The sequence below is a fragment of the Diachasmimorpha longicaudata genome, chromosome 14 (genome assembly GCF_034640455.1).
Source record: "Diachasmimorpha longicaudata isolate KC_UGA_2023 chromosome 14, iyDiaLong2, whole genome shotgun sequence".
Taxonomy (NCBI): Eukaryota; Metazoa; Arthropoda; class Insecta; order Hymenoptera; family Braconidae; genus Diachasmimorpha; species Diachasmimorpha longicaudata.
In genome coordinates this window covers 875,934-945,202 of record NC_087238.1, presented here as the reverse complement: position 1 = coordinate 945,202, position 69,269 = coordinate 875,934, and the positions used below count along the sequence as shown (strand labels likewise).

At 41.5% G+C, this 69,269-nt stretch overlaps 10 protein-coding genes across 13 annotated transcripts in view; 5 read left to right on the top strand and 5 right to left on the bottom strand.

Moving 5' to 3' along the window:
• The window catches only part of LOC135169051 (uncharacterized), a 5,516-nt gene extending 1,744 nt beyond the window's left edge, over positions 1 to 3,772 (bottom strand). For all 4 annotated transcript variants that reach the window (XM_064133741.1, XM_064133742.1, XM_064133743.1 and 1 more), the window contains exon 1: positions 1 to 3,772. This exon is cut by the window's left edge. In XM_064133741.1, the coding sequence (XP_063989811.1) occupies positions 1 to 3,567 (3,567 nt within the window). In that variant the 5' untranslated portion in view covers positions 3,568 to 3,772.
• A 2,491-nt stretch (positions 3,773 to 6,263) lies between these two features.
• Positions 6,264 to 8,602, top strand: LOC135169146 (uncharacterized). The gene is made up of 3 exons (XM_064133881.1): positions 6,264 to 6,409; positions 6,495 to 6,629; positions 7,782 to 8,602. Exons 1-3 carry the CDS (start codon positions 6,274 to 6,276, stop codon positions 8,600 to 8,602), a joined length of 1,092 nt encoding a protein of 363 aa, XP_063989951.1. The 5' UTR covers positions 6,264 to 6,273.
• A 7-nt stretch (positions 8,603 to 8,609) lies between these two features.
• On the top strand, positions 8,610 to 11,543 carry LOC135169024 (uncharacterized). The gene is made up of 2 exons (XM_064133686.1): positions 8,610 to 9,196; positions 9,291 to 11,543. The coding sequence occupies exons 1-2, from the start codon at positions 8,672 to 8,674 to the stop codon at positions 11,400 to 11,402; spliced, it is 2,637 nt and encodes an 878-aa protein (XP_063989756.1). The 5' UTR covers positions 8,610 to 8,671; the 3' UTR covers positions 11,403 to 11,543.
• A 4,945-nt stretch (positions 11,544 to 16,488) lies between these two features.
• Positions 16,489 to 17,916, bottom strand: LOC135169144 (uncharacterized). Its single transcript, XM_064133880.1, has 4 exons — positions 17,729 to 17,916; positions 17,588 to 17,651; positions 16,913 to 17,429; positions 16,489 to 16,833 (listed from the first exon to the last, which is right to left on the bottom strand). The coding sequence occupies exons 1-4, from the start codon at positions 17,914 to 17,916 to the stop codon at positions 16,601 to 16,603; spliced, it is 1,002 nt and encodes a 333-aa protein (XP_063989950.1). The 3' UTR covers positions 16,489 to 16,600.
• A 3,938-nt stretch (positions 17,917 to 21,854) lies between these two features.
• On the bottom strand, positions 21,855 to 26,215 carry LOC135169143 (uncharacterized). The gene is made up of 4 exons (XM_064133879.1): positions 25,947 to 26,215; positions 22,860 to 25,811; positions 21,969 to 22,698; positions 21,855 to 21,899 (listed from the first exon to the last, which is right to left on the bottom strand). Exons 1-4 carry the CDS (start codon positions 26,213 to 26,215, stop codon positions 21,855 to 21,857), a joined length of 3,996 nt encoding a protein of 1,331 aa, XP_063989949.1.
• A 14,445-nt stretch (positions 26,216 to 40,660) lies between these two features.
• On the bottom strand, positions 40,661 to 41,618 carry LOC135169142 (protein NYNRIN-like). Its single transcript, XM_064133878.1, has 2 exons — positions 41,522 to 41,618; positions 40,661 to 41,463 (listed from the first exon to the last, which is right to left on the bottom strand). The coding sequence occupies exons 1-2, from the start codon at positions 41,616 to 41,618 to the stop codon at positions 40,661 to 40,663; spliced, it is 900 nt and encodes a 299-aa protein (XP_063989948.1).
• A 9,871-nt stretch (positions 41,619 to 51,489) lies between these two features.
• On the top strand, positions 51,490 to 52,755 carry LOC135169141 (uncharacterized). The gene is made up of 3 exons (XM_064133877.1): positions 51,490 to 51,634; positions 51,740 to 52,164; positions 52,252 to 52,755. Exons 1-3 carry the CDS (start codon positions 51,490 to 51,492, stop codon positions 52,753 to 52,755), a joined length of 1,074 nt encoding a protein of 357 aa, XP_063989947.1.
• A 571-nt stretch (positions 52,756 to 53,326) lies between these two features.
• On the top strand, positions 53,327 to 55,828 carry LOC135169140 (uncharacterized). The gene is made up of 3 exons (XM_064133876.1): positions 53,327 to 53,618; positions 53,668 to 54,678; positions 54,732 to 55,828. The coding sequence occupies exons 1-3, from the start codon at positions 53,327 to 53,329 to the stop codon at positions 55,826 to 55,828; spliced, it is 2,400 nt and encodes a 799-aa protein (XP_063989946.1).
• A 3,449-nt stretch (positions 55,829 to 59,277) lies between these two features.
• On the top strand, positions 59,278 to 60,024 carry LOC135169139 (uncharacterized). Its single transcript, XM_064133875.1, has one exon. It carries the CDS (start codon positions 59,278 to 59,280, stop codon positions 60,022 to 60,024), a length of 747 nt encoding a protein of 248 aa, XP_063989945.1.
• A 4,671-nt stretch (positions 60,025 to 64,695) lies between these two features.
• Positions 64,696 to 66,354, bottom strand: LOC135169138 (uncharacterized). The gene is made up of 3 exons (XM_064133873.1): positions 66,340 to 66,354; positions 65,035 to 66,038; positions 64,696 to 64,799 (listed from the first exon to the last, which is right to left on the bottom strand). Exons 2-3 carry the CDS (start codon positions 65,426 to 65,428, stop codon positions 64,696 to 64,698), a joined length of 498 nt encoding a protein of 165 aa, XP_063989943.1. The 5' UTR covers positions 65,429 to 66,038; positions 66,340 to 66,354.
• Positions 66,355 to 69,269: the final 2,915 nt, after the last annotated feature.

Here is a 69,269-nt window from a genome sequence, read left to right as displayed (position 1 = left end):
TCGTTGGAGACACTCTCTAGCCCATCTGGACCAGAACTGCTGGATTTTTTGAGTAACCAGATTCCATCTTTGTAGTTTTCTGGGCTCTCTGTTGAGGAGGGTTGGTTCTGGTATGATCTGGAGTGGCTCACCGATCAGGAAATGTCCTGGGGTGAGTGCTTGGAGGTCTTCTGCGTCATCCGTCATTGGAGTGATTGGCCTCGAATTCAGGCAGGCCTCGATTTGGATGAGGATGCTGTTGAGTTCCTCATAGGTGAATGTTGATGATCCGAGGACTCTCTTGAGGTGGAACTTGGTGGATTTCACAGCTGCCTCCCATTTGCCACCAAAGTGGGGTGCTCTCGGTGGTGAGAAGCTCCATTGAGTCCCCTGTGTGGCGAGGGCAGCTTGAATCTCGAGGTTCTCTCTCGAGGGTTGATTGTACAGCGTCTTGAGTACTGAGGCTGCGCCAACAAATGTAGTGGCGTTGTCGCTGTACATCACTTCGGGGATTCCTCTTCTTCCGGTGAATCTCTTATATGCCCCTATGAAGGCATCTGTCGTCTGCCTGGACACGAGCTCGAGATGAACAGCTGATGTGCTGAAACAGACAAAAACTGCAATATGCACCATAGATGGTTGGGCGTTTGTAGGCCGCCATTTGAGAATGGGAAGTGGACCTGCATAGTCCACTCCCGTGTGGAGGAATGCTCGTGTTGGTGAAGTTCTAACAGCCGGCAGTGGTGCCATTCGCTGTTGAGCCTGGCGTCCTCGGTGTCTGATGCAGATGGCACATTTCTGGATATGGGCTCTGACAGTGCCTCTGCCACCGATGATCCAGTACTTCTGTCGCGTGAAAGCTAGGGTGAGTTGTGTCCCACCGTGCAGAGTTTTTCGGTGAGCTTCTTCGAGGACTAACGTCGTTAGTCGAGACTGTCGAGGCAGGATTGCTGGGTGAATCTCTTCGGGATCCAGCTGTGAGTTTTTGAGACGGCCTCCTAGTCGGATAATTCCGAGTTCGTCTAGAGTGGGCGTTAACTTTGCCAGAGGATGACTCCGTGGTACTTGAGCGTTTCTCACGAGCAACCTATGAACAGAAGCAAAATATTGAGCTTGAGTTATTTTTACCCAGAATATCCTGGCCTCGGTGAGTTCTCTGATGGTGAGGACGGGCGTCTGGGGAACTGGCTGTCTTCTAAATCGCTCGATTGCTCTGTTCAGTGTCGCTGTTACTTGGAGTACCTTTTCCATTCTGGAGTACCTGTTGAGTAGTTCGGCTAAGGCATTGATCTTCATGGCCACTGGATAGGACGGTGACGGTCTTGCTTCGGTTGCTGCTACTGCTGGGACGTCTTCTATTGAGGAAGGCCATTCCTGGGGATCCTGATTAATCCATTCAGGTCCGGTCCACCATAGGGGATGTACTGCTAGTTCTTGAGGAGCTATTCCTCTTGAGGCACAGTCGGCTGGATTCTCCTTGCCGCTGATATGTCTCCAGCTTGCATCTGGGAGTGAGTCCTGGATTTTGATGACTCGGTTTTGGACGTAGTCTTTCCATCTTGAGGGGTGTCCTTTTATCCATGCCAGGGTTACCATAGAATCTGTCCATAGGTGAGTTTCTACTTCCCTGAGGTCGAGCATCTCTTTGGTGATGACCACTAACTTCGTAAGCAGGACAGCTGCGTTGAGTTCAAGACGAGGAATGGTCATACGCTTGATAGGAGCCACTCTTGTTTTTGCGCAGACCAGTACTGTTGAAGTAGGCTCATTGAAGTTCTCTGTCCTGAGGTACACTACTGCACCCATTGCTGCGGTGGAGGCGTCTGCGAATCCATGGATTTGGATTCTCTTCGTCTTGGATGAAATTCTCAACCATCTCGGTACTGAGATTTGATTCAGCGTATTGAGATTGAGCCTGAAGTCTTTCCATTGGCGTTGATAGTCTTCTGGTAGAGGTTCATCCCAGTTGAGTTTTAACTTCCATAGATCCTGGATGATTATTTTCCCTCGAGTGACTACTGGTGCGATGAGTCCCAATGGATCGAAGAGTTGAGCTATTTCTGATAGTGTTGTCCTCTTCGTGAACACTGCTGAATCAAACTCCTTTGATTTGTATTGGAATGTATCACTGGTTTGATGCCAATACAATCCAAGGACTTTGGTGATAGGCTCTTGGAATTGGATTATCGATTGAGTTGATGATATTCCTAATGTCTCCAAGGCTTGTGGACAGTTGCTGCTCCACTTCTGGAGTGGAAACCCGCCTGCTTGGCAAAGACCACTTAGCTGCCAGGCGATTTCTCTGAGTTCTTCTGCGGTCTCTGCTCCACCATAAATGTCATCGACATATCTGCCTTTGGTGAGTGTCTCAACTGCGGCAGGATATCGATGGCCTTCGTCCTCTGCTAATTGCTGGAGCACTCTTAGAGATAGCCATGGAGAACAGTTGAGTCCGTACGTAACTGTGGTGAGCTCGTAGGTGATGAGCTGTTGTTGCGAATTGTGCCACAGTATTCTCTGGAGATTCCACTGGTCCTTGTGAACGTTTATCTGTCGAAACATCTTGACTATGTCTGTTCCAAAGACTAGTTTGTGCTTTCTCAGCCATGTCAAGACGTTCATCGTGTCTGCTTGGAGCTTCCCACCAGGATAGAGGATATCGTTGAGGGATATTCCTGATGAGGTTTTGCTTGAGCCGTTGAAGACTACTCTCAATTTCGTAGTGAGTGCGTCTTCTCGTAGAACCCCGTGATGCGGTAGATAGTATGCTGTGGAGGGTTCTTCTTCTATTGGTGCTCTCCTCATGTGTCCTAATGTCTCATACTCATCGATGAAGTCTCTATAGAGCTTGGCATAATTATCGTCTGCCTTGAGACGACGTGCAACTGACTGTAGTTGCCTTGAGGCTTTGAGCTTTGAGTTGCCGAGTGCTTCTGCTGATGTCCTTAGAGGGAGTCTAACTGTATAACGCCCGGTCTTGTCTCTTGAGTGCGTGGACATAAATATTTTCTCACACTGGAGTTCATCTGGTGATAGCTCTGAGTTCTGCGTTGTGGGTAATTCTTCCTGGGTCCAAAATCTTTGAAGAAGCTCTAGGAGTTGTTCATTGGTGGATTCCTTTACGGCCGATAATGAAATCCTTGGTGAACAACCTTTGCATTCGACTGGTCCGGATAGGATCCATCCGAATACGGTTTGTTGGCCAACTAATTGAGTATTACTGGAGCTGACTACTCTCTGCTTGAGGATCCGCCCATAGGTATCAGCTCCTAATATGATGTCTATTGGCCCAGGTTTGAGATAGTCTGGATCGGCTAGTTGAAGACCTTGGAGTGGGTCGATCCTTGGTGATTTGCAGGAGAAGGATGGTAGCTTCACGGTGAGTTTCTTGAGGACGTGGGCATCAAGGTCAACTTGTTCTGACCCGTCGAGTGCGTAGAGTGTAATTGAAGCTACTCCTCTCGTGCGTCCTGCGTTCGTCTCTGCGATTCCGATGAGCTCAATTGATGATGACCTTATTGAGAGGTAGAGAGATTTTACTAGTTGCTCGGAGATGAAGGATAGCTCTGATCCTTGATCGAGGAGCATTCTTATACTCAGTGTGAAGCCTCTTGGAGATTGGATTCTTGCTTGGGCTGTGGCTAGCAACACACATTGGTGAGTGTCTTTTGATAGGTGACTCCGCTGATTATTGAGTATCTTCTGATTGCGTGTCTCTTCTGCCTTACTGATCGTTGCCGTGTTGAGCGTAGTCTTTGGTGATGTACTTCTCGAGTCTGTTGAGTTGAGTGCGATCAGTAAGGGTTCTGATTAAAGTGAATGATTTTTATGTACACTCACTCCAATCTGTCGACTCCTTCTTTGGAGGTGCAATCTCTGCCTTTGAGGTGGAAGCTACTGGCTCGTTCTGTTGCACCTCTCCCGAGGTGTGTGGGCTGCCTCCGTGGATCAGCGTGTGGTGCCTGCGTTTGCAGGTGAAGCACGTCTTTTGAGTCTTGCACTTTGAGAAGACGTGTGGCCCTAGACAGTTAAAGCACAGTCTGGTGGTTGAGACGAAGTCGTTCCTCTGGATCGGTGATAGGGCTATAAATTTGTCGCAATTCGCGATGAAATGCGACCCCTTGCAGTAAGCGCAGTTGTTACTGGGCTTTGTTGCTTCCCGATGATCAGCTGATTGAGTTGAGGCTGTGAAAACTCTTCGTGTCCCTTGAGGAGATGCTGGTCGTGGTCGTTGAGTCTGAGTCTTCGGATGGAGTCGTTCTCCTGCGTTGATACCTCGTGCGCACGACTCCACGAAGTTGGTGAAGTCCTTGAGTGATGGAAAATCCTTGGAATCCCCTACTTTGAGTTCCCATGCTCTTAGGGTCTCTGTGTCCAGAGATCTTCTCAATAGATGAACCAGCATCTGTTCCAAAATCTGGTCTTTTGGAAGCTTGGTTGTGGTGATCAGCTGATCAAACGTCTCCAGCGTAGCTGCTGCGTTCGAATTGAGGTTCTCTGCGTTCGCCTTAGTGATTTTGGGAAGACTGAGGACCCTGTTGAATAGAGCTTGTGCTGCTAATCTAGGATCCTCATATTTCCTCACTAATTTGTCCCATGCCTTCTCATAATTCTCCTCGGTGATTGTGAAGGTGGACAATAATTGAGAGGCTGGTCCCTTGAGTGCTTCCTTGAGACGAACCAGCTTCTGTACTGGTGGGATTGAGTCGTCTTTGCCCACCAGTGATTGGAAGAGATCTCTAAATTGGCTCCATTTAGAGTGACTTCCATCAAACGTGATGAGTGAGATACGCTTTAATTGGTTGGCCTGCTTCGTTGAGGTGGATGCGTTCGCCTCCTCTTTTTTAAGTTGCCCTTTCAGTTGATAAATCAACTTTGAGCAATCTCGACGCCATGTGGTGGCCCTTTTATACCCCTCATAGGCCAGGTACTCTTGAGTGGGAAGCAGGTTGACCGCGAATTCCTTTTGAATGGTCACTACCTCGTTCCAGTCAGCTTCCAGCATTTTCTCGTGGCCCTCGAGTTCATCTAACGTGAGCCTAGTTATTTGAGTGGCCAGTTCCAGCAGCTCCTTGTGCAGGTCACTAAATCCACGCAGCTTTGTTCGGATTTGCTGGAGCTGGAAGTTTTGTAGCGCAGACAGATTCAGCGGGTCCGGTATTGGTGGCACCCCAATACATGATTCCCGCGTCTTGATGCGAGTTGGAGTGGGCTCTGGTTGCTTTTGCTCTGAGACGTCATCATTAACCTCTAATGATGACGGACCTGGAGTGGGCGTGTCCTCTGTAGCTTCGGACACTCTAATACTTGGACGAGCAAAATTAGCATCCGCATCTTTAAATTGATCATCGAGAATCTCTTCGAGATCGTCTGGGTGTTTTTGGTGTAAGTCAGACATGGTTACTTACTTGGTGAGTAGCTATTTGATTTCTACTTTACCTAATGCTGACTTATTCACACTTGCGGTCGGTAATGTAGAGTGCTTACTTGGTGATGCCGCTTTCTGAGGTCGGTTGAGTCCCACTGAGGTTCGGCTGAGTTCGGCTTCACGAGGTGTTCCGACGATTCGAAGAAGCACGTTGAGTCCTGGGTGTCGGTGTTTATGGTTGAGTACGCCTGAATGTAAACACTAGACCCAGTGTTTGGTGATGTTCTCTGACCTTGTCCTTTTGTTAGGCCCGTGAGGAATGTTGACCGCACGTACCTGAGTGTCAATTATCACTGCACGAACTTTCCACTGAACAAAATTCACGATGTAATTTTTCCACCGATTTCCCAGATCCGGCTCGAAGGACCAAATGTTTGAGATAGAGACGAGTATGCGGTGCCGATTTGGGATCAGTGGGAAAAATTAAAAGACACAAGACACGTTAAACTATTGGGGGATGCACTGTTTAATTTATTATAAATAATTTGAGGCGTAACCTCGCGTCTTTGAGAGAATTTTACAGTTAAAGCTTGTTAATTTCAATTCACGCACTGCTGGTGATGTACTAGAACAGTTATAGAGCACGCGATTGAAAATTGAGGTTTTCTTAGAGATATTTGATTTAGAGATAGCTACAAAAACTTGAACGTCTGTGGTTCGTCAAGGATGTAGATGGACTGAGGCTCAGAAACGTCCGTTGGGCGTACGAGTCGTAGCGCGTGGTGATTTTCTCATCCCTCTATAGGGTGATTAGAAAAACTATTTAAAATTAAGTTTTCTGGAATGTTCGAGAATATTTACTGGAGGATTGGGTGATCTCTCTCTCTCTTTTAAACACAATTCAAAAGTGAATTAATGAGATTACAATGTCGGGATTAGTGCTATTTACGGATAATATATTTTACATTACCAAAATTAACGATATCTCCTTGAAGGGGAAGACATGTTCGGTGAAATATCGAGATAAAAAAAAGTACGCGGCTCGTGTGCTAGCAATTTCCAGTAAGTACTTTTGAAACATTTTGAATTTGATTTCATAGCTCCTTCAATTTATCTAAAATTTCGCAAATCTGATGATGTATTACAGATGATGACACAGTTTTGGAGAACCTTAAATTGAATTTCGAGGGAAAAATTCAGAAAGTGAAGGAAATCTGGAAGTGCGTAAATCTAATGGAAAACACATACGTGAAAGCTTGTAAAGAAATCACGAACACTAAAGGTACGTTCCAATTTCAGAAAATTTCAGAGAAAGTCAAGCCCTGTAATGATGGCAGAAATTGTAAACAATTTTCGATCGAAGGAGAGCCAGCCGATAACTTATTGAGAATGAAATATCCCATCTAGCCTGTAATGTATTATTGAAGAGCGATTCCATGTTTCCAAGCAATTTTCTCGTTTTTCTCAGAGTTCTGCATTACAACTACCTGTAATGACCCGAAAAAAGTAATCATTCATGCGAATTATCATAATTCAATGAGCTACAATTTCATCACTATTCAATCAATCTCATGCGCTGTTAAGAATGTTTTCGAGAATCATACTCGTATATATATATTGATGGAAAGCATCGTTTGAGGACAATTCTGATAAAATAATGTATTATTTGGGGACATGGGGCTGTTTTAGGGACAGGGATTTTTTCATAATTCGATGACTTACAAAGCTGCATTACCATTCAATCATTCTTTTCCGTTATTGATAATGTTTTCGAAAATCCAAAAACTGTATTCAGAATGCAAGGATACTCGTTAGGTAATAATGACATCGAGTCGGTTCTCGGTAATTATCTCAATCATTTGTCAAAAATATATACATATAAAGTAGCGTTTGAGGACAATTCAGATGAAATAATGTATAGTTCGGAGACATGTGGCTGTTTCAGGGAATGTCCTCAAAGTTTTTTATACAAATCGTAGGTTTCCGGGTCGGATCTCAAAATATATATAATTAGGTTAATGCGGATTATGACGACTTGGACTAATCCCGGACACTGACCCCGAACTAATTTTCAATTAATTCGATGAATTACACAATTTCATACTTATTTAATCATTGTTTTGCATTATCAATAACGTTTTCAAAAATCGATAGTTTATCAAAAATGTGAATTGAACGTGAAAACTGCCTACAAGTCTGTGCTACATTCTTACGCGGTAAATCGCTCGGTTCTCCCTCTTTCAAAAGTGATAAATTACTGCTCAATCTACCGTGGATTTTATAATGAGTCTGAAATTCAACTTGTTATCTAATTTGACTTGTCTGATTAACGAGATTCTAATCATCCCATCCCTTTGAGCAGTAGATAATTTGATCTTTGATAATTTTTTCATGCACACCACCTCGATCATCATTAGATGTTTCTTATTTTCAGATGACACTGTCTTATTTGTGGATAAAACGATTTTGTCTGAAAACTACGAGAGTGTATGCACTCAAGCATTTCTCTCGAGTGTTTTTGAAGGAGTAGATGATTTTTTCGCTAAATCATCACATTTTCTGAAACTGACAAAGATTCAATCGAACAACGAGCAGAATGATAATGCATCGAAGCCGAAGAGTCAAAAAAGAAAAAATTCACCAACAAGTAGAGAACTCAAGATGAACACCAAGCGTCTCAAAGACGATCATCGATCCAGTATTGTGAATTCCGAAGAAGGAGTCCCACACAACCTGATGGATTGGAGTAACAAGTCAAAGCCGAAGATCGCCCGAAAAAGAAAAAAATCACCAAAAAGTGGAGAATTCGATATGAACGCTAAACGTACCAAAGATGATCAGGGATTTAATTCTGTACATCACAAAGAAGAAGCCCCATACAACTTGATGGGTTGTAGTGTAAAATTGAATTCACGAGTGTCACAGTCTCAATGCAGTATTGAGGAAATACCACCACGGCTGGAAGACGAAATATTGGATAATACATGCGCAGTGGATTTGTGTTCAGAAATCAAACAATTGAATTCCAAGAACTGTAGGAGACGTTTAAATTTTTCTGGACCAGCATTTGATCCATCAAACCAGGAGACGAGGAATGAAGAGAAATTGACAATGTCACAAGCAGGCTCTTCACATCCTGAGCAAACATCTCCTATTGCAGTTCCACTCAAAATTTTCTGTGGAGACCAGACTGAAAACTTGGAGCAAAAAAAGCAAATTTCAGGCATTCAAGAAACACTTTCTACTGCTGTCTAATCCGAAAGTCATTCTGTTGGCTTTAACAATCATTCCAAGCCAGTACAACAGTCGTCAGGTACTAGCACAATGCCATTTATGACGAACGAGAATCAGAAAAGCTGCAGAAAACGATTGGATTTTAATGGACAGTATTGTGGTGCATCAACTGTCATTCAATTACCTCTTGATGTAACTGCTGAGGGTAGTGAATTAGGAAGATCAAAGTGTGATGAAAAACTTCAAATTACTAAAGTACAAGTTTCAGCCTCAGATAACGTATCTCCTGTCACAATTCTACCCAACAGTTCCTCTAAAAATCCGATTGATGACACTGCTCTGGAAGAGCGAACTTCACCTGTTGAGAAAGAAACTTCTGCGGATGTTGTACTTCAGGATTCTTCCTATGGACGCTGCACTGATTTGGAGCTGGCGGAGTCAGTAGACAAAAGTCAGCATATCCTCAGCGAGACATTCACTGTTGAATTGAATGATGCGGGTCGCTCTGATGCAGTGGAATTGAACCCCGATAATTTTCAAGCTGGCGCAGGTCTTCCAGAAATTATTTCTAATCACAGTACTAGCCATGAGCCCAATAGCACTCTCGAGTCAGATGTAAGTGTAGAGAAAAATGTAAGTAGCATCTGTCACTCATTGTCAGAACTTTTTAAACAGAATTTTGAAAATGACTGGTTTTTCTATTTCCCAGGTAAAAATTAATTCTAAGATAAAATTGGAAGCGACTACAGAGCATTCCGTCGATGATACGAACGATCGCACCAGTCAACCAGTTAGAATGAGTCTGAGTGATTTTTCATATCAAGTGGGGAATCATGATGATAAATTAATCGAGAAGAATGAAGAGACGACAATCGTTGCAGAATTGGACCTAGATGAAAACAAGACGAAATTACTGGAAAATTTACGAGATCCATCCAGAGTAGGAAATATACCGGGAAAGGAAAAAGAAGATGTCTGTAAGCCAGTTGATGCGAACGATTGTACCAGTTTGCGAGGGGGAACCAGTCCAACTGATTTTCCGTCTCAAGTGGGAAACCACGATGAAAAATTCATTGAAGAGAATGAAGATACGACGATCATTCCAGACTCAGACTGCGATGAAAACGATACTGAGTTGCTGAAAAATCTGCGAGTCCCATTCATAGCAGAAAATCTATCGGTAAAGAAGGAAAAAGATGTTTATGAGCCACTTGACCATAATTTCAACGAAAAAACCTCGACAATACCTGCAAGAAACAGCACTTTTGATGAGCTACTCAGTAAGAAATTTGTGGCACAGAATGTAACTGTCACGGAATCGTTTCTTGAAGATTTACTCCATGATTATGGGCCTCAGTCAGCTCCTAGTGAAGTGGAAGATTGTGGAGGAGTAGTAACTGAACAATCAAGGAACAACGTCGAAGTTGACAGTATGAGGGTCGATGGAAATATTCCGAAATATCACAACAGTAATAAAACACCTTGCGGTTCGCTGAAAAAATCAGTGAAAACAAAAGGTGTGCCAAAGCTCACCCAGATTGAGGTTGTTGAGCGTCCGTATTACATATTCAGAAAAACAGAGCAATGTGTACAGGGTAATCGTCGCGAAGAATGTTCCAGGGCTCATCATCGTGAAATACCTGATGAAAGTGTTAATAATGGTCAAAATGACGACAATCCTGGAGTGTTTGGTAGGCCCCGATTCCATTCCACCATGTGCGATTCAAGAGATGAAGCCACTGAAACAATACATTCTCGAGATGAAGAAATTACCGAAGATGGCGATGAAGAAATTTCTGAAGATGGCGATAGTTCCGATAATTACAATCCAGAAGAAGACAACAATCAAGAACCAGATTCAGATGAATACACGACAGAGGAAGAACTAGAAAAAGAATCCCACCCTCCTGAGCCACTCAATATAACACATCAAGGGAATCCACCTATCTCTGCTCCAGATGATAGAGACTTGCACGTAGATGTGTCATCGTCTGGGACAAAAAAACATTTTTGTCTCTACTGCCATAAATTCCAAACGAAATTGGCAAGACACTTGACTTTGGTTCATGCAGATCAGGAGGATGTGAAAAAATTTATGGTCTTACCACCAGGAACACGAGAACGACAGGAAATTATCTCTGTTATCAGAAAAAATGGTGATTTCGTATTTAATTCTGACAGACGCTTCAACGATGGCTCCTTGATCGTTTGTAGACGACCAACCCCAAAGATGAGAAAGACGGCAGAAGATTTCACCGTTTGTGCTAACTGCAAGGGTCAGTACTCAAAATCTGTTGTACGACATCATTTTCGTGAGTGTGCTAAACATGATGGGAAGAATCAGCGGATTGTATTGGTAAAGGGAAAGAAAATTGCTGCTCGAGTGCACTCCCGAGCGAGCGTCGATGTTCGAAACAAAATTTTTCCATATTTGAGAGAAGATGAGGTCGTTAAGAGTATACGATACGATGAACTGGTTACCTTGTATGCGAATAAAATGTGCGAGAAGCATGGAACTCATCAGCATCTTTTCCAGATGATTCGAGCTAAATTGCGTCTTTTGGGTCGATTTCTCATTGCAATACGAAAGATTGAGAACCGTATTGAAAATTTCAGTGACGTTTATCAACCAAGATTTTATGATGCAGCTGTGGACGCTGTTCGAGTGGTAGCAAAATTTGACCCTGAGAAGAAAATCTTCGACGCTCCAGCAGTTGCTGCAGGATATGGCACACTTTTAAAGAAGGTCGGTGAGATTCTACGCTCTGAATGTATAAAAAAAGAGCGGGTGGACGAGCAAATCGACTTGAAGATTTTTTGAAATTGCTTGAGGAGGATTACGGTACGAGCATTAACCGTGCAGTAACCGAAACACAAACGCAAAACAATCGCAGAAAAGAAGTGATACTCCCGACTACGGATGATATCAAGAAGCTGTTTGCTTATGTAACAACAGAGCGCAAAGCGCATTTCGAGCAACTTTCGAAGAAATTTTCGTACACTAGCTGGGAAGACCTTTCGAAAATGACGCTGCTGTCGCTCCAAATTTTCAATCGTCGTCGATCGGGAGAAGTCGAGCGATTGTATCTTGAGGACTTCAAAAGTTATCGTGGTCTCGATTATGCTAAAGACAGAGGAACATACAATGGTCTAAGTGAGGAAGGGAAAAAGTTGGCCAGGAAGTACGTGAGGTTTGAGATCCGGGGTAAACTCAATCGAGGCGTTCCGGTGTTACTTGATTCTGATATGTTGGACTGCTTGAACCTCTTGATTGCCCACAGAAAGGATGCAAGAGTTCCAGAGAGCAATTCATATTTATTTGGATTGCCTTCGACCGATAAAGATCGCCATCGTCATCTTCAGGCATGTGATTTAATGCGTGAGTATTCTGTGAAATGTGGAGCCCAAATGCCCGAGACACTGCGTGGAACGACATTGAGGAAACATATCGCAACAAGATGCATTAACTTGAACTTGACAGACGGTCAGGTGGCAGATTTGGCAAATTTCATGGGCCATGCTGAAAAGATCCATAAGGATATTTATAGGCAACCTGTTCTAGAAACCGACATCGTCAAAATCTCGAAAATATTGAATGCAGCACAAGGTCTAGATATCTCGGATAATGAGTCAGATGACGAAGTTGAAAATGAGCACAGTATCCCACGTAGAACATATAATCGAAGGAGTGATCACACAGAAGGGGATTACGCCGATGAATCGAATTCTTTCGGGGGCAGAACAGATGGGAATTCATATGAGGTGAACACACGTACTTCGAGAGCAAAACATCAATGGTCTAGTGAGGAAAAGAACACTGTTTTGTCAGCCTTCGCAAACCAATTAGAAGCTGGAAAAGTTCCATCCGGGAAAGATATGCAGCAGTTTATTGATTCGAATATTTGTATGAGAGGACGAACCGTCCCACAACTCAGGACATGGCTGCATACCCAAAAGAAGAAAATCTCTAAGACTTAAGTATGTTCAGTAGTAATTTTTCCTTTTTGAAAATAGTTCTCGATCTTATTGCTCATTTTTTGACAAGATATCTTGTTTTATTCTATATTCCTATGCGTACAAAAATTTATTCTGACTCCCATAACAAAAAATGAAGAAAATTTCCAGGTAAACTATTTTCTTCATTTTATATCATCCATGGTTGACTCGAAATGGTACCGAGCCCAGGGTCATGAAAGTGATTGCAAAAACTAGAAGATATCAGCGAGAAAAATACGGAAATCATAACTACTCATTAGCGAAAAGCTTCAATCTCATTCTTTAAAGAATGTCCTCAAAACAAACATATAACCAGTATCCCCATATCCTCCAGACCATGGATCGTCGAGTCCCCGAACCCACCAGAATACATTAATTTTCCTCATAGTACCCTTTAAACTATTTCAGTCAGGTATGCAGCTATATACAACTCAGAAGTATATAATAGTCTAGTTATTCTCATATGATCTCACCTCAATGTGATAATTGGCTTCGTGATAACCACTGATTATAATTCGTATATGGTGAGCCCGAGGACAACTTTTATGCTTTTAGTTTTCATTTTTTACTACGCTTAATATATGTTTATGTTGACATTCGTTCATTAAGTAAGAAAATACTCCTTCATTTCATATTTGTACGAAAATTATGTTCGTATTCACCAGATAAAATAAATAGAAATTTCACGCAAATCACAGTATTTTTCATTTTATATCTTGTTTGATCGATACGCAATATGTAACACCCGAAGGCCATGGTCATGAAATTAATTGCAAAAATTCAAGTAATGCATGTTAAAATGATAATCAAATTATGAAATAAATTTTTTTCAAGTTTCCAATTTTACTCTATAAAAATCATAATTATAGAATAATTAAATGATATCGAAAAACTTTCAAAAGTTTGTAATCTGTCCTCATAATAGACATAAAGAAGGCGTCCTCATACTAATCATTGCATGTATTTCCTGGTCCTCAAAGCCACCGTAACATGCTCAATATCTTCATAGTAACTACTAGATCATGATTAGCAGAAGGAGGGGAATATACTACGTTAGTATCGCTGTTGAAGATCATTTCGAAAATGAGAATGGCATAGATGCATTTGCATTGGATTCTTTTGATGATGCATTAAATATCTGCATTTGACGATTGTGATTTTGTGCTCAACGATAGTCTAAAAAAGGACCTGCAGGAGATGACCTTTGACAACTAGAAAACGCTCTATGGTCGCCTAAAATATAATGATTTTGCATCATATTTTTTAATTCACCAATTCAGCATTCATCCGAGCAGTACCTGTGCCAAATTAAATATATTGAATCGTACGCACTCCGTGTGAAAGTGGTATGGTCCCGTAGTTAAATATACCATGAGAAAATCGATAATAATAACTCTCTTATCAAAAAGTTAACGACTATGATTCCCTGATAACAAAAAAAGTGATGTATGCACATTCAAATTTCTCGTATTACCTCTCATCGTTATTCATATATGTCTGTCGTACCTTTAGTGCGATGTAATACTTTATCGCAGAGAATGTTTTTAACTGTCTTCGAATCAGTCAATCGATACAAATTGGAAGTCTCCATACTCATAATTAAATAGATGTCCTCATAGTACTCGAATCGTGATTTATACGTCCCCATAGTACCCGTCCAACTGTTTCGCTCTGGTGTCCTCATAGTTGGCATTATTATTATTTGTCCCATGCTTTACATATAATGATTGTTCATAAATAAAGATCAAGGAAATCAATGAAAACTGCTGATTATTATCTATAAAAATCATAATTATAGAATAATTAAATGATATCGAAAAACTTTCAAAAGTTTGTAATCTGTCCTCATAATAGACAGAAAGAAGGCGTCCTCATACTAATCATTGCATGTATTTCCTGGTCCTCAAAGCCACCGTAACATGGTCAATATCTTCATAGTAACTACTAGATCATGATTAGCAGAAGGAGGGGAATATACTACGTTAGTATCGCTGTTGAAGATCATTTCCATAATGAGAATGGCATAGATGCATTTGACGATTGTGATTTTGTGCGCAACGATAGTCTAAAAAAGGACCTGCAGGAGATGACCTTTGACAACTAGAAAACGCTCTATGGTCGCCTGAAATTTAATGATTTTGCATCATATTTTTTAATTCACCAATTCAGCATTCATCCGAGCAGTACCTGTGCCAAATTAAATATATTGAATCGTACGCACTCCGTGTGAAAGTGGTATGGTCCCGTAGTTAAATATACCATGAGAAAATCGATAATAATAACTCTCTTATCAAAAAGTTAACGACCACGATTCCCTGATAACAAAAAAAGTGATGTATGCACATTCAAATTTCTCGTATTACCTCTCATCGTTATTCATATATGTCTGTCGTACCTTTAGTGCGATGTAATACTTTATCGCAGAGAATGTTTTTAACTGTCTTCGAATCAGTCAATCGATACAAATTGGAAGTCTCCATACTCATAATTAAATAGATGTCCTCATAGTACTCGAATCGTGATTTATACGTCCCCATAGTAGCCGTCCAACTGTTTCGCTCTGGTGTCCTCATAGTTGGCATTATTATTATTTGTCCCATACTTTACATATAATGATTTTTCATAAATAAAATTCAAGGAAATCAATGAAAACTGCTGATTATTAGTAAACATGGCATATAATGATTATTTGGCTCGATTTAGCGAACATATAAGGAGTGTCCTCAAAACCACCATTACACATATATATATATATATATATATATATATATATATATATATATATATATGGTTATAGGAAAATGAGGAAGAAAGGGGGTATTTCAGGAAAGAAATGACAGGAAGGGGTTAGAGGGGATAAAGGGAATAGAGAGAGAGAGAGACAGAGAGACAGAGAGACCCAACTCACCAGATATTCCTCGTCCTCGGCATCCGCCAACCATTTGGCGGCTCGATGATGGAGATCCTGGATGGCGAAAATGTTCTCGCCATCCAGGGTTTCACCCTCCGCATCCTCCCACCGCAGCCACGCATTGGCTGCCCTGAGGTAGGCCCTCTCCCTCCTGGTTGCCTGCATCTGTAAAATAAAAAACAATGAATTAGAAATAAAAACAACAAAATGAATTTAAAAAACTCAAACAACCAAAATGAATTTAAAAACTTAAAACTAAAACAATCGAAAAAATCAAAAACGAAAACAACAACCAAAAACGCACGAAAAACTGAAAAACTAAATTTAAAAAACTAAAAAACTAAAACAAACGAAAAATTAAAAGCTGGAACAACAAAAATTGAAATGAAAAAAAATACGCGGATGTGAAATTTTAAAACGTATACCCACGACGGGTCGACATTTAAACAATATAAAAATACGCGATATAGAAACAACAAGAACACGTGGACGTGAAATATCAAAACCCCAAAATCAAGTCGCGGCCGCGAAAAACTGAGAATTAAATACCGCGAAACACATGCAAAAAAAAAATAGGTAAAAAACTTACCGCCAAACCAAAGTGTTCCTGGCACGCTCCTGCACAGGTTACAACAACCATTTTTTTTTTTTTTTAAATAAAAACGAAAAACACCAAAAACACTAAAACTTGACGAGGCACTAGTCGTCGTCGGGGATGGTGATGGTGAAAGAGGACGAATAGTGGGATCTCACGGTTTATAAAACTTTTGCCCCACTATTTCGCCCTCAACCCTCTAACCTGTAAGTTAGAGGGAGATGAGGGTAAGGATATATGCGGGAAAGACGAGGAAAAAGTCAAAATTGTTCTCTAAACCCTCTAAACAACGAGAAGGAAAGAGACAATAAACGAAAGCCTACAGGACGCCGACGAAGAAGAAGCGAGAGAAATTTCTCCTAGCTTCTACGAGAAAAAAAAAGGGCTGGGGACAGGAGAGGGGAATATTGGGTCTTGCCTAGCAATAAAAAAAAAGTCAAGACTCACAGGTAATGCAATAAAATGTATGACTTTTATTTCAGCTATCCATAAAAATACAAAAATGTTTAATGAATTTTTAACCCGAACGGTTACTGGGTGATAACGGGGGGAAATCAAGACTCTGGATGGCCAATCCTTCATCATCATCATCACCGCTTTGATCCAATTGCATCGCAATTTGATCAAGCTCTTTTTGGCGCTGCGTTGGAGCCCATCGCCCTTCGTAATCGTCCTCGCGATTCCTTTGTTCTAGATTCGCGCCCAACGCGACTAGAACGGCCTCGATTTCCTCGATAGATTTTCGCGGTTCTGCAATGAAAAAAAATACAAGATTAGCTTAAATCAATCTAATCTCAAAATTCATATGATTGATTGATTGAATATTTACTTTTCGGGGTTGAGGTCGCGAAATTCAATGATCCATGCTGAGCATCTTCACCCTCGCGTTCCAGGATTAAATTGATGACTGATGGAGTGCTGGGAATGATCTCGATCGATGAATCCAATTCCATCATGGGCTCAGGGATGATATCCTTCGATGTGTTGTCCTTGGATCGATTTTTTTCTGATTCGCGAGCTCTAAATTGTCTTTGTTTTTCCTTAGCTAGTTCGCGACGTTTTTCGCGAGCGATAAAGTCGGCCTTCTTTTTTTCCGCGAGTTTTAAACGTTTTTCGCGATCCTGTATTTTTTTCAGATCCTTTTTCTTATCAATGTAGTTCACTTGATTGAATAAATCAAGATCTTTTTCTAACATATTAATCCATAACTTTTTTTCTTCTGTACTCACTTGCATGATTTCACTTGTTTTTTTATTATTGACTTTCAGGATTTTAGAGTCACTTTGAGTGCTACCGGGTGATTTATGGCCCAATCGTCTGGTTGAGTTTTTCTTCTTCTTTTCAACCTTTTGAAGGTCAAAGTCAATATTTATGACAGGACCTGTCTTGGAAATCTCATGTCTTTGGAGTTTCACTTTTTTCACTATTTTTCAATTGATCTTTTCTCATCACTGTTATATTGCACTACACGATCACTTATTATTTTAATTCCGTTTTGATTGGCCTTGTTTTCACCATATTTAGATTTTTTAGGTTTAAAAGTTCCAGGCTGATAACCTGATTGATAACTGGATTTTGGAGATGCGTCCACTTGACTTGATGTCATTTTGACGTAAAAAACGTAAATGCAGTAAAATGATCTCACTGGGGTCCTTGATGCATCCCTAGTTTAGAGGAGGGGCTAAGTTTTCCACACTTTTTTGAAGATTTGCCCTTGGTGGGGGGTCCTTTGCATACCTGATGGGGAAGGATGGCCCAGTTTTCCTTTTTCTTCGCCCCCCACTTGTTTTGCATTTGTTGGCTATTGAAAGGAAAGGTCAATGATTGGTCCATTTCCTTTCTTGTAGACCAATGTCTCCTCCCCCGCAGGGAGATAATATTCTTCCTCACACGCCCTAAAAAAGTAGTACCAATAGAGTTTTTCCCCCACTCCTGCTTTGCATAATCTTGTGTGTTCTATGCAGTCGAAAAAACCATTTGACTTCGATATTTTATATAATAATACATCACTATTATGCACAATTGCTTTAGTAACCACAGCCAAAGTTTTTGCATTTTTCGCATATTTCCTTTCATTTAATAAATTCGCGATTGCAATGCTTCTCAGTGATGGAGGATTATATCTCATTTGAAAATTTGATTCGATTTCTCTATTAGATTCTGCAGGTTCTTCATTGTCACACACTTTAAATGTCGTACACATGTCTATGCTCTCATCTTGAGAGTGTAATTTGTCCCTACGATATCTGATATGGATTTTATTCCTTGTCTCACCGAGGAATTTATATTTACATACGCAAGAAGGATCAACAAGGAAATCTTCCACTTCACATTCCAATCCTGACCCTATCGCGATTTTCCGCGCTTTTGCTGGAATGCACATGTCATCACTGTCTAGGTAATCATCATCGGTATATTTATCAACACATACGCGTACTCTTTTCTGGCGAAATTGAGGCTTTTGTCGTCCCTCATACGATTCGCGACCCGCGAGATATTTTTTAAGGGACTCTAAAGCATAACTTTCAAAGTTTTTAGACATTTTTACTATTGCAATGCCTTTTAACGAATGACAACAAACGCGTCACTCGATTTAACAAAAAAAATCGGTATAGGAAGGTTCCATGGTAAGAGTGGGGGTACCGCGCAACATACAAAAACCGCGAAAGTGGGGCGCATGTGTGACGCCGCCGCCGCAGAACTCCCTGCGGTGGGGGATAATGTGTGACGGTTATAGGTCTGTCATGCGTATAGTCTGGGATTCTGTCCCCTCCACTCTCATACGTAGCGCTATAAAACGCGGGTGCTCGCGGTGGATTTGATTCAGTCGTCCTGATTTCATCCATTCATTTTTTCAACATGGAAAGTACCCAACAAAAGGGATTCAGTGATGCTGAACAGCATGTGGTCTTGTCTCAAGTTATATCTTTGAATAGATCAGAGACAAAACAAATTCGTGTCGGCTTAAAAGTTACGTGTTTCGGTCAATTCGTCCCGGTTGTGCAATTTATGGGCGTACGCCCGAAACGCGCCATATTGTCAATGACACGAGAAAAATGGACCCTTTTTTTCAACGATTTGGATGCTGTAACCGATTACTTTGACCCTGAGAAGTTCCACCCAAAGATCAACCACAATCTACTTGCAAAGGAATTTGGGGCCATAAACGTGAAATTCCACCGCAGTTTTGAAAATCCCTGCGTGACCTTTGTTCACAATGATGATGCAAATCAGACTCCCATAATGATGATGGGACAGAGCATCATTACATTGAAAAACAAGGCTGCATGGATTAATCAGTGGCTGGATTTCTTGGAGACATTGCCTCTCAAGGAATATAAGGAATCGCTTGTACAATCAATTAAAGGAATTGCTATGAATTATATGGATTATAATAGAATGCCTGCCACGGAGGATCTTCATCATCGCATACGCGTAAATTTCGAGGAAATGTATCTCATGGCTCGCGATGATCTTCGACGTACAATACCCCACGAAAATCTTGGTTATTTGTATCAATTATTTGGAGAATTATTCCATAATTGTTACAATTATTTGGATAAATTCGCGGGAGGGGCTTACAGAATGCCCTCATATTGAAAAAACCATACACATATGATTTTATGTAAATGATTTAATCTAGACAAAGATTTGTAAAATGTATCCTATTATTATTATGAAATATAAAAAAAAAAGATAAAATTTAAAACCCTATGTTGAATTATTTATGAAAAAACCCTCAACATCTTTTCAGGTATAAAAAAGACGGAAGGCAAAAAAAAAAAAGCTATTGACTTTTAGATAAAAACTTTTGAAAGGAAAAAACATGCAATAAAAAGAAAGAGAAAAACATAGTCAAAAAAAAAGGAGACATCGTTGAGAATTTTTCCAACGGTCTTCCATAGAAAGGGAAAATTTATTACCCTAAAAAACCTGTAAAAAAAAAGCATTCATTTACTGCGCCATTCATGCCAGGGCATTGCGCAATCCTCCATCTAAAAAAAAATAATGGGCCAGTTTCCCTTAACACGTGAACGGCATTCCATTGCATAACAATGGAATGCTTTCAGGCGTTTTGGGACCTGCCCGCATTCCTTGCCACCCACCCACCACCCACTTCCTGTCGAACAATGACATTTTTTGGGGACCCTCACCCCAGGGGGCCCTAGAGCGGCGACGTCCTCCTCAAAGGACAATGGGGAAAACGTGTTCGGTCACGTCTGGAAAAAGGGGGGAAGGGGGGCGATTCCTGGAAGAAAATTCGCCAATCGTGCCCACTTACTACTACCGGCGATTTAACATATCTCGAAAACGGCTGAGTGGATTTCCAAAATCCAATAGCCTATTTTGAGAGACTACTCCCCCGAATAACCTCACAAAATGTGAGAAATTTTGAATCATTAGTGGCCGACCGGGAACTAGTATAAGTTCCGGCGGAATTTCGATCGGGATATCGAACGGGTGGATGATGCAATCGCCACCCCGCTCTATCCTTTACACTACTACGCAATACCGCACACATTATTTCACCCTTTCGGTTATTCACTGAATACGGCTTGGAATTTTCCAAAAGAAACACTAATTAAACTCTCTAAAAGGATTTGTGGGGCCAGGCAAAACCTGGAGAATACTCGTACGCTATTGATGGGTAAATCGTTATATTTTGGGGAACTGATTATTAACCCTCATCTTAAACCACCCGGAAGTGGAGAAAGGGGTGCTTTGGGCATGACCCAAAGTGAATAATTAGACCAATTAACTCACCATCAAATCTAGGCGTCTACGCCTGCCTTTTCCTTTCATCCTCGATCCTTTTCACTGACTATTCACGAATGATTTTATTCTGTACTCCTTATCCCTTCGATTCACCGATCGCGACTGATTGATCGCATCGATGTGATCTGAGGGGGACGGACCGGGAGGCCCCGCACTATTTCCCGAGGTCCTCCCGAAATTTTCCGAGGGGCACCGCGTAGTGTCACCCTCTCTATTCTAATTACAACCATAGTCCTGACGCTCCCCTTTACCGACCGGGTTCTAGGGACGTGATTGCTCACTAGTGTTTCTGGGGTTTTGGCGCTTCCTGCGGGTTTGACTCTCCGCGATCAAGGGGGGCTAAACAAATATATTCAAAAACCGAAAACTAATGACGTAAATCCTAAACAGCCTGGCAATTCGTCGAAGACAGGGGCTGTACCTGCTCCGAGCGACCTTCCACCAAAAACAAAAACGTATACACTTAATCCCCTTAAAATCCGCTTTTTGGAGCGCCGGTATTTCAGCCGGGCTTATTCAAATGCCCGTTGAATTAACATAGGGTGAATCCCATACAAACTATCGGATGACTCGTATTTTGGCCCTTCTTCGCGATAATCTTAATGGGCCCACAAAACTCATACTTGGGTCGGTACAAGGCGAACAAATTCCTTAATTGACCACCCGAGGGTGGAGGGGAAAATTAAAAATCCCTATTTTCCGGGTTTAGCCACACCGGGGTGGAATAGTACGAAAATAAATAAATAATTCTCTCTCTCTCTTCCCTCTCACTCACGCTTTTATTTTACTCGTCGTTTCGGGATTTGGTGTTCTCCCTCCCGTCTTTGGGTTCTCAACAGACATCCCCAACTGTCTGTTACAGTTCTAAATTCGATTTTTTTAGTTTTTCGCGTTTTTCTCGGCTCCTGGGCCTCCTAGAGCAAAACGGGCCCGGATTTGGTATCAACCCTTTTTTTGCCCATATCTTTGGATGTAGCATAGCTAGGACAATTTGGCTAGCGCCTGTATCGTCTAACTCTGTAGAAAACGACACAGTTGAGCTATTGATTGAATTAACTCAAACAATCAACGACTTGGGTGAATCACTTGTTTATTTTTCGAATTATTACAAAAGGAAGGTGTCCCATCAGATAGTTGGTCGGTGGTGGATTCGCTCTGACACATGTGATACATTTGCGGATAACACGTCGGATTTGATTTCGGCCATCTAGTATCCAGTAAGATTGTCTGGTGTTGTAGAGGGTTCCTTGGACGCCTGAGTGGAAATTTTTGAGATGTTCTTCTTGGATGATGAGGTCTGTGATAATGTGATTCTTGGGGAGGATGATTGGATGCTTCTGGGTAGCTGTTAGCTCGGCTCTATTCAATCTTCCTCCTACACGCGAAAGACCATTTTCGTCAAGGCTTGGGTTGAGCTGACTCAGTTTATGGTGGTGTGGTTTCCCAGTTTCGGTTGATAGTTTAAGTTGTTGAAGTTCCGTGGAGAAGACAGAAGATTGGACAAGTTGAAGCAGACGGTCTCGTGTCTTTTGTAGTTCTATGGCTGAGAGTTGCCCTTGCCAGCGTCGTCTCCTTTTGACAACATCGATTAGTCTAAAACAATAGGCAAATGTGCGTATTAGTTTGGTGAAAGAGTTAAAATTTTTGAATAGTGAATGATCAAGTGTGGTGTGTAGGCAGATTATTTGTTTTTTCTCACTGTCATCAGTGGGGTTTTGAATGATGGGCTGCTGTGGCCAGTGGTCTAGTGTTTCTTGCAGCCAACTTGGGCCATGCTGCCAAAGGTTACATATTTCCATTCGCAGCCGCCATTCGAGTTCATTGTTTTTTGCTGAATGTCTACAACTCGGTTTTGTACAAAGGTTTTTAAGGTATGAGGCGGGGTGTGAATCCAATGGAGAGTGATAGTGGAGTCGGTCCAAAGAACCGTCTTGGATATGGGAAGGTTAATAGCTATTTTTATTGTTTCGATTAGGGTGGCTAATGTATGGGCTCCATACAGTTCGAGTCGCGGAGTTCGAACTGGGCTTTGAAGCGATGCTACTCTAGACCTTGAGCACAGCAAATTGACTTGACTCGATCCTTGTGGGTCAATAGATTTTATATAAATACAGGCTCCGTAACCCACATTGCTCGCGTCGCAGAACCCGTGTAATTGAATTTGTTGTTTGTTTTTGATTATGACCTTCCTATCAAATTGAAGGTCGTTGATTAAAGGGAACTCAGTACACAAATCGATCCAGAGTGTTCGAATACTGAACGTTATTGATTCGTCCCAGTCCACCTTGGCGGACCAGAGTTGCTGAATGATGTTTTTTGCCTTCAATATGACTGGGCCGAGCAGGCCTAATGGGTCAAAGATTGATGGTACTGTGGATGAAATGTTTCGTTTTGTTATTGTGTTAGTTAAAGTTATTGGTTTTGTTTTGTATTGGATGGCATCGACTTCTGAATTCCATGAGATGCCTAGTGTTTTAATTGTTTTATCACTGTCCAGTTGTAGATGCTGGTTGATGTGCTCAGGTGGTACTTCTCGTAGCACTGCTGCATCATTGGAGGCCCATTGGCGAATGTTCAAGCCGCCCTTCAGTAGTAGTTGTGTAATTTCAACTTGGGCGAGTTGAGCGTCTTCAACATAATTGAACCCAGTTAATAGGTCGTCGACATACATATCCTCTTGTAGGATCCTTGAGGCGATAGGGTAAGTCCATGCTTCGTCTCGAGCGAGTTGTTGAAGACACCGAATGGCCAAAAAGGGGGCGGCTGATAGTCCGAAGGTGACTGTGTTGAGCTCATAGGTGGCGATATCTCCCTCCTCATCTTTCCAGAGGATTCTCTGGTATTTGCGATCGTCGGGATGAATGAGGAATTGGCGATACATTTTCTCTATATCTCCTGTTAAGACATACTGGTGGCATCTGAATCGCAAAATCAAAGAAAATAAATCATCCTGTATAGTAGGTCCGATCATGAGGGTTTCGTTCAGTGAAATGCCATTTGATGTCCTTGATGATCCGTCGAACACCACTCGCACCTTGGTTGTCATGCTGCTCTCCTTGATGACTGCATGATGTGGTAGGTAGTATCCGGGGGACTCAATATCTGTTGTCTTGGTCATGTGCTGAAGTGAGAGGTATTCTCTAATTACGGCGCGATATTCTTGATTCAGGTCAGGGTTTTTGTTCAGTCTTCCTTCCAATGAATGTAAACGTTTGAGGGCAGTCTCCCTAGATTCCCCCAATCCTGGTGGAGTCGATCTGAACGGTAATGCAACTGAGTCACGGCCAGTGCTTGTTCTGTAATGGTGTTGCTGGAAATGTTCTTCAGCTGATAGTTCTTCTGGCGAGGAGAGTTTCCTCGTGGGTCCCTCTTCAATTTCCAAAAATCTTCGCAGATCTGTGGCAATTTGTGTGTTGAATGCTTGGTGTCTTTTGTGAGGTAGCGTTGGAGATAGACTACCTCCGATCACCCAACCTAGACGTGTTTTTTGCAGGATAATGTTGGATCCCTGCTTTCCAGCTATCTGGTATTGGCCAGTTGTGAACAGGTCCAGACTGGGAGCTGAACCAAGCAACATATCGATAGGCCTAGGCTTGAAAAATTCCGGATCAGCCAGCTGGATCTTTGATGGCAAACTAAAGATGTTTCGTGGGATCGGTTGGGTTGGAATGAGGTGTGAGATAACAGGAATTGTCAGACATTGCACCTCTGTTTCGTATTTTTTGTTGGTTGATTGGATGGTTGCAGTTATTAAATGTCTGGTGTGGGTCGCTAGACCATTGAGAGCACTGACAGGTACTGAGTATTTCAACTTAGGGAGTTTTAATTGTTCGGCTAGTCTTTCAGTGATGAAGTTTGCTGTGGAGGCGGTATCTAGTAGAACTCGGCATTTTATCGGTCGTTTGTTTTGATCTAGGATATCAACCATCGCGCTGAGCACTATTTGATCGCTGGGGGGATGGGCAATAAAACTGATCTGTTTTGTAGGCAACTGTAAGATTGATGGAGACTGATCTTTGATGGATTGTGACTGGCTAGACATACCTTTCGTTGCTTGTGGAGTTTTCTCCGCAAGGAGTGCATGATGTAACGACGTATTGTGCCTTTCTTCGCAGAGTCGACAGTTCCTTGGAGAGTAGCATTCAGCGACTTGATGGTTGTTGCGAAGGCAATTGATGCAGTATGACTGCTCTCGTGCCACCTTTAACCGTTTGCTAGCTGGTAGACTCTTGAACTCTGCACACATGAAAAGCGGATGTGGTTCCTTCCTACAATGCGAGCAGGCGGAGGAGGTGTTGGTGATGAAGGCTTGGGCGTAGGTGCGTTTGTCATTTTTCTTAACATTGAAATGGTTCTGAGTGGACGAAAATCTGGTTGGTTCAAGATGCTGGTTTATTTCAGACGAGACCTTATTGATGTGTCGAATGGCAAGACGGCTTGCTCTGCGTGATAAAAAGTTCAGTAAATCGCTGAGTGCTGGGAATGTCCCTTTGGGAATCGTTTCATCCCAATCGTCGGCAGTGGAGCGGTGGAGTTTGTTTTCTAAAATCGTCACGATTATTTCTTCTGACAACTCAACCCCCATTACCTTCAACATTTCGTAATGTTGGCGTGTATCGTCCATGAGTTGTGAGAGCCCTTTGGAGGTCTCATGTTCTTGCTTTGGTAAATTCATTAGAAGATTCAGGTGTCTTGAGATGATGAGGCGCTGATCTGAGTAGGTCGCATCTAATAATTTCCAAGCTCTGGCATAATTTTCGGCAGTTATTGGGAGCATTTTTATTTTATCGAATGCTGGTCCCGTCAGTGCACGACGAAGATATGAGAGCTTATCAACGTCCGTGACATCGTCTTGATCGTGAATCATCGACCCGAACTCTCCTTTGAATGTTAGCCACTTTTCATAGGCACCATTGAAGGAGGGTAACGTCGACTGCGGCAGCTTAAGTCGTCTACGTCAAGTGGAGATGTTGTGATGCGATTGGGGTAGATCTGATGGACATCTTGAAAGTCCGTCTCCAAGTCTCGCTGTTGCCTTTAGCTTCTCATATTTTGTTATATTGTCGTAATAATCATTTTCGATTTGCTGTCCCTTGATGTTATATCGGTCGTAGTACTGGTTGTCTGTATCGAGGCCTTTTAGTTCTGCTGTTAACTCTTCGAAGTTGGCAAATAATTCCTGATAGGATTTAATTTTGTTGTCAATCTTTTCTGGCTCCGGTGCGGCATACTCATAAATGCCCAGGAATTTTTTTATTGTGACATTTCCCGCCTCCAGTTTATCCATTCGTTCGATGATGGCCCTAATTTTCTCTCTCCTGTGTCCATCCTCCTCCTCGCCGTTGGGATGAGCCATTTTCACACTTATGTTTCACTGCACTTGAGGTCACTTTTTCTTTTTTATGCACTTATCGTTTATTGTCACTTTTGGGTTGGAATTTCTGCGGTATTGTTAATTCAATATAAACCTTTGATAATTTTTTGTTAATCCGGCTCGAAGGACCAAATTGTGTATCGTCTAACTCTGTAGAAAACGACACAGTTGAGCTATTAATTAAATTAACTCAAACAATCAACGACTTGGGTGAATCACTTGTTTATTTTTCGAATTATTATTAGAGTTAAACAGAAATCGATTTCGGTATTAATGGAAACCACGAAGGGTCGCAATGTCTTTTCTCTTAACGTAAGCTCACTCGAAGTTCAAAAACTACTACCCTGTCCTTCGTTCCCCCCAGGTCAAAAATCCTATTCCCGAGTTCTTCCCTCAGGCTAAGTGGGGGTATCAGGATTTTTCTAGTTGACCAAGAGAAATTCTTGAGGCTATGGTTGGTCAGTTGGCGGTTTATGACTTGGATGTCAACCAAGTCCGCGTGGAGTGGATCAATCTAGGTATCTCTAGAAATGTCACGTTTCAGGAAAGGCCCACCGTAGTACTTAAGTGCAAAGCCCACAAAAAAGGGCCAGAGTCATAAACCTTTGAAACTGACTGTTGGGTTGCAAGCAAAGTTAAAGAAATTACGTGGGTCCTCTATGTGCTGGAAAAGTGGATAGAAAGGTGTGGCTGGATGAATCCCATGAATTTTCTCAAGGGCAGGAGCAATGGATGTACATTAAATATTTCGCGCCCGAGACACTCGATCCCCCGCAGTTTCAAGCATATGTTTCTAATACGGAACAGCGCCATTGGATTCGTGAGACCATTTGCGATTTTTCTAGGTGTCCGGGAATTTTCTAAAGTCGATTTGTTTAGTTTTCCGCGTTGTTCTCGGCTCCTGGGCCTCCTAGAGCAAAACGGGCCCGGATTTGGGATCACACCGTTTTCCGCCCATATCTTTGATAATATCATAGCTAGGGCAAGTTGGACGGCGCCATTCTATTTGTGAGACGATTTCCGCGTTTTCTAGGGGTCCAGGAATATTTTTTTTTTTTTTTTTTTTTATTCAAGCATTTTGAAACGGGAGGGTTTATTATGCTATAACAAATACACAGATATATACAATATATGAAACTGGTGGTATAGTAGGTTACAGTAAGTTATTTTATAATCTATTTTAAATACAGATTTGACATTTATGAATAAATCTATAAATAATATTTACAAGTAAGAAATCCGTTGAACGTAGGAAGTATCTCATATCATATAGTGGAAAGTACTTATAGTTGCGTAGAGAGGAGAGCATCGCGTTTTTTTCTTGGTTATACACGGGACATTGCCAGAAGATGTGGTTCAGATCTTCTACCGTGTGGCCACATTTGCACTTTGGCGAGCCAATGATGTTTTACCGAGCTAGGGACTCAGCGAGGCTATGGTGATTAGCACGAGCCCTTTTAATCCAGGAAATTGTCCTTCGCGATAGTTTCTTTCCTGCAAGCCAGGGTTTCCTAGTGTTGCTGTAGAAATATTCGAAATATTCTCGGCCTTTGATCAGTCCTACTTCAGTGCACCAGTTCTGCGTTTTATGAAAGCATTCTTGTTTCAGAAGCTCGCGGAGATCAGTGGAAGGGACACGAAAGGGGTATGGTTCAGCCGTAGTGGCCTCCCTAGCAAGTCGGTCGGCCTCTTCATTGCCTGCGATACTCGAATGGGAGGGAACCCACATGAATTTAATGTTATATTCAGGGGTGTAGTGCAAAAAACGACTGTAGTTTTTCTTGACTTCTAGGATGTTTATGTTGTTTTTGACCGATAGGCAAGGGGAAGACAGAGATTGAATGGCACTGAGAGAGTCTGTAACAATTATATAGTTGTGACTGGGGAAATTCAGTGCTAGCTTAACTGTTTCGTTGAGCGCATAAGTTTCCGCAGCGAAGATAGATGCACGTGGATTAACGTTGAAGGATTGGGAAGTATTCAGGTCTTGAGAATATATCGCGGCGCCTACCGACCGACCTCCCCTGGTTTTACTACGATCGGTAAAAATTTTGACGTGCGGGGATGAGGATCGCTGGTTCTGTGGATCGTAGTTCGGGTTGGAGGAGGCTGAGGATTGGGTAGGAGCCTCTATGGTAGGAGGCGCTGACATTATAACATCGTACTCATATAAATACAAGTTGAAATGGTCATCTGAAATTACGCAGTCCATTAGAGGTATTATTTCGTTGATGGATTTGATGATTAAGCGACGGTTACGGAGAGATTGATTGTGGCTGTTAAAAATGTTGTGAATGGTGGAGAATACTTGGGTATTTGTATTTGACAGGATTTTTAGGAGATAATTGTTGGCCAAAAAGTGGGTGCGATGTTCTATAGAAGTGAGTTTACTTTCTCCCAAGAGGATATTTATTGGAGTTGAGTTTCTATAACCGAGGCTGAGTCTGATAGCAGCATGTTGTATTCTTTCTAGCTTCGAGATTCCTGCTTTTTTTCGTGGGAAATATATGAAGGAGCCATAATCGATTACTGATCGAACAAATGCTTTGTATATAATGAGTAGCGTCTCCGGGTCCGCACCCCACCAGGTACCACGAACATACTTGATCAGGTTCAACGCATTGAGGGCAGTAATTTGAATTTTATCAAGTTGATTTTATCGAGTTGACTGAAACTCAGTTTATGATCAAAAATGATTCCAAGAAACCTCGCCTCCGTCGTACAATGAACAAGACATTCGTCTAGAGTAACAGTAGTATCTACAGCTTGTGTCAGCCTCTTTCGCCTGTTGAAGTGTATCAATTGGGTTTTGTCGGGTGATAGACTCAGGCCCAGACTGAGAAGATTTTTACTTATCGTTGATATAGATTTTTCCATGACTCTGACTCCCATGCTAGTGGACGAAAAACTAGTAAACAGTCCGATGTCATCCGCAAATTGTGAGATCTGCACGTTGCTCGGTAAATTGTCGGCAATATTCGATACGTATATCATGTATAGAAGTGGGGAGAGAACACCCCCCTGAGGGACCCCCTTATGTACGAGTCTTGGAGTTGTATTATAGGGGGAGGTGAAGCTTCTACTATATGTTAAAAATTGCACAAATTTAACTAGGGTCTTAGGACAGCCGATTTTTGCTAGTTTGTCCAGTAAGATTGAGCAATTTACGTTGTCAAAATCAGACTTTACATCAAGAAAAGCACCCAAAGTCTCATGGCTCGCAGCCAATCCTAGCTCTATGTGTAATAGTAGATTGCTCAAGTTGTCCATACAAGACCGCCCCTTCCGGAACCCGCTTTGAGATGTAGGCTGAATATCCCTGGTCTCAACCCACCACTCCAGACGATATTTGACCATGGTCTCAAAAAGCTTGCTCATGCAGGATGTTAGTGCAAAAGGTCGAACACCGTTACCACTGGTCTTAGGGATAAAACTAACGAATTGCTCAGTCCAGTCAGAAGGGAATGTAGAGATCATGTACATCTCATTGAACAGATCTAACAGTATCAGTTTGAGGTTTATTGGTAGTTTTTTCAATAGCACATAGTCAAATCCATCTAGTCCTGGGGCAGATTTATTTTTATGAGAGTTAAGGGCTGCGTTGAATTCAACAAACGAAAAAGGAGACTCCAGCATATCATTGTTCCGACAAAGAGGAAAAATCTTCGGGTTGTTGGAGCACCATAGCGGGGATATGGAGCCTAGACACGACTCTACGAAATTGTGCATTTGTAAGTTTAAGTCCTTATTAATTGACCGGTTGTGGATCCAACAGTGTTTAAAGATTTTACACGAATTCCAAACATAGGTAGGACCTTGTCGGAAATTGACGGTTTCTGCGAATTTCCTAAAGCTGTATCGTTTCTTGGTTTTAAAAATTTTACGGGCTATGGCCACTTTTTTTTATGTGAAACATCTATAGGCGCACTCCTAAACCGAATCGTTGGCGTGGCGATACATGCCGTGGCGAGCAATACGCTATACTAACGTATGCCTATCTATATTCTGTGTAGTAGAGTGTACGGTGTGGCTTCTCACTCAGTTCGACGTTGTTGTTTACTACGGTACACATAACCTGCGTTTTATTTAATTTTTCATTTTAATTTTTGACAATAAAATATGTGTGACAGTGATAACTCAGAAGATCAAAGTGATCAACCTTGTGCAAAGAAAGTGAAACTACACTATGGTATACTACCAAGTCATCAGTAAGTAGATCGTATTTTTCATGTCTCCATAAATGTAATTATTATATTTTTATATTTAATTAATTATATTCATATTAATCATATTAATAATTTATATAAATTATATTAATATTATCTTCAATTAAGTATTCTTTTATTAGTCATGAAGAAATTAATGTAGAAAAATTAATTAATAAAATTTATATTTGCAAATCTTTAGTCATATATTGCAATAATTAACTAAGATTTGAGTTCATGAGTATATTGAAGCCACACTTGAAAAATTTTTTTTTTGTGTATTTTAATATCATATTTTTTTTAATATTTCAGTTCCCAATAATCATCGCAGGGATCACAACATATTCTTATTGAAACTCGACGCCACCCTGATCATTCAAACACAAGGCATACTATCAATCTTGTGTAAGACTTTATTAATCGAATAGTACCAGTGTTGGATGAGGGATCTGGTTTGTGCCAGTTGGGTGATTGAGGGGGGCTGGTGGTGGTGAGAGGTGAGGGGTGAGGAATTGAGCCGGTTGTGGGCACTAAGAGTCACACGCGTTATTCTTTCTTTGAGTCACTTTTATTACAAAATAATATAGTCACAATCTATTATAAATAAATGATGAGCGGTCACTGACTTTAAATCACAATACTATTGAGATACTCGCGATTTGAGGAATCGAGAGTTGAAACGCGTTTGGGTTTCGTTGTATAATGACGAGAGCACTAAATGGTACTTGTTGTCGCAACGGAGTCCAAACGGTGAGAGAGAGATTTTCGGAGAGGTCACGGTCGAGAAGGATCTAGATTGATTGACACGTGACCCCTCTGATTGGTTGAAGGGCGTGTTTCCGGGGTCAATCCGTCCGGAAAGTGGCTCCTCGGATAGGCAAAAATGCCAATTGACCCCCTGGCAACAGCAGGTTGTTTTGGCCAGGGGTCGAGCGGTCATGAGTTCGGGGGGTGCGGGGGACGGGAGGCCAGCGTTTAGCTGGATTTCCAACAACCAGGCTATTTTAATTTTTATCTTAGATTTTATTAACATATTTATATATTTTTTAATATAAATGTGTGTTTATATTTTTTAATATGGAACAACAATAGATGCTGTATTTGTGAGATATCTTGATGATGTTCCGTCCAATATTTTTGTAACGTACTTTAGTTATCATCGACCAATCGTCACAGTAATACCGGCAGAGGAAACATCAAATATAACTATGACTGAAATCACGAATGAAAATATTTAAATTGTGGCCACTTGATATTAATATCGAACTTTTATATCACATGTAAATAAATGTTTATTAAATAAAGTTACCATTTTCTGTAAGAAATTCGTAATACTTCATTTTTCCATTAGGCTATATTTAATTCCTGTAATAATATCATCTTATATGCATATTACTTGTATACACATGATGTTTCACATCTGCCAGGCGTCCCATGACGGCTTATTCAGTTTTTCGCGTTTTTATATTCAATAAAGTCATTAGGCTCCTCAGTATAAATCCATTTCTTAAATGCTGCGCTACGGAGACGTTTCGCTTTGTCACATTCAGATTCCCACCAGTAGACTGGGTTGCGATGAATGCTCGAGGGGACCGTTTTTCTTTGCGGCGTGAATTGAGATATTTTGTTTTGTAGGTTGTGTTTAAAGAAATTGTATTTATCAACAGTATTCAAGGTTTCGTAGGAAGGTTCTAAAAATTGGGAGTAGGAGTCATTAAGTGATTCGTACAGTTTGTCCCAATCTGTTTTTACCGATGTAAGTTTAAATGACTGTTTTATATAAATATGTCTTTCTAGAGCCTTTTAAATATGCATAGGATAGTGATCAGAGCCGTATGGCTGGTCGTGTACTCGATATGTAACCCTGTCCGCAAGCAGTGGGCTTGAGATGATAAGATCAATGTTTGATACACTACTTGTGCCAAAATGAGTGATGGTGTCCGTATTGTGGATCATGGCGTTGTTATTAATAATTGAGTTCAGTAAGCGCTCACCTTGTGTGTGGCTGACTTGACAATTCCAGACTGTGTGATGGGCGTTCATGTCACCAACCAGCAATGAGTATTCAGCTTGATTTGAATAGGAAATCAGTTTATCCCACATATCGTTCGAGAGGTTTGACCTCGGAGGTTTGTAAATACCAAAAAGGTTGAACTTAGGAGTAGTATTGGTAACAGAAAAGCCCATCACCTCAGCCATTTCTTCTGGAAAATGAGAGGTATCAATGCGGTTATAGGCAATATTTTTCCTAAAGGCAAAATAAATACCGCCCCCACAGGAATAGGATCGGTCCTGTCTAATAACGTTGAATCCTGATAATCTATAATCTCTAGTATCTGTAGCACTTTGTTGAGTCTCTACACAAATGATGATGTCCACTTCCTTTGCCAGTATTTGTAGATCCAAGAATCGTTGACGAAGACTGCGGCAGTTCCAATAGAGTATACTCAATCGCTTAATTGTATGTGATTGATGGTTGTCCATGAATGATGATTTTTTAGGTGGATTACGAGCTGCGAGTGCCATCTGGAGATACAATTACATTTTCAATAGTCATCTCGTCATCGGAGGAAACATCGATAGGTGTGTCGCTCTGTACTTTTTTGATTATCTTCCTGACTCTTCTTTTCAGACACCGGTCGTCAAAGTGTTTACAGATGCTCGATAACATGGTAGCAAGAGCCGGCATATCCTGCGTGAAGCTGAGGGCAACCGACCTTGGGTTAGGTGTTGCGTGCGCACGGAATAGAAATATTTTCAATTGTTCCATTGAAATTGGGTAGGTATCCAAGGATACTTGAGCTTGTGTCTCAACTAATGCAACTTGTTGATCAATATTCGTTAATATTTCATTGTGAGGTAGCGAGGATTCCATGTCATTACCTGACTTATTCGTTTCGTGGGCTACTGGTTGTAATGAGTTGTTGTGAGAATTAGTGTCTGAGGACATAGCTATTGATTTGCTGTTGTTGACGAAATTGCTATCTCTGTTCCTCTTCTTGCTCGGGGAGGGGGAAGAAGAGTTGGTTGAGAGACTGGTGACAGAACGATTACGTTTTCCCCCCACGGGGGGGTCTTTTGAGAAGTCAATGGGATGTTGTGATGTTATACTGTTTATCAACTCGGGGTTCTCATCTCCATGTGATTCGGTGTGTTCAGCGTTATTTGGGCAATCCCTGGCCATGTGGCCCTTGTTTTTACAAACGAAACAGGACATGGAATCAGTTGACAACCACATCCAATAGTCAACAGAATCGTGATGAATTTGTATTTTATCTGGGATGCGAGATAAGTCAGACGATGGAATCTCAACTTGACGTCGGTTGCATTGTACACTCGTTCACTGACTTTATGATGAAGATGTGTTTGTGAAAAGCTATTTATTTTCTGAATATTCGAATTGTTTATTTTTCAATTATTTAATATACAATAGTTTTAAAATACGGATATCAAATTAAGTTGTTTAAATTATTGAGAGAGTCTGTCTGATAACTTGAATGTTGAACGTAACCGATAAAGTGTAGGTCCTAACTTAGAAAAAACTACTAATCCATTGTATCGAAATGTTGGGATGTTGTCCAAAGGCACGGACCTAGAGGAGAGGCGCGTAGGCGTATATTGCCCGTAATAAAATGCCTTTAAGACGATGGGAAATTCCCGGGAAAATTTCGGTCGTCGTTAAGGAGCGACGAGGGATTATCATATTCCCGAAAACCCCATATAAACTAAATGTCGGAATCGTTGGGAAAAAAATCATTATCGAAACTAAGTGTTTTTCTCAGTGGGCGTAATAAATGATTTGCTCGATGGATCTACAATTTAAGAACATTAAGCCGGGGCTTTTATGTTTTATAGTCTTTAGTTTCCGGGGAAAGAAAATGTACAATACGGGTAATTTTTTCTGCGACCGAACATGCATAGTAGATGCGTGAATCCTGCCTCATTGATACCAGCTCTGAGCGGAGTGATTGGTGAGGCGAGGGTGATACCAAGCTCTGTGAGCCTTTGTTCAATGACTGAGTTAGGGACTCAAGGGAATACGTTGGAAATGACCACTCTTTTAGATTTGGGAATATATGATCGGATTGGGATATGCGTTTCGTTTATTTGAACTTTGGTCTCTTCTTCAATCAATTTGTCGACTAAGTTTGAGGAGTTGAGAACAAAAAGGATCCTTTTACTAGAGATCTTTGCAACTGATAACATGTCAGAAGGTTGAACAATTTTGGCCAAGGCATATACGTATTCCTAGACAGTAACACCATCGATGGCTTCTAAGACTATGGCTTGGTCTTTTTTCGGTAAGCTAGCTTGTTGAATAGCCTGAGAGTATGATACAGTGGGGGGTGTAGCTTGTGGTTGAGTAGACATGATGTTCGTTTGTTGTGGAGTTTCTCCTTTGGGCAGAAGAAATTCCGGGTTCTCCTCTTTTTGCAAAAGGAGATGCCCACAATTACGCCTGCTTTGTAAAAAGCAAGTGTGTGGTGTACACAGCGAAACTGTTTCACTACACGTAAACCAGGCAAACTGTTAAATTCGGTCTCACTAAACACGGAGCACAATAATAAACACGTCTGTCTCCGTCAAGAGTTCAACGTAGCCGGCCCGGGAATATTCCAAAGTCGAGTTTTTCTCTGCTCCTATCTCGCCTAGAGCAAAAAGCACCCGGATCTTTGATCACACCGTTTTTCGTACATATCTTTGGTAATATCATAGCTAGGGCCATTTGGACGGCGCCATTATATTTGTGAGACGATTTCCGATTTTTCTAGGGGTCCGGGAATATTTGAAAGTCGATTTTTTGGTTTTTCGCGTTTTTATCGGCTCCAATGGCTCCTACACCGAAAAGGACCCGGATTTGGGATCACATCGTTTTCAGTCCATATCTTTGGTAATATCATAGCTAGGGTAATTTGGACGACGCCATTGAATTCGTGAGACAATTTCTCATTTTCCTGAGGGTCCGGGAATACTTGAAAGTCGATTTTTTCGTTTTTCGAGTTTTTGTCGGCTCCTATGGCTCCTTCAGCAATATGGACCGGGATTTGGGATCACACCGTTTTCCGCCCATATCTTTGATAATATTGTAATATCCGACGAAGAATAAAGACGACACGGGTTGGTAAATGTTTGGGGCGGTTTATTAGTTACAAGGACTATTACCATGTGTCATGTAAGAGCTCCGAAGAGAGACACACAGAAGACTAACGTAATCCAAAAGACAGTCGTTCTTCTGACCAAGTTCAGGTCATAGACAAATGAATGATATTCGAAGGGGGACACGTAACTCAACCCCCATTACCTTCAACATTTCGTAATGTTGGCGTGTATCGTCCATGAGTTGTGAGAGCCCTTTGGAGGTCTCATGTTCTTGCTTTGGTAAATTCATTAGAAGATTCAGGTGTCTTGAGATGATGAGGCGCTGATCTGAGTAGGTCGCATCTAATAATTTCCAAGCTCTGGCATAATTTTCCGCAGTTATTGGGAGCATTTTTATTTTATCGAATGCTGGTCCCGTCAGTGCACGACGAAGATATGAGAGCTTATCAACGTCCGTGACATCGTCTTGATCGTGAATCATCGACCCGAACTCTCCTTTGAATGTTAGCCACTTTTCATAGGCACCATCGAAGGAGGGTAACGTCGACTACGGCAGCTTAAGTCGTCTACGTCAAGTGGAGATGTTGTGATGCGATTGGGGTAGATCTGATGGACATCTTGAAAGTCCGTCTCCAAGTCTCGCTGTTGCCTTTAGCTTCTCATATTTTGTTATATTGTCGTAATAATCATTTTCGATTTGCTGTCCCTTGATGTTATATCGGTCGTAGTACTGGTTGTCTGTATCGAGGCCTTTTAGTTCTGCTGTTAACTCTTCGAAGTTGGCAAATAATTCCTGATAGGATTTAATTTTGTTGTCAATCTTTTCTGGCTCCGGTGCGGCATACTCATAAATGCCCACGAATTTTTTTATTGTGACATTTCCCGCCTCCAGTTTATCCATTCGTTCGATGATGGCCCTAATTTTCTCTCTCCTGTGTCCATCCTCCTCCTCGCCGTTGGGATGAGACATTTTCACACTTATGTTTCACTGCACTTGAGGTCACTTTTTCTTTTTTATGCACTTATCGTTTATTGTCACTTTTGGGTTGGAATTTCTGCGGTATTGTTAATTCAATATAAACCTTTGCTAATTTTTTGTTAATCCGGCTCGAAGGACTATTTGAAAGTCGATTTTTTGGTTTTTCGCGTTTTTATCGGCTCCAATGGCTCCTACAGCGAAAAGGACCCGGATTTGGGATCACATCGTTTTCAGTCCATATCTTTGGTAATATCATAGCTAGGGTAATTTGGACGACGCCATTGAATTCGTGAGACAATTTCTCATTTTCCTAAGGGTCCGGGAAAACTTGAAAGTCGATTTTTTCGTTTTTCGAGTTTTTGTCGGCTCCTATGGCTCCTTCAGCAAAATGGACCGGGATTTGGGATCACACCATTTTCCGCCCATATCTTTGATAATATTGTAATATCCGACGAAGAATAAAGACGACACAGGTTGGTAAATGTTTGGGGCGGTTTATTAGTTACAAGGACTATTACCATGTGTCATGTAAGAGCTCCGAAGAGAGACACACAGAAGACTAACGTAATCCAAAAGACAGTCGTTCTTCTGACCAAGTTCAGGTCATAGACAAATGAATGATATTCGAAGGGGGACACGTAACACTACTCCCCTTCGCAAAAAGATTGCCGCCCCGGCAATCACACCAGGGACTATTTGAGGTATTACAACTTACGGATTTGTTGATATAATTTATGACAAATTGAAAAGGTTAAGTGTTGCAAGATCCCACATAGGGAGGGCCCCAGTCCGTTCTTTAGCTAAAACCTCCCAGAAATCAACGCTAAAGAACAGCCGATTTATGTTTGTTTGATTCTATACAATAATAATTTACCTAAAGTGTTTGCTACAATTTTCAATGGGTTATGTTGAGCTAGAGGATTAATGTGTTCTTAATTGCGTGATTCACTAGCAGTGTACGTGTCAGTATTCGAGTCGAACTTTCATTGTTCATTTTCTGAAACGGCCGAATGGTTCACTTGAAAATTTCCGTTACGGGTACAGTATCTGAAAACAACTGAACACAGAGATTTCCTCAAATTAGAAAAGTAAACAAAACATTTAAATGAGAATGTCATTCAATGAAAATAACAAGCAACTACTTTTGATGTGAGACATCTATAGGCGCACTCCTAAACCAAATCGTTGGCGTGGCGATACTTGCCGTGGCGAGCAATCGCCACGCTATACTAAGGTATGCCTATCTATATTCTGTGTAGTAGAGTGTACGGTGGGGCCTCTCACTCAGTTCGACGTTGTTGTTTACTACGGTACACATAACCTGCGTTTTATTTAATTTTTCATTTTAATTTTTGACAATAAAATATCTGTGACAGTGATAACTCAGAAGATCAAAGTGATCAACCTTGTGCAAAGAAAGTGAAACTACACTATGGTATACTACCAAGTCATCAGTAAGTAGATCGTATTTTTCAAGTCTCCATAAATGTAATTATTATATTTTTATATTTAATTAGTTATATTCATATTAATCATATTAATAATTTATATAAATTATATTAATATTATCTTCAATTAAGTATTCTTTTATTATTCATGAAGGAATTAATATAGAAAAATTTATTAATAAAATTTATATTTGCAAATCTTTAGTCATATATTGCAATAATTAACTATGATTTGAGTTCATGAGTATATTGAAGCCACACTTGAATTTTTTTTTTTTTTGTGTATTTTAATATCATATTTTTTTTAATATTTCAGTTCCCAACAATCATCGCAGGGATCACAACATATTCTTATTGAAACGGGACGCCACCCTGATCATTCAAACACAAGGCATACTATCAATCTTGTGTAAGACTTTATTAATCGAATAGTACCAGACTATTTTAATTTTTATCTTAGATTTTATTAACATATTTATATTTTTTTAAATATAAATGTGTGTTTATATTTTTTAATATGGAACAACAATAGATGCTGTATTTGTGAGATATCTTGATGATGTTCCGTCCAATATTTTTGTAACGTACTTTAGTTATCATCGACCAATCGTCACAGTAATACCGGCAGAGGAAACATCAAATATAACTATTACTGAAATCACGAATGAAAATATTTAAATTGTGGCCACTTGATATTAATATCGAACTTTTATATCACATGTAAATACATGTTTATTAAATAAAGTTACCATTTTCTGTAAGAAATTCGTAATACTTCATTTTTCCATTAGGCTATATTTAATTCCTGTAATAATATCATCTTATATGCATATTACTTGTACACACATGATGTTTCACATCTGCCAGGCGTCCCATGACGACTTATTTTTTTCAAACTAATTGTCTGCAGACAACTACTAACAACTAGTTTATAAGCAACTACCAAAAAATTCCAAACATCACAAGATTGCAGTTTTTCGAAAGCTTTCGAAATTGTTACATGCATTAAGCAGAACTAAGCGTATATTATTCAACATGACACATACCCACATCCATTCCTCCTGAAATAAATCAAAGGTGATAGAATAAGGTGAACGGGTAAAAATAAATAATCAGGCTAGTCTGCTACGACAGACACAAGTAATCAGGCCCGTCTGCTACAACAGACATAAGTAATCAGAGTTTTTTGAAGTGAAAACTTCTTATGGCGCCTTGGGCACTTTTGCGGGTGAGCATTTTCTCGTGAACTCGCGACAGATGAGATTTTACAGTGATGCCAGATGCGGGACCCACGCGTCTCCCACTGCCCCACTCTGCAGCAGTAGTTGCGCGAGGGAGTTGCGCATGAAAGCCCCACGCGTGGGATTTTTGCCTCCGTCTGGCATCACTGCTATTAGTATACGCATAGGTATATATGAGATGTTTCTTTCTTCGCTAGAGAAACAACTTCCTGTTTTAGGAACAGTTACATTAAAAGAATACAAGTTTGGCGCTAGCGTTTAAAAAGGCGCTGCATTTAAAGTTTGAAGTTGATAAATTTCTTCAAAATTATAGAAAATCTCGAAATTTTGGGGAATTAGGAAAATTATCAGTATGCTCATTTCAGCTAAGAATTAAAAATTATCGGAAAGCCGGAAACGTAGGAAAACCTGAAAAATCGAAAATATACTCGTTTTATTAGAGAATTTTACTAGGGACGTGATTCGATGGCCGGAAAATTGCTAAAAATTATGGAAACGCCGGAAAACTAGGAAAACCCAAAAAATCGAAAATATACTCAATTTAGTAGAGAATTTCACTAGGGACGTGAATCGACGATCGGAAATTCTCATGGTCGGAAAAAATATATATGCTACGATTATAGCTTTAAAAAAATCTACATTTTTATTTTTGATTATAGATTTGTCTTGAAAATGGATGCGGTTTTATATGAAGAATTTGATTTAACGATGTCCAATGATCGCAATCTTAGCACAAAACAATACTAAACTACTAGTGATGCAGCATTCAAAAGAAATACAAATAAATTTAAATCAAAATTGGTCATTTCACACTTTAGTTGACATAGACCTATTGTTTCAGTTTTAGAATTTGATGAAAATGCTGATAATGATGATGTAAGAGTTGTCAAAAATTATGGATGAGAATTGATAAATTTTGTATTTACTATTTACTAATATTTACTCATTTAAATAAAACCACTTCCTTCGAATATAGTTTCTATATTATTCTACTTCATGTCCATTCAAAAAGTGCCCACATTACTTTGATAAACTTGATTTTTTATGTACAATTTCTCATGTCGCGAGCGCACCTAAAAATGCTCAGCCAAAAAAGTGCCCAACGCGCCATAAGTTCAAGTTTTCACTTCTGTCTGCATTCCCGGAGTGCAACGAGTTTTTTTTTATCTTTCTTTCTGCTACTCTCGGCGTCCCGAGAGACTCCCTCCTCGGCGTCCCGAGGAGTTAAACCTTGAGGACCTTCCTGGCGACGTTAACAGGAAGTCAGTTTTATGCGCTGGACTTGTTAACAGGGTTCTCACAGAATAGTGTAGAACACATATCTCAATTTCAGTTTTATGCCCCGGACTTGTTAACAGGGTTCTCACAGAATATTATAGAACACATATCTCAATTTCACCAATTCATCTCCTAAGAATTCATCAACTCCCCATATTTTATCAATTTTTTCCTTTTTAATCATCATAATGAACAAGTCTGTCAACGTGAACAATTTTAAGTTTACCACGTGGCAATTTTCCTATTCGATAAACAACATCATTGATTTTGGTCCTAATGGTATAAGGCCCATCCCAATCACTTTGTAATTTCGGTGATTTTCCTTTGGTTCTTCGGGGGTAAAAGAGGCAAACTTTCTCACCGACCTGATACGCAAGCATTCGTGCTTTATGGTCATAATGACTCTTCATTTTTTGGCTTTTGAGAATTAAATTATTTCTAACTATATCATGAACATCATTGAGTTTTGCTCTCAGTTCAGTTATGAACTCTGGAATGGCATTGATGGTGGAATTATCACGTGGAACGGAACCTCTAATTAAATCTAATGGTAAGGTACGTTCGCGTCCCAGCATTAGCATTGCTTGTGAATACTCCGTAGTCTGGTGTTTGGCAGAACGATATGCTAATAAGAACAATGGAATCCATCTATCCCAATCTCTCTGATTGTCTGCCACGAACTTGGTAGGATAATTCAAGATGGTTCGATTCAACCGTTCCACCAAACCGTTTGACTGAGGTCTCAAAGGTGTTGTCCTCGTCTTTTTGACCCCAAGCAATGTCATTACCTCTTGGAAAATATGGGATTCAAAGTTTCTACCTTGATCCGAATGTATTTCCAAAGGTATACCATAACGAGAGAAAACATGCGTTTCTAGAACCTCAGCGACCGTTGAAGTCTGATGGTTAGGAACCGGAATTACTTCAGGCCATCGGGTGAAGTAGTCTGTCACAACAAGCACGTAGCGGTTCCCTACAGCTGATTTTGGTAAGGGACCGAGGATGTCGACGGCAATCCTTTCGAATGGGCTTCCAACGTTGTATATCGATCTCCCTGGAGTCTCCTAGCTTGAGCTCCCACTTCTCCCGTGTGCCCGGGTCCAGCGATCTCCTGATTATATGTCCGATGATCATGTCCCGATATGCTCTGTTGGGGCTCAGAGAGTCTTCAGAGCGTCCATGGCCTCCTTGGTGGTATAGATAATGGTTTGGATGGCCGTGGCTCTCTTGATCTTGACTGGGGTTATGGCCAGGATCCTGTTGAGGTGGAAGGCTACGAGAACCCGTTTGTTCTCGTACCGATTTCTCAAGGCCTCCCAGGCCGTTGCGATATTGTCATCGGAGATTGCAATGTTGGAAATGAGGCTGGCTGCCTCACCCCGAAACGCTGCCTTCAGCCGAGCGAGCTTCTCCGCGTTGCTAATCCTGGGTGGGTTAATCACGAGATTGGTGAATAGATCGTCGAATGCTCTACAATCATGGTATTTGCCGTCGAAGGTGCAGATAGTGATTCGGGTAAGCGAATTGAAGTCCGTGGATCCGCTAGCATTTTGGGATTGTCTTCTTTGCCTCCGCCGTGCAAGAATGGTCCGGAGTTGTCCGATCATAATGCCGATGTTGAAATTGGTGGAGGATACCTGGCTGTATATATCCTCCGTATGATAGGGGTGCTCGAAGATCTCCGGTGGGGCTTCGCTGAGAAGGAGCTCGTGATAGTCCGAGAACTCCTTCCATGAAGCGTTGGCTGGGATTTGATATGCTTCAAGCACTGCATCCGATGCTTCCTCCTCTGACGCTGGGGTCCTCTTTCACAGATCCCGTTCAGCATCAGTTGCCTCCGTATTTGTAGGCCGATTTGCGCCTCACTCCGCATAAGGGCAGCACTTTTGGTTTTTGGTGATTGGGTGGCCGTTCCATGTGGTTCTGGTTTGGGTGAATTAGCATATCCCGTCACTAGATCCTCCTCCCGTTGTCTCCCCACTATCGTTTCCGTTGATGTAGTGGAGCCTCCGGCAATTTCGTTATCCTCCGGGGTGTGGAGATCGGTATCTTCCGCTTGATTATCGGCCATGATAACTTGGAATGTCCGATGGGTTACCGACCGTGAACTGGGGTTGATGTTGGGTGCGCCGCCGCTATCCGTTGGGTCCGTAGTGGGGATGGATGTGGTGTGTAACTCGTGGGCCGTAGGTTGTCACTGTGGCACTCGAGCTACGACCGATGTTTTTGGGTTGGGTGGTACGGGGTGTTGGGTAACCGATGTAAACAAACCCGAGAACAAGGCACCGTCCGAACACTATCCGAAAACAATAAACCCGTACAGCACTTGGAAAATTCTAGAATGTTTCGAGTCCGTGTGAATGGTCAAGCCAACCCCTAATAACCGTCTAATTGGCACGAGGCGTCCGCTAACGAATGAATTTTTTCCGGATTTTCCACAAAACACTACCGATCCGGCCCCCGATCCAGCTCGAAGGACCAATGTTTGGAATTAGGTAGTTTTTCCGATGGATGTGGTTGGGAGCGGGATTTTTTTGGTAAACTGGAAACGTATTTGGGGTTTTTGTCTTTTATTAAAAAATCCAGGTGGTAATTAATGTTGTTAAATTATTAACGTTTGGATCTAAAAACCGGAACACTAGGTAAGTTTACCGAACCGAGATAATTGGAATATTAATTGGTTTGACCGTTGGAACAATGATTCACTAAACACGTTGGCGAGTGGCCCTTTCCATGGAAAAACGAAGACTGAGGTGATAAGGCTGACTGCCCTCCGTCTTCAGATTTAAATCTGAACACAATCATATTAAAAACCGGTGAAATAATAGAAACCGAAGGAATGTTTATTTTGCCAACTGAGCCTCAAGTCATCAGGATATCTGGACGATCGTTAAGAATCACAAAACCTATGTTCCCATATCCATGCGATTCATCAGTACTAAAAATGTTTTGTGTATCGAGACGACGAAGCAAAAGTGTTCTGACGCAGAATGTGTGGAACGTGTAAACAGGTGAATCTGACAGCCTTTGAGAATTCCCCTTTGGGTCTTTTCCCCATTAAAAATTGTCTGTCCTCTCCTTTTCCAAATTCTCACATTTTCCCCCAACACCTTCATCAATCCAGCCATAAAGGTGAAGACAGGCTAAATTAAAGTTTTGCGTTTATGGTTCACATTTGGTGATCAAATGTATAGATTTTACCATTTTAACACTTCCATGTTCTTTATGTCTGGATGCCTTTATGACTGGTTCAATCCTCACACCAACTCTCCTCGGTCTGCCATTTATGATCCCTAACAAAAACTAAATAATTCCCCATACCTAGCATCGCCTTTCCTGACCCTCGGACCCTTTAGGCCTCATCCCCCATACTCTAAGTACCTCCTATTTTTATTTTCCTCCGTGAAAATTCCTCCAATCAAATTGCCTTTCCAATCCGCAAGTAACCAATCACGTCTCCTTTCATTCATTCCCAGCCCTTGCAGAATTTCCTTTTCAAATTTCTTCACTTTCCAAACAGACAATTCCGAAAACGCGTTCATCGTGAACACATCCATTTTTTCCTACTTGCGAGTTCTCATCCATTAATTTTGTACATCTCTGTGTTGAGAAGAATATAGTTCCATTTTTATATCAGTGTTTGTGTTAGTTAATTATTTTACATAGACAGTTCGCCTTTATACTACTCGTCTAGAAAAATAGCTTTCTACCCAACAGAAAGGTTTTGCTGCAAATTGGAGGACGTTCGTCATAAGATGATGACTGTGGATCTCAGCTCACATGAGGAGGAAGACATCTGTTCGCTCGCATAGAGTAGGGACACTGAGGAGGTGATTGTTAGATTTGTTTTTATTTGGTTTTTTAATTATACTCGATCAAATTACGATTATGTTTAATAGATCGCAAACACTTTATTTTTAGCAAAATTATTATTAAAAACTGAATTAAATTTAATTAAATAGAAGGAGGAGTGTAACCTAAAACGGTGTAACTCATAGACAGACAGCTGATAGAATAAATGTAAAAACTTCATCTGATCAACTGGAGATTCAATAATTATAATGCCTTACTTGAGTCAAACTACGGAACTTGAAAATACGTAAAACAACTGTTTAAACTAGACATAAAAACGCCCCCCAACTCAACGACAAGTGGTCGATTAATTTCGGATACTTCCGGGGTTCATCGAGTCACTGGTCATCCGTTTCGGTAACGAACTTGAGACCCCCTCCAAGTCAGTCTTGCACCGTACATTCAGCGTATCAGTCAACTAATTTGATCTTTTCGCTTTCTTCAACGACTCTCAACGTTATTTTTACAACTCAACTATCAACGAATTCACACGGGTGAATTTCAACGAACTTTGTACAATTTTGTATAGTTTTTACAACTGGTGACGAGTAAATACGAAGTTTTTGTAAATTAGTATTTTTGTGTCTTCACCTCACCCTCACTACACCTATTCGAATTTTCCGACGCCCGACCACCCAAAAATCACGTTCCTCAACTAAACAACAACAATCCTTAGGCGAACACAGGGACCATGGAGAGATTCTACAATTTCAATTTTTTTATGATAGAGCGTGGTAATAAACCCTTCGACGGATTAGGAACCATAAATTGGTCCACAATAAAATCATTCGGAGTGAAATTATAACAATTGGTCCACCATAAAATCCTGTGGAAATCCCGACTATAATGAAGGCATATGAGATGAACTTTATTCCCGCTAAAATATTAAAAGATTTAACCTTCAACCAAACAATTTCGGGGGAAATCCCAGTCGAATAGTAAAAATACAAGTTATTATAATTTAATAAAACTATTAAAATTGAAACAGAAAAACAACCTTTTCTGCGACAGAACATCTACACCATGCCACTCCTTCACTCAGCCTAACAGCTAATGATAATACTCAGATATCAATTCCTTCTCTGCATGTCTAACATCTTCAGCATCTCCAAGCAGAGTACCCTTCATATCATTATCAACGCCTCCACTACCAGGACCTCAGTGATTACATTATGAAATTAATCAGTTTTATTTGTCATTAGAGGAAATTAAGGATGTTGAATTCATCAAATTTACATCGACTACGATTGAAAACTAATAAATCTAATTTAATTTAAGTTAGTTACCGACGAGTCTGGAACGCCAATGAGTTGACAAACTGCTATCATTCAAGTCATTCTTTGAATTGCAAGCTACACTTGATCTACTGTCAATTTGTAATTGAATAAATAAGATCTTTATGTTGTCTATCTTTTCCAATTTTATGAGTAATTCTTTACCCATAGTTGAGGCAATACGATTCATTGAAGATGTACACGTTTACTTCAGTGGATCATCTAAACTAATAAAAATTACTGGAGGTTATGTAAATTCACGGCCCAAATAAATCATAAAATAATACACGGAAATATTAAGCGTTGCATAAGAATTACTGACTAATGTTTTCGAGCGTTAATAATTTTTCTGCGATTTGTAAAATAACATTAATCAAGCTTAAAAAATTGATAAATAATCATTAATCCATCAAATTAACACGATGGTGATTTCTATCGTCCCCAAAACATACATGACATGACATTCCATTGACGTTATGAACGTGGGCGCATGCGTGGAGTCTTGATCATAAGTATATCCGTGCTGGCCGGTCATGTTACTTTACGAGGAATTGTGGGACGTGCGCTCTTGAGGCGTCCTCTGACGCATCCGATTTTCTGGTTCTGTGTGGTAGCAAAATACACGATGAGACGAGGCCACATAACCCTATTTATTTCTTTCCCTCCGCGCCCCTTCATCACCATTAGTGTCGCGCGCTACTGCTCACCGTTGGAGAACCCCTTCCCGCGTAAGTCCTCCCCCTTCCCGTATTCCCCTACTCATCACGATCGAAAGATCCAGAAGGGAACGACTGTCCTAACGCGCACCGCTGGAGGATTGTTCCTACGTGGGTCCTCCCCCCGCCAGCAGTCCGTTAGTCGCCATACGAAGCCCCGACGATGACGCTTGTACGCACAATGCCTACTACGCTTCCCTCCACCAGTTCGTCACTGAGGGTGCCTGCGAGTATCGACCGGTGGATCACCGGTTACATCCGGATTATACCACCCGGAAATGGACGCATATTGACCGAGGACCCCCGAATCCATCGCGGAGATCCTCAATTGCCCCAATAACGGACACTCGAATCAGAGCTGCCTGGGGGATAGAGTTAATTAGTAAAGGAATTATCGAAGTAGAGTGATCGGAAATACCAGTAAGAAAAGTGACCTAGAGAAACCCGCCAGGAGGAGAGATTCAACTGGACGTCAGCTCCGATATAGTTGCTCACTGTTTGTAAGGGTTGACCCTTACAAAGGAAAATCCCAGCAAGCAACGACCCCCGAACATTGTGAAGAACATCGGTCAAGGCCAGCACCGAGTGAGTACCCTTCCTTTCCCCCTAATGCTACCAGAAACCTCCCTTCCAACGGTGACCCCCACATAACGTCTATTTGATTTCTAGTATTTTGTCATTATTGGATCCTCTAAATTCTACCCCTTTTTTTTACTAAAGATTAGAGTCTTCCCCCTTTTCTTTTTATATAAAGTGGTCCGACAGGAGGACCGCGAGGTGGGGCGCGAGAGGGTAGTCGGGCGAACGAGTAGTGCGCAAGAAAAAGCAGAATTATTACGGAAAAATCGGAAAAAAAATGTAAGCCGTCATGGGACGCCTGGCAGATGTGAAACATCGTGTGTGTACAAGTAATATGCATAGAAGATGATATTATTACAGGAATTAAATGAAGCCTAATGGAAAAATGAAGTATGACGAATTTCTTACAGAAAATGGTAACTTTATTTAATAAACATTTATTTACATGTGATATAAAAGTTCGATATTAATATCAAGTGGCCACAATTTAAATATTTTCATTCGTGATTTCAGTAATAGTTATATTTGATGTTTCCTCTGCCGGTATTACTGTGACGATTGGTCGATGATAACTAAAGTACGTTACAAAAATATTGGACGGAACATCATCAAAATATCTCACAAATACAGCATCTATTGTTGTTCCATATGAAAAAATATAAACACACATTTATATTTAAAAAAATATAAATATGTTAATAAAATCTAAGATAAAAATTAAAATAGTCTGGTACAATTCGATTAATAAAGTCTTACACAAGATTGATAGTATGCCTTGTGTTTGAATGATCAGGGTGGCGTCCAGTTTCAATAAGAATATGTTGTGATCCCTGCGATGATTATTGGGAACTGAAATATTAAAAAAAATATGATATTAAAATACACAAAAAAAATTTGAAGTGTGGCTCCAATATACTCATGAACTCAAATCTTAATTAATTATTGCAATATACGACTAAAGATTTGCAAATATAAATTTTATTAGTAAATTTTTCCATATTAATTCCTTTAGGAATAATAAAAGAATAAATAATTGAAGATGATATTAATATATTTTATATAAATTATTAATATGATTAATATGAATACAATTAATTAAATATAAAAATATAATAATTACATTTATGGACAGTTGAAAAATACGATCTACTTACTGATGACTTGGTAGTATGCCATAGTATAGTTTCACTTTCTTTGCACAAGGTTGATCACTTTGATCTTCTAAGTTATCACTATCACACATATTTTATTGTCAAAAATTAAAATTAAAACTTAAATAAAACGCAGGTTATGTGTACCGTGGTAAATAACAACGTTGAACTGAGTGAGAAGCGACACCGTACACTCTACTACACATAATATATACAGGGTGGTCCGATTAAGTGTGTCGATTCTGACCAGGCATGTTTTGGGGGTGATTCTGAGCAGAAAAGTCCTTTTCCACTTTTCGCTCGGACGCACCCCTGCAGAGATATGGGGGTGAAAAGAACGGCCAATGGGGCGCGAGCATTGTGCGGCTCTCCGTCCGTGTGCCGCGGGTAAGCAGTGTGCGTGCTTCCCCTTCTCCTCGGGCGGACGTTCCATTCCGCCAGTGAGTGAGAGTAAGAGAGAGAGAGAGGGGGGGAAAGATATTTCAAGACAATCCTTTCGCGGGAGGGGGGGGGCTGGGGTGATTAAAAACCGATTATTATTTATATTAGTATTATTTATTAAAATACAAGATTCTGAAAACCACGGGCATCCCCCTTGTTTAGTTGATAATCAAGAGTTAGTTGATAATCAACCAACGCGTTTATTGCGCCGGATTCCGCGACAATCGCGACCCATCCCCTGGGAATGTAGAGATGCATTGTTTATTATTAATTATCCTGATAAGAGGCTCTTTTACAAGATTTTGTCAAGAGACCTTTCTTGTTGTAAATTTAATTTGCAATAAAAAAGATCTCTTAACAAAATACTGTAGGCCTCCTGCATCATGAGATAATTAATATTTAAACAATTTGCTGCGGAATGCCAAGGGGGATGCCCGTGGTTTTCAGAATCTTGTATTTTAATAAATAATACTAATATAAATAATAATCGGTTTTTAATCACCCCAGCCCCCCCCCTCCCGCGAAAGGATTGTCTTGAAATATCTTTCCCCCCCTCTCTCTCTCTCACTCTCACTCACTAGCGGAATGGAACGTCCGCCCGAGAAGAAGGGGAAGCACGCACACAGCTTACCCGCGGCACACGGACGGAGAGCCGCACAATGCTCGCGCCCCATTGGCCGTTCTTTTCACCCCCATATCTCTGCAGGGGTGCGTCCGAGCGAAAAGTGGAAAAGGACTTTTCTGCTCAGAATCACCCCCAAAACATGCCTGGTCAGAATCGACACACTTAATCGGACCACCCTGTATAGGCATACCTTAGTATAGCGAGGCGATCCATCGCTACGGCAAGTATCGCCACGCCAATGATTCGGTTTACAAGTGAGCCTATAGATGTTTCACCTCAAAAAAGGTGAAAAAGTGGGTGGAGAAGGAAGTGATAGCGTGGAAAACAGGTGGGAAATGAAAAAACCGCGGTGAAGTGAGTGAGAGGGGAGTAAAGAGAAGAAAAGTGGCGAGGGCTTGTGAAGGGGGACGAACGAAAGAAACCGTTGGAACTGGGACGAAAGTGGGGTAAGGGGAAAGGCAGCGAGAAACTTCGAGAAGGAACATAGAGAGAAGCAGGGACTGGGAAGGAAAGGATGGAGAGAGAGGTGGAAGGGAAGACAGGTGACAGACAGAAAAAGGGGGGAAGGCCAAGGAAAGGAGAAGAAAAAACAAGGGAAAAGAAAGTGGGGGAGAGCGACGAAGGGCTGGAAAATTATTGGGGGGAGTGGGAAGCGGAGAAGACAAACAAGGGGGGAAAAGAGAGGGCAAAGAAAAAGAAAGTGAGCAGAAGGAAACAAATGGTGAAGGGGGGGGGGAGATGGGTTTAGGACAAACAACTGCCTAGAGAGGACGCCTCAAGGAAAAGGGAGAGGCAAGTCGGAGGCGCCGATAAGAAGGAGAGGGTCGGTAACGAAGGAAGCGGAGCAAAGGAGAGGGAGCAGAGGATAAGGAAGAAACGACACACAGAAGGTAAGTAGAGCAGTGACAGAAGGGGAAGAGAAAGACGCTGACAGGGAGGGAAGTGACAGAAGGGGACAAGGACATGAGTATAAACCATGATGAGGAGCCAAGGAGGGGAAAAGAGGAGGCGAAAGGGATAAAGGTGACAGAAAGGGAGAAGAACAAGAGAGAGATGGGGGAAGAGGAACCAGGGAGGGAAAAGGGGAAAGGTGAAACAACAAAGGGGCGAGAGAGTGAGAAGCCCGAGGGACGGGACCAAAAGTAGGAAAACGGAACTCATGAAGAAGGCAGAGGACTCAAAAACCGAGAGAAAGAGCAGGGGAGCAACGTCACCGAGGGAGGAAAGATTCAAAATGTCAGAACTAGAGAAATGGTTGGGAGTGTGGGAAAAATGACAAAACGAGATGTGGGAAAGAGACAGGTGGACGTGGAGTCAATGATAAGGGAAACGGGGAAAATCGGTGAGAAAAGATGGAAATGTGGAACGGGGGAAAGGGAGATAAGGGAAAATAGAGAACTGGGAAGAAGATTAGAAGCAACGATGTACACATTGAAAAAAAAGAGGAGGAGTTGGAGGAGTTACGAAAAGAGGTGGAAAACTGAAAGGCAGAGGAAGGTAAAAGGGCGGCTGGAGGAACAGGCGGGAAAATGGAGGGAGAGGAGTTGGCCTGCCTGGACAGCGTACAATAGCATATGTGTGGAGGGCACGTGGCTGGAGTGGGATGAGAGAGAAGGAGAACAAAGGCAGAGAGAAAAAAGAGGAAGAGAGAGGGAGGAAAGACCGTTTTAAAAAACAGGCAAGGGTTAGGGGGGAGATTCCCGAATCACTCAAAATAACACACTGGAATGTAGAGAATGCGGGGAACATAGGGAAAAACGAAGAATGGTGGAGCGAGATGGATGGGGTAGCATTTCAGGAGACATATCAGGAGGCGGGAAAATGAAGAACATGATAGAGAGACTGTTTTATATTCGTTCAAATATAACAATCAATTTTGAATTTCCTAGAGTTGTAAATTCTAGGAATCTGTCCTCTACAGAATGATATTTTCGAATTTACATTACACAGAGAAAACCTCAGCGTGTAGTGATATTTTCGAATATACACTACACAGAGAAAACCGCAGCGTGTAGTGTATATTCGAAAATATCACTCTGTACAGGACAGATTCCTAGAATTTACAACTCTAGGAAATTCAAAATTGAATGTGATATTTGAACGACTATAAAATATGGTCCTTCGAGCCGGATATTATTAAAAATAAAAATAATCATAATCAATCAGAGCAGTTATTCGTGAACAGATTCTGTGCATAAACTTTGTGAATTGGTTTCGCGTATAAATTCGTGAATCGACTCAGTGAATGATTCTTGTGTGATTAACTCAAAATACCCAAATTTTATCCGTCGGCTCTCTACAACGGGGGAGCATGACAGAGTGCATGTTGTCACGAAGTCCGGTGTGTGTGTGAACAAAGGCGCAAAAATGGCTCAGGTAGAATCACTAAAACTTGAACGCACAACCTTCAAGTCGAGAATCACAAGACGCAACAATTGGAATCAATCGGACGGACTCACAGCAACTGTTGAACTCATGGAAGAGAAATTAAAAACCATGCGAGAAAAGTTCGGCGAATGAGAACTGAGCAACGCTGCACTTCTCGAACTTGACCTAGACCATCTAAGAGCACACCTAGCAGAAACAGAATCTGTGGAAGATTCCTATCACCTCGCAGTAGCAGCGCTGAGACATTTGATAGGTTCCAGAACTCAGCCTGCCCCACAAGCATCACAACAGCATCAGGTATCAGCTAGTTATCCTTCACCTTTCAATATGAGACTACCAGAAATTCCTCTGAATAAATTCGATGGTAGTTTCGAAAAATATCGAGAATTGAAGGACCAATTTAATGCTCGTCTCCTCAGGAGCATTGACAAGGTAATCAGACTCCAGTATCTCCAATCTTTGGTAATTGGAGAAGCCCATCAAGTGATCGAAGCGTTAGAGACCATTGCAGAGAACTATGGAGCGGCCTGGGCCTTACTCGACAAGAAATACGACATTCCCAGGCAAGACCTTCGACGTCATTGCTCTCTACTTCTCAATGTAGGGAAAAGAAGTAAAGAGAGTAATAAATCATTGACTGACCTCGTGAACTTTGTACGCAAATAACTACGGCTGATCAGTTAATTTGGTACTGCTGAAGATCCACTGAATGGCCTAATCAGTACTATCATCCTCAACCAGCTGGACGATGATCGCGTGTTTCAGTGGGAGACGCACATTGAAGGAAATGACATGCCGAAGTACGAGCAACTGCTCGATTTTCTCGAAAAACGGGGAATCTGTGCTAAAAGCAGTGCCGAATCATCTAGGCACAACAAACAAAGGAATGACCAACGATCAAAGAAATACTCACAGTCAAGGCCATCAAGCATCACAGCATCTCCCCAGTTATCTACATCGAAGGCACAAACTTCTTTCACCAACACTCCCAGGAAGTGCCCTATCTGCGATCAAGACCACAGGATATACGAGTGTCCCAAGCTTAATGCAATCAATGTTGACTATCGTGTAAAACTCATATTCAAGCAAGGACGTTGCCTCAACTGCCTCTCAAGAGGACATGGAGTTAAGGAATATACCTCAAAGGGTTTCTGCAGGATATGCAATGATTCTACCGCACGACACCATTCATTGCTCCATCGTGACGTTGACTCTTTCTCAGTGCCGCAGACACCTAACCCATGAACACCCATCCCAAGTAGTTCCATCTCATCAGCCATCTCACCACCTTAGGACTCATCAGGACAAGACATTCTTCCTACGGCTATAATCAATCTCCTCAACGAAAACCACCAACCAATACAGTGCCGTGCCCTCATCGATACGGGATACACCAAGAACTTCATTACTCAGGAATTGGCTGATGAACTTGGCATCAATAAGGCAACCTGTTCCACCCATATAGGGACTCTCGATAACCTTTGAACGATAGTCCCTTATAGAATCAATACCACCATCACCTCTCGTCTGAACAAATTCAAGAAAGAATTGAGTTTCTTAATTGTCCCAAGAATCTCATCTCTCGTGCCCAGTGAGCAAATCGATAGAGAATCAGTGGAGATTCCAAAGCATTTGCCTCTCGCAGATCTGGACTTCCATAAACCTGCACCAATTCAGGTCTTGTTGGCATCTAGCACCTCCATCTCCATACTCACTATATCACAAATCAAGCTCGCTAACGTATCAGACGTTCATCTCCAGAAGACGTTATTTGGTTGGATTGTCTGTGGAAACATGAGTGACGAGTCCGATCACCATGAAGCGAAATGTCACTTCACTGACATCATCGACGAATTTGAAAAATTCTGGGAAATCGAAGACTTCGGCCACGCAGAGAGCTGACAATCAGAAGCAGAAGCAGAAGCAGCCTGCCAACGCATTCTACGCAGCATGTGTCACGCAATCCAGAAGGGCGATACGTAGTAGCACTGCCCTTCAACGAGAAGAAGGATCAACTTGGTACTTCCTATCTCCAGGCGAAACGTCGTCTACTCTCATTGGAACGGAAATTCAAGTGGAATCCCAGGCTAGCAGAAGACTACATCAAGGTGATCAATGAGTATATAGAACTTGGTCACATGAAGCGGATTAACACAGAAGTTGAAGATGGCTTCTACCTTCCTCATCACGCAGTGTTTAAGGAGACCAGTCTCACCACCAAAACTAGAGTTGTTTTCGATGGTTCAGCACGGTCTAGCACCGGAGTCTCGCTCAATGAAACCCTGATGGTTGGCCCAACCGTTAAGGATGATATTCTTTCTCTAGTACTGAGATTCAGACTCCACAATTACATTTTTACTGGGGATATCGAGAAAATGTATCGCCAGGGACTGATCCGACCAGAGGATACAAAATACCAACGAATTCTGTGGCGAGAACATGAAACTATCAATACGTATGAGTTACAATCTGTGACGTTTGGACTCTCCTCCGCTTCGTTCCTTGCAGTCAGATGCCTGGATCAATTGGCTGACGACGAATCCGAGCAATATCCATTGGCAGCATCACGACTCAAGAGGGATCTATACGTTGATGATCTCCTCACTTGGACATCAACACTTGAAGAAGCCATACTACGGAATGAAATGATCTGCCTGCTGAGGACAGGCGGTTTTGCTCTACGACAATGTACTTCCAATTCTCCACAAATTATCCAAGGACTTCCAGAGTCAACCATAAATCTCCAACTGCTTGGTGGAGATGATCCTACACTTAAAACTCTGGGAATTCATTGGGATTCACAGAGTGGCAGTATTGTATACCCCGTCAACCCCATAGCCACCAGAGATGTCATCACCATGAGAACGATAGCATCAGACGTCGCTCGCATCTTCGATCCTCTTGATTTGCTTAATCCAGTAAAAACCCACGCAATAATCATTCAACAAGAACTGTGGAGGCTCAAATTACACTGGGATGATTCCACACCAACTGAGGTCCACACGAGACGGACCGAATTTGCATCCCAACTTCCGCTTCTCAATAAAATAAAATTCCAGCGACAAGTCACATCAAGGCTACAAGAAAAATTGGAAGTATATGGCTTGTGTGATGCAAGTCAAAGTGCCGACGGAGCTTCTATCTATCTCAAGACTACTAAATGCACTGGTAAAGTCCAGGTGCACCTCTTCTGTACAAAATCTCGAATCACACATTTAAAGGGCAATCACACCATCCCTCGCCTGGAGCTGTGTGCAATGGAACTCCTCCCAAACCTGTACGACACAGTGAAGAGGTAAACATCACTCCGCAACGGGAAGTTCTTTGGTCTGGCTCCACTGTCGCTCTGCATTGGATTAAAATTTCTCCTCATCTCCTCCAACGATTCGTGGCCAATAGGGTGTCTCGAATCCAAGACCTCACTAACAATGTCGGGTGGAAACATGTACGCACACACGACAATCCAGCAGGTGCAGTATCTAGAGGTGAACTTGCATCTGATTTCCTGAAGAATGAACTATGGCTACATGGACCCGCTTGGCGTCGACAGCCTGAAGAACATTCTCATCTCCTCAAAACCCTCAAGGAATTGCCTGAACTGAAGAGGGCCACCTGTCTCCATATCACTGAACCAGCAAAAAGTCCTTTTCTACACCAGTACTTATCATTCGAAAAACTCCAGCGAATCACAGCAAGGTGTTTAAGATGGAAAAAACGATTTCCCCATTATCACCTCACTCTTCAGGAGCTCCAAAAAGCAGAGATCAGGATTCTTCAACTGATTCAACAAGAAGGCTTCCACATCGAACTCTCACCACTCCAACAAGGCAAACCCCTTCCAAGCAAGACCCGGTTGAATAATCTTAATCCACAACTTGATGAGACAGGTCTCATTCGAGTGGGTGGACGATTACAGAAGGCTTGTGACATTCCTCTGGATAGTAAACATCCCAAATTATTGCCCAGGAGTCGCTACATCACTCATCTCATCATCCAACGGACTCATTTGCTCAATCTTCATGCTGGGGTCCAAACAACATTACATCTGCTCAGTCAACGTTATTGGCCCATTGGTGGCCGTAATCAAGTGAGACTCGTCATTCATAAGTGTCTGAACTGTGCCAAGGTGAATCCAACTCCAGTCACTTATCAGATGGCGAATCACCCAAATCAAACCCTTTACTCACACCGGATTAGACTATTGTGGTCCATTTCTTATCAAGGACAGACGATATCGCAATACCAAAAGGATCAAAATCTGGATCTGTATATTTGTCTGCTTCCCTACACAGGCCGTGCACATCGAATTAGTAGCTGACATGACCAGGAAGGAATTTCTTGCTACCCTCGGTCGATTTCTTTCCCGACATCCGTCTTGTAAGGCTCTTCACTCCGACAACGCAACGATATTTATTGGCGCACGTAGAGAACTGAAGGATCTCTACGCTCTCCTCAATAACAAAAATCATGCTGACTCTATCCATCGGCATCTCGCTAATCACAGCATCGAATGGGACTTCATTCCCCCTGTATCTCCACACTGCGGTAGCATTTGGGAAGCTGCCGTTAAATCATACAAGCAGCACATGAAGAAGGTCATCGGGAATGAGTTGCTAACTGAAATGTTTTGAACTATACTGTCATACCCTAGGTGGTATGACAGTTGCAATAGGATTTTTTAAGGTTAGGTTGTCTTGAAGATTTGTTTAAAAATGATCAATGAATACAGTTTTTGGTTTGGGAGCAAGCCGTTACGGCACAAAAAACCCAAGATATATTTAAATAGTTAATACAACAACCGAGAGCAATCAACTTAGCACTAATTATTTAGATATTAATTTGGCTGCAGCCCACACAAACTTGGCACATACACACTTTTAACTTAAAAAATATAACTATGATAAAACAGATCGGTTTCGTTGGATCAAATCTTAAATTTGGTATCCAACTTCGATATGTGGTACCACTTGATAATTGCGAGAACTCTCACGTGATGATATCCTGGGGGTTACCCAGGAGGTTAGTTTTCGTTTATGTTTTGTCCAATAAAATTTATAGAATACTACAAAAATATACATGGATCAGTGACGACGACCGTTTCGTCTTTAATTATATCTAATTATTTAATAAGTTTGGTTCTCGATTGCACAAATATCAAAGGATAATTATTGAGTAAAGAGATCCGCGAAAAAGCACGACTTTCACTTTACACTTTGTCGAGAAGAGAGAGAGCAAAAACGTAAATCCGGATGAAGACCCAACCATCCCCGAGACCGAGAACACCCGAAGCGCCAAAGCGCACGCGCAACGAACTATTTGAGTCCCAAATAGTCGCCGCGCACGGGCCGGAGACAAACGTGTGCGCCCGGCCGGAGCGGGGAGGGCCGAGTCGCCGTTCGTGAAAACAGAGAGGGATATTCCGACTTCCATCGCAATACCCCTCATGTAAGGAAAGGCTAGGTAATTTCCAATGAACGACATTGGAACTAAACACTAACTTACCAGCAACTCAACACTCTGTGCATCAAGATCGAAGGAATCCTCAACTCAAGACCTCTGACCGCATTATCCTCTGATCCGAACGACTTGACGGCACTCACTCCAGCACATTTTCTACATGGAGATATTAACACCGATTTACCATCACCGGATTGGAGAGAGACACCCAGCAACCGTCTTTCTTATTGGCAACATCTTGAACAAATCAAACAGCACTTTTGGAACCGCTGGCACAGAGAATACCTCTCCGAACTGAATATTCGGCATAAGTGGATTTCAGGACATCACGACATCAGTGCTGGTACACTGCTTCTCCTCCGTGATGATAATCTACCTCCTCTGAAGTGGCGCATGGACCGCGTCACCCAAACGTATCCCTCTGATGACGGTATCATCAGGAAGGTGAAGGTCCGAACATCTACTGGAGATGTTGATCTGAATGTTCGACGACTAGCACCACTGCCCATGGACTCCACCAACTCCAAAAAAAAATTGATCGCCATGCTTTCAACGGGGGAGTATGTTGTGTGTCAAACACGCGAGATATATTTCTTATTTTGCAATTTTCCAATTCCCATTTTCTTTTCTATAATTTAATTTTTTTTCCTTGAGCAAATTCTCCAATAAATCTATAAAACTTAAAATGTTCAAACATTCCTCAGGGTCCAATAAAGTTGTAGAATTCTTTCGAATGTTTTCGGAATATTGCTCATTATGTTTTTCAGTACCTTTTTTGGAACCGCTCTAATCGTTTTATTGACGGTAAACTCTGTGCGTAGGATTACTTATAGATTATTTTCCCCAAATATTATATTGCACACAGCAGTAATCATTTTCCAGCCTACTATAATTGTTTTATTAACAGGATTATTGCCTTCTTTTCCTCAACCCTCAAATATTTCAAATTCATTTTCCCACTCCTATAATTTTCGATAGTCAGTATTGTCGCGATCATCATTGCAGGAATATCTCGACGGAGATCCGTTCTCCTCTTTTAGTGTTATAGTTCACTTTTCTTTTTTGTAAATATACATATGTGACATCACGAATAAAAGGTGTTGTGTAGCAAATATACTAATTCCAACTCTCTTAAACATTAACACATAAAACAACTACACAAAGAAAACCTCAGCGTGTAGTATATATTCGAAAATATCACTCTGTAGAGGACAGATTCCTAGAATTTACAACTTTAGGAAATTCAAAATTGAATGTGATATTTGCACGGATATAAAACAGAGACTGAACAAAGATTTTGAGTGGTTCGGGAAAGAAGCGATAAGGGAACAAAAAAGAGGAAAGGCGAGTGGAGAACATCTGATGGGGGTGAGGAAATCGTTGGAGGCAGAATGGGCAGTGCAAGAGTGGGCATATGGATTAAGACTGAGAATAAGAGATAGGAAGACTGATAAGAGATACGTGATAGTAAGCACCTACAATAATAATAGGACAAATTTAAACAAATGGCTGAGAAAGCTGGGGGAATTACTAGAGGAGCTAGAACAGGAACAGGGAAGGATAATCATCATGGGAGACTTCAACGCGAGGATTGAAGAAATGCAGGGGGTGGCAGAAGGAGAGATGGAAGAGCTAAGTGAGTTCAAAGAAAGAAGATTGCAGGACAAGACGATCAGGAATGAAGGGAAAAGGCTAATAAGTTGGTGTGAGGAGAAGGTGCTACTCATGCAGAATGGGAGAAGCAAAGGAGACACAGAGGGAGCAATAACGTTCATAGGGGTAGAAGCAGGGCTGGAAAGTGGGCTGGATTGTATAATGATGAGACTGGGAGGAGAGAGGAACCCTGAATGGAAATCGTACTCCTCCATGTGTTGAGGAAAATCGTGATAGGGGAACAGGAGGGCTTGGATCACCTACCGATAAATTGCAAAGTGGAATGGCGACGAAAGAACATAGGAGGAGGAGAGGGAAGGAAGGCCGAAAAAAGACTGAAATGGAAAGAGGCAAGGAGAGAAGATTTCATAACGAGATGGCAAGAAGAATGGAAGGAAGGTGAGGGGAGGATGGAGGAAGGCGTGAACGGCGGATGGGAGAGGCTAGTCGAAAGCACAGTAAAAGCGGGAATGACAACGGGAGGAACCGGAAGGGAAAAAGCGCCGTGGGATAATGGGGAGCACACGAAGGAGAGAAGAAGAATGTTTAAAAAACTACAAAGATACAGAAAGGAAAGGAACTGGAAGAACAAATGGGAATACAACCAGGCGAAGATGATACTAAGGGAAGCAGAAGGAGATGATGGCAAGCGGGACGATGGCGGAATGGTGGAAGGCGATGAATTGGTTTAGGCAATCGGCTAGAAAGGCAACAAGCAACATAACGGAGGAGGACCGGTTGCGACATTTCAAGGAACTACTGGAAGCAGAAGAGGGTAAAGAGGAAGAGCCAAAAGAACAGACGAGGAGAGGGGCGAAAGGAACCGGGGAAAAGGTGTTCGGTGAGAAAGGGAAGGAAGAGGAGACAGAAACAGAACAGATAGAAGAAGAAAGGGAGGGCGAGGAGGAAGAAGAGTTGGACAAGGAGACATCAGAGGTAGAAGTAAAGAGGGAAATAAACAGGCTGAAGAGAGGAAAAGCGGCAGGAGAGGACGGAATAGCGGCGGAGTTCTGGAAGAACCTGCCGAAGGGCGGGAAAAAAGAAATAATAGAGGCGATCAAGGAGCTATGGAGAAGAGAGGAAATGATAGGCAGATGGAGAACGGCTACAATTTTCCCAACCCACAAAAGAGGAGAGGTAGACAAAGCGGCGAACTATCGGGGAGTCTCACTTTTGGACATCGGATACAAAATAATGACCAGAAGATTAGGAAGGTGTCTGGAGGGAATGGGGAAGTTGTCAGAGGCGCAGGCAGGGTTTAGAACAAACAGAAGCACGATGGAACACGTATTTGTGCTAAATACAATAATAGGGAACAGGCTGAAGAGGAAAAAGGGGAAACTATATGTGGCATTCGTGGACTTTAAGGCGGCATTCGATAAAGTGGACAGAGAGAAATTGTGAGAAAAAATGGCGAGCATGGGAATAAAAGGAAAATTCCTGAGAATCACAAAGATTATCTATGAAGAGACAAGGAACAAGATTAAAATAGGGACAGGATTGACGGAGTAATTTCGGACCGACAAGGGAGTGAGACAAGGATGCCCGCTGAGCCCGGTATTATTCAATATATTTTGTGACGAGGTAGTTTGACGTCACGGGTCCTCGATCGTTTCGCGGGTTTTCGGAGACTTCCACCAAACGGGAAGTCACCTCCAGTGGCGAGTCCGGGGAAAGAGAAGAGCGTGAGTATAGGGGGAGATGTTTTTTGTTGTTTTTGGTGACTGGCGAGCAACGGATGTCCGCCCCACTACGCTCCAGCGAGAGATCCTTTTTGACCCCGAGAGCATCGGCAGTAGATCCGAGAGCTATCCGAGAGATGTCCTCAGGCTCTCCGGGATGGATGGCCAGGACCAATGGTGGGGAGCGTCCAGCCAGCCGAGCTGGGGGCTCCAGGGGGAAAGAGGAAGGTTTCGCCGTGGGGAGGACACCGGATACGGGCAGAATGGTCGGGAAGAACCACCCGGAACCAGCCCACTGAATTGCTGCCAGGAGCAAAGGCGCCTGCGCTATCAGGGCAGGGCGCATGCGTCCAAAGCTAAGGGCGCATGTGTTACGCGCCAAGGGCGCATGCGGGGCGACGCAGGGCACCTGTCGCGCATCCCTGAAAATTAATGATTGGCGGATGGTGACGCCACTACCCCCTTCCCTCCCATCATCACCGGCGTGAAGGACCTGTTGCGTACAGCACACGTGCTGTACGATCACTTCCCGTTTGGTGGGCCTGTGAGTGGGCACGTGTGAAAATTGGTCCCAAGTGCGACGGAGAAATTGCTGAAATCGCAGGACATCGGGTGAGCGTGGTAGCGTCCCCTCCTAGCAGGCATTGAATTATTCAAGTATTGTGTTAATTGGAACTATCTCTCGTGGGCAGAGATTCGCCGGGAATTGATTTATTTTTGGGACATCCCGGACATCCGAGTCCTGAAGGACTTTCGGTTGGCATTCCCTCACCGAATCTCTAGCCCCTCCGATCAATGTGAAACTGACTGTCTCTCTCTCCGTTATCGTATTTAAAAATTCGCATTTGTAATAAAACTGTAATTGTGAATTTTTCGTTAATGGGAATTATCAACCGTATATTTGAATTTGTTTTATCTCGAGCCACGGGGATCGGCTGAGGAATGTGAAGGTCGTGTGACCTCGCCCTTGTTCGGCTCGTTTCCTGTATTGTCACATTCCTTTGCCTTGGGAGTGTGAAGATTCACCGAATTATATTGTTTCGAGTCCTCAGGTATTTGACAAATTTTTGGGGCTGCGGCCGTTATGACAAATTGTTTATTTAACGTTATGACAAATGCTTTAGTTAGCATTCCGACGAATTGTTTATTTAAAGTTCCGACTAACGGCAAGTGGGTTTCCTAGCCGACTTGTTCCGATTTATATATTCTGTCTATTTAACAACATTAACTCGAGTCACGAGACCCAAGGGTGTTTATCCGTTTCACGACTGCGTTGACTTTAAGTCGTGATTGTTTAATTTATTTTGTTTCAATTTTGTTTTATCAAGTATCATCTATTGTCCACTTCTGAATTTCCTGACTATAATTCGGTCGTGAAGTGGTAAACTAGGATAAGTGCAGAAATCCAAATTTTTCAGGAGAGCTGAAAAACGATTTGCAGCATTGTAAGGAGGATTTTCACGCATCGAATGATGGATATTTATTTATTGCTCTGCTATTTGTTAATAACGATGGCACCAAGCCTTTGTACTAGATTTGACGCCTAATTCACGCACTTATCCCCACTGTCATGATTGGCAACAAAAGATAAGTCAACTTATCTTCCTCGGCGATAAAAATGGAAAGAGATATGTTGACTTATCCTCTAGTTGTGTCAGGGCAGTAATCAATTCCTAAATTCCGTCGAATTGCGTACGAAAAATTTTATTTATGTATTTATTACACTGCAATTTCAATTCTATTACGCTGATCATATCTACCCCTTTTTAATCATTGTCTTCACTTGACGAGATAATGTCTGGATCCGTTAGGGGCTTACGCTCGGTATCAACAATAAGATTCCTGTAAAAACCTCGGCTGTCCTCATCGATCAACGGTAGAAGTTTCATCAAATCCGCCTTTTTGTCCTTATGAATCGGATTTGGTGAAGTACGAAGACAGCGAAACTTCAATTCGGGTAAAAAATTTTTTCTTCTCATATCCATTAAGTGAAAGTTGTCATTTTCATTGAGGCCATGCTTATATTGGACTAATCCAAGTGTAGATGCATTATATCTGAGCCACTGAATATTCCTCCATAATATTTTTTCTCCCTTTACGTTGCAATTTACCTTTCGAACTGTACCAGTTGTAACGAGATTTTTCCTCGGGGTTGAGAAAAACCCGTTAACTGCCCTTTCCCCTGGATTCGCAAGCAACATTTGTTGGGCGCCAGCCGTCCTTTTTACCGGGGGACGACAAACCGGAGTCTCAATAAACTGATTCTTAACGTAAACCAAAATTCATAAAACTAAAAACACATAGCTTTGCTTACGAATCCATGGGAAGACCTTGAATACCCGCGCTGCTCAGGGGGTAGGTTGTGGAGAGAGGGCGTAGTCCGGATGGAGGTGGTTCGTCGGACTTTCATCCACAAAAGAAAATAACAAAACCCCTAAAACTTTCAATAAATAAATTTAATTAATGTCTTTGATAATGTTTCAATTAATTCTAATACATTATTTTAATAATTAACCATAATCAGAAACGAAAGAAACTATTATCTTTAAAGAATCTTAAATAACCATAAGTGATACATCATAATCTCTTTTAAATACCTACGAGTCCGCCGAGAGAGATAACGCAAAAGACGAGGCTCGAAATTTCTAAATTTTAGCTTAATTAACCCTTTGAATTGTTTTTCTCTCTGAATCGCTCAGAGCAAATCCCTACTTCCAATTAAATAATTGACAAATCCCTATAAACGAAACGGATATCGCGGAAATCTCCTCCACCCATCGGGAGGCAACATAATTCTCTAAATTCCTCTAAATTACCTCAGAGGATTAAAAATTCTCGTGATGATTCCTTATGGGTATCACTCACGCATCGCGATCACCTTCCTAGCTAATCGCCCCGCATTCGATCAACCCTGATCACTCGCACTACGATACGTACCCTTCGGTGGTCTAACCGACACTTCTTCTATCAAAATCCCTACCGTACGCTTCAGAGTCCAAAACCGAACTGTTTCTTCCTCTCTGTCGAAAACTCTACTGCGATTTTTCTTGTCCAAAATCAAAAACTGAAGCTTATTCCCAAAATCTATGCCGTCTGGCACCATTGTCTTGGGCGATTCCCTCTCCGCCTCCCCTCGCCCTAGGGAGACGGCAAAAACTTTCTCCGCTTCCCCCTCGCCCAGGGAAGTGGCATATTTCCATCAACACAGATCTTATTCTCTAAAAAAAATACTATGAATTAATTTTAACGGTACCGAGATGAGGAATTAACAAAATAAAATCACAGTATTCCCCTTACCTCTACCCTAACTATTGAATGATGTAATCTCACCTGTGGCTCGTTACCCACGTGTTCTATTGTCGACCGGCGACGACCGGCAAAAATCCAACGGATAACCTCCCTGACCTTATTTCTCGACCCAAACTTGTTGCTTTTGGCCTCCAGGGTGTCTCCTTAAATTGAGGTGGCGTCGACGAGGAGTTTTCACTATTCAAATGCACTCAGATGTTATTTATTTTTGCACTTCAATATTTAGCGTCCGTCACACGTGTTTTCCGACAATGGAATAATCGCAATAGGCGAGTTGCGGTCGCACTCGGCACTAATGGCGCTGGCGTCTCCGTGTCAACCGGAGGCACGCGCGCCAACCGCATTCGAAATTCAAATGGGGTTACTCTACCCTCCTAGCATCTCTGGATCGGGAGATGATTCTTTATTATTATTTTTCTCTTTATTCTTAAACATTCTGTCCACGGAACGCGATTAGATCCTTCTGGTTGTTTTCTCGAGGATCAGAGGAAAATGGGAACCCTAAATTTTACCCTAAAATCTAACTTTACTTATTTATTTAATATTCAGCCTTTTTGGCTATCCTAGGGGTTACTAGGGCTGCTCTAGGCCCCTAGGTCTGCCACCCTAAACCCAAAACGTATCTCCCCCTCCCTCTTGATCCCTACATCGAGCGGTATTTTTCATACTCCTACACGTATCCAAAAAAATCTAAACGGGGGGAGTGATCCTCAGGGAATTCCACGTAGCTCGGTAAATTTGGCTCATAACCGGGAATTCCCCTTGGTCCCCGCATCCCTAATGTTTCCGATCCTCCTAACTCCTATTACCCCTTTCTCTATAATTCTCGGGTTTTCCCCGCATGATCTGGGGAGTTATTCTCCCGATTACTCTAATTTCCCTATTTTCTTTATCCTAACTTATATCTAAGCCTCTCTCGCTGTCTCTCTCTCTCGACGTACTCACCCCCTTCCGGATATTTTCCTTGGATCCCGGGATGTCTTAAGGAATTCTTGGAAATTCCTTACACAGTAGCTAGAAACTCACTGAAATTGAATTGCTTCTCCAAATCCATTACAATAACTTGGTAGCGTCTTCCCATGTTTCACACGATGTTATAGTAATCTCTTGGTATATAAATGTGCTGCGTCCTCCGCTTCGTCCGTTCAATGGCAGAGTGATCAGAATCACACTCGTTTCGAGTGTGCCCTGGATATAAAAACTTGTGATCGATAATTTTAAGTGTGCGTTTTTTTTTGAAGAGCACACAAAAACATTGTAACCACAATTGAATTCTTGTTTTGGCCAGCACAAGAATCTGAGTAGAATATTACATGTTCTACACTGTCAGGGAGTGTTACTAGGTAATCGAAAACTGCCGATGAAATCTGATTCGCACCTCTTGAAGCAATTCCTTCATGCCACATCTAATTGAAGCTTTTACCATCAGTGCAACGGTGGCATGTTAAATTAAAGGTCCACAATTGTCTGGAATAGAATATTTGTCCAGTCGGTAGGCTCGGGGTTGGAAGACACTGCTGCAGGTCAAACGTCGTGACAATTATCCTACCGTCACTGCTTTTGGCGATTTGCTTGTCAGTGGCTTTCATGCTGTATGGTGCATTGGCCATATTCAAATGAGATTCCAGTTGTTCTTTCGCATAAGTCTTCTTCAACTCGGTAGTAGCGCATTTCAGTTGAATCTGGAATTGATCGCAGGTTTTGTACGTGTCATTTTTCGGTTCCTTGAATGACAAGCCAAGCGCCTTGATCTCTTGGTCATATGACCATCTGGAAATGGCATGGTCAGGATGTGCTTCCTCATACAGTTTGAACATGTGAGTTCGGGTCAAGTGAGAAGGCAGGAATTTCTTGGAGTTTTTGCTGCGAGCATAGTGCGACTCGTAAGCCGGGAAACTCCGTATGTGATTTCGAATAGTGTCACGCGTTGAAATAGATAATTTCCGGGTTGATGGATGATGCCCTCTTTTATCTTCTGTGGGAATCCCATTTGAAGTTTGCAGTTTCTTTGCTACAATCGTAGCAATGAATGTGTTTGAAATGTCAAAAATTTTTTGAAAACAAGCTTTACAAATCGGGACTGTTTCACCCTTGATAGAGACTGAATATTTCAGAGAGATATTCCTATTACGTCGCTTCAATGGACTGCTCTTAGACTCCAATATCCAACGCTGAGTGACTCACATGAATGATCAGATATTCGTTGCGCACACTTCATTCTACAATTCTCGAGTGGTCTACGCTGACGTGCTCTTATGACTTTGCCATTGGAAGTTTCATAGAATTCACCCGCGTTTTTGGCAATGCTCCGTCGTATTCTTGCGGTTGAATTAATTGGTCGAAGGTAACGTCGGATACGCTTTTTAGGAGGAGAAGGGCTTCTATTCTGTTTATTATTCGAGTCGGACAAGTCCCTTACGTTTTGTTCTAAAACAGTACAAGAAAATAGTTTGAAAAAACCATAAGTATTACTTTGCATTTAAGAAATGAAAAATACGTGCTAGGTTCTACTAAAAACTCATCACATTATTATCTCTGTAACGAGATGGTAAAACGAGATAAGTTGGCTCATCTTTGACTAACGGTTTTGAACAATATCTCTGAATCTGAAAGATAGCGGAAGAACCAACGAAATTCGAAAAGAATTGCACTAAATTTTAGTGTACATGCTTGGAGAATATGATCAGGCATGGTTTGTAATTTTTCATAATTAATTCTAATTATTTACCCATCGAACTGCCTTCCATATCTGGTGCACTACTCCAGGCGTCTAATGACGAACACGGATTGTACTCGCTTTCTGTAACTGGAATTCGGCATTAATTTTCAACTACCTATACCACAATTTATACGATAAATGTAATAACTTTTTACCAGTTTCGTAGTCTTCACTGCGCTCATCGTAATTCCTTTTTGGATTATTCCTTGTTTGTTTAGTAGATTCTGGCTTATCAAATTCCTCGAGAGCATCTGTAATTAATATAATATTATAAGTATACATGCAATATAAATTCGATTAGTGGAATACATGGAAGGCAAATGCTACCTCACCTTGCGTTAAAGATAACGTCTCCAGACTCAAGACGAGATTATCAGCATCATCTGAATCTTCCATCATTAGCAAATGTTCACCCAGAAAAATTTCTCCACTGATTTTTTCAGTGGTAATACCCCAAGACCTTCAAAATTATCGGATATTTCCCGAGAGTTTCGTTGCGTAGCAACGAGAGGGATAAGGTTCGCAGGTTAAAAAACCCGAGCGCGAAGCGCGAGGGTTTTTCTGCGAATCTTATCCCGATCGGTGCTACGCAGGGAAACTGGAGGGAAATATCCGATTAATTTTGAAGGTCGAGGGGTATTTGGCTGGATTATTTTTTTCATTCCAATTTCAAACAATTAAATGTGTGGCATTTCACGTCATATAGTATGGTTTTTCACTCGTAGTTGTGGCTTCTTCAGTGTAGATTTTCTGTCTGCACAAAATACAGAGAATTGTTTCCAAATTGTGGCTTTTGTCTTCACTGTATTATTAGGAACATTATTTTTAATTTTTTGATCAATAATCTCCAAGAATTCTCCTCCAAATCTGCTCATGTCGAGGTAAAGTCTTTGAACTTGATTTTTTGTAATGACAGTTTTGGGGTTTGAAACGCGTACAAATTGTTTATCGGATATTTTCATTGCTTAGCAACAAACAGGGAAATATCCGAAAAATATCCGAAGTAAAACTCTCTTACTTGTACCACGTGACGGGAAATGCCACCATTTGATTGGTCGAAATTGGGATGAAAAAAATAATCAGATTTATTTGTTTTTGCATCGGTATTTTTCGGCAAGTCTTTGGCATTTGTGGAGTTACAAGTCCGTTTTCTCACACGCTTTGTTGTACAGTCATCCTTTAATTCTTCTGTGGCAGTCCCTTGTCGCTTAATTTTAGCTAAAAGAGAACAAAATTTATTGACGTAGATTGCCTCTGAAAAAAAATCATTTTCCATGGCCATTATCAACTGAATGAAGAATACCTCTACGTTCTTTTCCACGTGTTTTTGCTGGGCGTTGCTGATAATTTGTTACAATATTTCTCCTTACGGAACTCGGTCTCGCTGTCACTGTCATCGATATCATCTGTCAGTTGCGATTAAAAAATTACAAATAATCTGAATTTCTTTGGAATCGACGGAGAAATTTAATCAACTATCAAGGTATTAAGCCTTGCGTTCGGTAAACAAAATTTCTCACTTGCAAATAAATTCCCTTACTCTCAAAATTGATTTTTCATTTTTACAATAAATCAAATATTTAAAATCATACCCTTCAGAAATAATCAATTTCATAATTGAGTGAATAATCTGCAAATAAAAACTAGAATCATTGAAGTAAATTAGCATAACTTACCTCTCAAAGTTTTAGCTTTGGGTTTCTTTGTCTTCATTTTCTTATACATTTTCACCGTAACGACGTTCGCACTCGGACAATTCACATACAACTGACCTCCCCCGTAACACATAATTTTATTGGTCCTTGGCTGTGGGTGGTCTTGTATGCAACGGACAGGGGGAGTAGAATTTTGTTATAGTTATAGGAGATTTGAAATTTTTCACGTAAATTATTGAGTGTCGATTGTTTTATCCCCACGTAATATTGGTAGTAGAGAAGAGAAAAAACTCGATAGAGCTGATATTCTGTCTCCTCCTTTTTTGGCACTGACTCGATTTATTTTGTAAACATTGCCCGTTTTTTATGGCGGGTTATAATAATTATAACTCGCTTGATGTTGATTGTTTGAATAAAATTCATTCAAATTTATTCAAGCCGCTCGAAACAGATCTGCTTCAAATCCAGCAATTGGGATTTGAACCAGATCTGTTTCGAGCGGCTTGTTTTCAGAGGCAAGCACGCAACGAACTACGCCACGGATCGCTTTACGTTGATTTCGAACAATGCAGCAAGTCGTGTAAAAATAGTAAGATAAGTCAACTTATCCGTTCCCAGCAACTCAACCTCCGAGGATATGTTAACTTATCTTCATTTGCGCTGTCATAATGTCACTTATCCTCCTCATTTTTGTTCGATACTGGCACCAAAAATTGATTTTCAGCTAAATCCTTTTGTGAGGACCTCCGGAACAATGTTATGCTTCAATTTAAACAAAAAACCCATTTTCAAAAAAATGCACTTATCCTAGTTTACCACTTCACGACCGAATTGTACTCCGACGACAGGAATTGAAGCTCATTCCGGTGGGTCGTTAATCCCCCGGATTTAATTTAAGCGGATTTTATTTTCAACTGAACAATGACTTTTATTTTATATCGAAACTACTGAGGAATGATTATTAAATATTGTGCTCCCCACCAAAGTACTTGAGTGTGTTTTCATTTTTTTTTAAGTGAAAACTTCTTATGGCGCATTGGGCACTTTTGCGGGTGAGCATTTTCTCGTGTCCTCGCGACAGATGAGATTTTACAGTGATGCCAGATGCGGGACCCACACGTCTCCCACTGCCCCACTCCGCAGCAGTAGTTGCTCGAGGGAGTTGCGCACGAAACCCCCACGCGTGGGATTTTTGCCCGCGTCTGGCATCACCGCTATTAGTATACGCATAGGTATACAGGGTGTCCCAGAATTGCACGTCCAAACTTTAAACTTAAGTTGGGG

What these genes read in the sequence shown, in the direction of transcription:
- LOC135169146 (XM_064133881.1), top strand. Translation starts at nt 6,274, where the DNA reads ATGTCGGGATTAGTGCTATTTACGGATAATATATTTTACATTACCAAA. An exon ending in TCGTGTGCTAGCAATTTCCA is followed by an intron (nt 6,410 to 6,494) that starts GTAAGTACTTTT and finishes GATGTATTACAG; the next exon opens with ATGATGACACAGTTTTGGAG. An exon ending in AGAAATCACGAACACTAAAG is followed by an intron (nt 6,630 to 7,781) that starts GTACGTTCCAAT and finishes TCTTATTTTCAG; the next exon opens with ATGACACTGTCTTATTTGTG.
- LOC135169024 (XM_064133686.1), top strand. Translation starts at nt 8,672, where the DNA reads ATGCCATTTATGACGAACGAGAATCAGAAAAGCTGCAGAAAACGATTG. An exon ending in ATAGCACTCTCGAGTCAGAT is followed by an intron (nt 9,197 to 9,290) that starts GTAAGTGTAGAG and finishes TCTATTTCCCAG; the next exon opens with GTAAAAATTAATTCTAAGAT.
- LOC135169144 (XM_064133880.1), bottom strand. Translation starts at nt 17,916, where the DNA reads ATGGACCAATCATTGACCTTTCCTTTCAATAGCCAACAAATGCAAAAC. An exon ending in GGGATGCATCAAGGACCCCA is followed by an intron (nt 17,652 to 17,728) that starts GTGAGATCATTT and finishes TCCAAAATCCAG; the next exon opens with TTATCAATCAGGTTATCAGC. An exon ending in CTAAATATGGTGAAAACAAG is followed by an intron (nt 17,430 to 17,587) that starts GCCAATCAAAAC and finishes GACCTTCAAAAG; the next exon opens with GTTGAAAAGAAGAAGAAAAA.
- LOC135169143 (XM_064133879.1), bottom strand. Translation starts at nt 26,215, where the DNA reads ATGGCTCATCCCAACGGCGAGGAGGAGGATGGACACAGGAGAGAGAAA. An exon ending in CGAACTCCGCGACTCGAACT is followed by an intron (nt 22,699 to 22,859) that starts GTATGGAGCCCA and finishes ACCGAGTTGTAG; the next exon opens with ACATTCAGCAAAAAACAATG. An exon ending in TGATGGGACACCTTCCTTTT is followed by an intron (nt 21,900 to 21,968) that starts GTAATAATTCGA and finishes TTCAATCAATAG; the next exon opens with CTCAACTGTGTCGTTTTCTA.
- LOC135169142 (XM_064133878.1), bottom strand. Translation starts at nt 41,618, where the DNA reads ATGATCATCGGACATATAATCAGGAGATCGCTGGACCCGGGCACACGG. An exon ending in CAGGGAGATCGATATACAAC is followed by an intron (nt 41,464 to 41,521) that starts GTTGGAAGCCCA and finishes TACCAAAATCAG; the next exon opens with CTGTAGGGAACCGCTACGTG.
- LOC135169141 (XM_064133877.1), top strand. Translation starts at nt 51,490, where the DNA reads ATGGCTCAGGTAGAATCACTAAAACTTGAACGCACAACCTTCAAGTCG. An exon ending in AACCATGCGAGAAAAGTTCG is followed by an intron (nt 51,635 to 51,739) that starts GCGAATGAGAAC and finishes ATCACCTCGCAG; the next exon opens with TAGCAGCGCTGAGACATTTG. An exon ending in TGACTGACCTCGTGAACTTT is followed by an intron (nt 52,165 to 52,251) that starts GTACGCAAATAA and finishes ATCCTCAACCAG; the next exon opens with CTGGACGATGATCGCGTGTT.
- LOC135169140 (XM_064133876.1), top strand. Translation starts at nt 53,327, where the DNA reads ATGAAGCGAAATGTCACTTCACTGACATCATCGACGAATTTGAAAAAT. An exon ending in TAGCAGAAGACTACATCAAG is followed by an intron (nt 53,619 to 53,667) that starts GTGATCAATGAG and finishes GGATTAACACAG; the next exon opens with AAGTTGAAGATGGCTTCTAC. An exon ending in CAAGACTACTAAATGCACTG is followed by an intron (nt 54,679 to 54,731) that starts GTAAAGTCCAGG and finishes ACACATTTAAAG; the next exon opens with GGCAATCACACCATCCCTCG.
- LOC135169139 (XM_064133875.1), top strand. Translation starts at nt 59,278, where the DNA reads ATGGCGGAATGGTGGAAGGCGATGAATTGGTTTAGGCAATCGGCTAGA.
- LOC135169138 (XM_064133873.1), bottom strand. Translation starts at nt 65,428, where the DNA reads ATGTTCAAACTGTATGAGGAAGCACATCCTGACCATGCCATTTCCAGA. An exon ending in ATGCCACCGTTGCACTGATG is followed by an intron (nt 64,800 to 65,034) that starts GTAAAAGCTTCA and finishes TTTTATATCCAG; the next exon opens with GGCACACTCGAAACGAGTGT.